We start from the raw sequence: 69,617 nt of genomic DNA on the forward strand, positions 1-69,617 counted from the left end.
ACGTTACTAAGTTACTATATGAAGCACCTATTATTATGAGATAAAAGATATGACAGTTCTCCCTTAGGTTATGGGACTAAATGTTTACCCCGGATGTTTATAATCTGATATGATTGTGAAGTGTATAGAAAGTTTGGGGTTAGAGATTCCAATTTCATTTAAGACAGATGAAATTTTCCTAAGTGTGATTCATGTACATAGTTCAAAAAAAATAGTATGCGGCCATAGAATAGCGTTAGACCGTGAGGGCAATTAGGAATAACCTTATGCTTCGCATTAGTTATTTAAAGAAGAACAAGAAAACATGATGCTAGCAAATGGTTAGTAAAAGAATAGTAAGTAAGTCTTAAGTAGATACAATTAATTAGCTAATTCCGCAGAGCTAGTAGATATATGATTTGATTTAGTTAGCTAGGTTAACACTAGTGTGTGGGTAACAGTTTGAAATACCGAACACATGTTAGAACCCAAAGAGTTTAAATTAAACCTGAAGTACAGTGAAAGTGAAAGAAAATAAGCTAGGCAGTAAGAGAGAAAACTACAGAAAAATAGCCTTTAGCGTTATCGAAAATGGGGGTTTTCCCAAGATTGATAGTGTGAGCAGAGTTAAATCATTAAAATTGTGTATGCTAGTTGTGAATACATTAGATTTCCGTTTATGTAAGTAATTTAGTTTTTCCTTGTAAGAAAGATTTCTCAAAAGTAAGTCGCAAGATGAGTCGTCATTGACATAAAGTGCAAAGAATTGCAGAAGACAAGGAAAGTTGTTCGGATCCCAACAAAAGAGAAGGATCTGCAAGTACAAGACGTTAACCTTTGGTCTAAGGGGGAGATAGGAAAATCGTCATAAAGTCCAGTTGGAGATTTGAAACCTGCATAGATAGCATGGGATATAAAAACAACAAAATTATGCCCAATTATGTATCATGAGAGTAGTGCCATTGCACGAGACTTCTCTTCGGAGTATTGGTCAAAGACTTAGCTCACAACAATTCTATGAGTGTTTTTACGAAGTACCTTAAAAAGATAATCAAGCATGGGAAGTATAGCTCATGATTGAGGTAGACAAGAGAATAATGGTGAATGAAGTTCACCGCTTAACCAAGCTAGGAGTTCGACTATCGGACTGCGAAGATGGTAGAATTGTTGTCCAGAGCATGACTTGTTCCTCCTTAGTTGCCGAAGTGAAGGAGAAACAGTTTGATGATCCCTACTTATTGTAGCTGCAGAGGGGATTCACCAGTATAAGACGATGTCATTTAAACAATGGGAGATGATGGTACTTTAAGGTACCAAGACGAATTGTGTGTTCCACACATAGATGGACTTAAAGAGGGAAGATCATGTTAGAAGCCTATAATTCCAGGTATTCTATCCATCCAGGTTCCCCAAATATGTATCATGCTCAAGGAGATTTATTGGTTGAATGACATGAAAAAGAACGTCGCAGATTTTGTGGCCAAGTGTCTGAATTGTCAACAAGTGAAAGTCGAGCAGCAGAAAGCCCAGTGTTTTACCAGAGAATACACATATTTTTGAGTGGAGATGGTAAATATGGAGTTTATAACATAATTATCTTGCTCATTTTGATTGGGTGATTGTAAATCGACTTACCAAGTCAGTGCACTTCTTGCCAGTAAAGACCACAGATTCAGCAGAAGATTATGCCAAGTTGTACATTCAACACTTTGTCTGATATGGGAATTCGTTGTCTATCAATTCAGACCGTGGTGCTCAGTTTAAAACAAACTTTTATAAGTCCTTTCAGAAAGGATTAGGAACAAGATTTTTATCCTTAGAAAGATGGCCAAGTAGAGCGCATTATTCAGATATTTGAGGATATGTCCTTGATGTTAAAGTTAATTGGGATGATCACATACCTCTCATTGAGTTTGCTTATAATGACAGCTACCATTCTAGTAGCAAGATAGCATTGTACGAAGCTCAGTATGGGCGAAGGTGTGGATCACCAATTGGTTGGTTCGAAGTTGGAGAAGCAGAGTTGTTGGGGCCAAATTTGGTCTATCAGGATATGGAGAAAGTCAAGTTGATTCAAGAGAGTTTGAAGATGACTCAGAGCTGCCAAAAGTCCTATTCAGACGTGCAGCATAGAGATCTAGAGTTTCAAGTTGATGATTGGGTATTTATGAATGTTTGGCCTATGAAAAGTGTTATATGATTTAGGAACAAAGGAAAGTTCTGTCTCAAATACATCGGGCCGTATAGGATCCAAAGAATAGTCTGGAGAGTAGCTTATGAGTTAGAGTTGCCACCAGCATTGACAGTTGTACACCTAGTATTTCACGTGTCACGTTATAACATTCAAGTTTTCAGTATTAAGATATTTATGTCAGTTCAGCATTCAGATACTCATGTTAGTTCAGTACTCAGATACTCATGTCGGTTCAGTACTCAGACACTCATATCAGTTCAACTCTTAGATACTCAGTCCAGTACTCAGATATTCATGCCAGCTTAGTACTCAGATATTAATGACAGTTTAGTGCTCATATATTTATATCAGCACAGTACTCAAATATTCATGCCAGTTCAGTATTCATATATCCATGTTAGTTCAGTATTCATGTGTCCATAGCAGACGAGTATTCACGTATATATTTCATATTATGCGCATTATGATGACCTATGAGGCTTATGATATGCTATGATAGATGGCGGGTGTTTCAGAGAAATGTTGAAGGTAACTAACCTTTTCATTTAGACCTTATATTATAATCTCCATGTCTTTCAGTACTTAGTCAGCTCAATATTCATTCAATGCAGTAGTCATTCATTTCAGTATCTTAGCAGTTCAGTAATCATGTATTTATTTAGTTTATTATGTAAGTGTTCATGAAAGTTTAGTGTTCACATGTTTCCACCAAACCCGTTTAAAGTCCAGAGTTAACCGTAGTAACAGTCAAGTCAATCATTCGAGGACGAATGATCCCAATGTGGAGATAATGTAACACTTTGTAACTTCGGACTAGGTGAGGACATGTTAAATGATTATTAATGTGTCATATTAGACGTATGAAGTCCTATTGGGTTGATTATGGGTGGAAATAGTTATTTTGGAATCAAGACGAAGAGTGAGGTGCATAAGATTCGATAAAATAGATTACATTTATGGAAGGTCTATCGTCCATACTGATTTAGTGAACATATATTTGGAATTTGAGAAACCGCAAAACATGAAAGTTGTAGCTCTTTGAAATATATTTCCAACTATATATTTTGGAGACCGCATGGATCTCTGTGTAAAACGTTATGTGAGTTTTACTAGACAATGCACAGTATACGTGCCCGGATGCTCCCGTGCGCGGACGCGCACTTGTAGCAGTGCTGCTACCCTTCTACACATTTGGGCCTTCAAGTGCGCGGGACATCACCCGGGGGGTCATTTTAAAAGCCCTACTTCGTCTCCAACACCCCAAAACACACACATTTGCTCTACAAAGGGAAGATCTCAAGAACCTAACTCCTCAAAGGTCCCTCCACCATCCAAGGTAGGTCATAATGGTGATTCTAAGTAAATTCCACTTTTCCAATACCTTATTAACATGGGCAAACCTTTCAAATTGTTAGATATTCGATTGGGACATCATTGTTGAGAAAAGAAATCCTAAAACTAGCATTCAAGAGGATTGAATGTAAAAAGGTAATATCTTCACCCTCTAATTGATTATAGCATTGAATTAATGATTGTAGACTCTAAGTTCATGAGATATGAGTTGATGGGTTTGATAGAAAAGCATGAACGGTTATAGGTTTGGGTTGTTGATTATTGATTATTGGTAAAGGGTGTTGTTTATCTTATGGGTGATGAAGAATGATATTGATTATAAGAAATTTGCGATTTTAGAATTTATCTAGGAGCAAGAGAATGGATTCTTGGGTGTAGAAACACCATTAATGAGGGCTATGAGGCTTTACGCCCATAAGGTGTTTGCTGAAATGCCTAAGTGACCAAAACATGAGTATTATTGCTAATATGGAATCCCTTTGACTTGTATTGGTATAGATTAAAGTTGAAAGGGTTGGCGAATGTTGTATTAAGTTCAAGAGAAGGAAGTTAGGGTATGTGAGGCTAACTCTCTATGTTTGGGAATGTTAATGATTCTCCCTACACTAAGTTTATTATGACATTACTACTTGCCTCAGAAATATAGTTAAGCCTGGTTCTTTGAATAGTTGCAGAACTTCTATTATCTAGCTTTATAACTCGTTCATGACTTTCATTCTGAACGTTGTGAACTCAGTGCATAATCAATATAGACTTGGATTTGATTTTCATGGGTCTCAGTCTAGGTTACTCAGCATGTCATAAACAATTGAAGTTTCAGTTTTCATAATCAGTTCAAGAACACATGTCTCGGTCTAGTCCTATTCAGTATTCCAGTATCATGTAACTCAATATGATTCAGTATTTCAGCATCACATATTGCAATATGATTCACTGTTCCTGAATTTAAATCCCTGAATGTTGAACACCTGTATTTGGGCCTGAGGCCGTAGTTTATATGTTTTATGCATATTTGGGCCTAAGGCCGTAGTTTATGTTTTATGCATCTCACGGGGCCTGCATCTCTCGATGCAGGTAATGATTTACAGGTTGGCGACTCAGAGCACTAGGATTCTCATACCAGCTATTTGGTGAGCCCCAGTACTTTTGGGGCATTATCATTACTTTATAGTCTTCAGTATTTTTAGAGTCAGTGTTTTCAGTACTTCATTAGAGGCTTCATAGACAAGAGTAATAGTAAGACAGAGTCATATACTTTTCATGTTAAGCAATGTTGGCTACATATATACTTCATACTTATGTTAGTGTTTCCGCATATTGATGTATATCATTCAAACTTTCAGTATATCAGCATGTGCTAGTTTATCTTCCGCATTCAGTATGTTATGATATCACATGTTGATTCAGCCAGCCAAATGGTTCACTCGGGCATATGTAGTTAGGTACCAGGTGTCGTGTTATGTCTAGGCCCAAGTTCGGGGTGTGACATAAATAGTCTTGGCATGATGTATTAGGGAGGTTGTCTGATAAGAAAGTCATCTCAATATGAAGTGCAGTTTGATTTCTCGAGGACGAGCAATGGCTTAAGTATGAGGTGTTGATGATAGTCATAGTTTGCACTCTAATTACTGCAGTTTACTTGTATTTGAGCGTGAATGTTAGTATATCACACTTATTATGTGTTTTATGCCTTGCAGGAAGTGATTTCGAGTTAAAAGATAATCGGGAGCAAAATCGAACAAGTTGGAGCTTTGAAGTCTGACTAAAAGCCCAAGGGATTAAACTGGGATCACGTTCGGGGGTCGGGAGCCAAGTCTGGATGTCGAAACATGACGAAAATGAATCACTCTGTAAAAACTCCACTGCTACGGCGCATGGGGAGGCGCGGCAGTGTATTTTTGCTACTGCCCATCAGAACCTGCTCTCTGAACTTCCCCACTAATGCCCCGCATGGGGCGGCGCATGGGGCGGTGCACCTGTGTAATGTTCTCAGAGTACCTTCCTATTTCACCTTGGAAAAGGTAATTTTGCCTGGGCCCACTCCTACAGGGTATAAATATACCAAAAAGACATTATTGAAGGGACTTTTGAACTTGAAAGCTTTGGGAGAGGATTGGAGGCTACAAGACACGGGATTTCATCATCTTACCATCAATTCAATACGGGAGATTGGAGTGTGACAATTATATTGATGCTTCCTTACTCTTTAATTATATCTGTGATGAATTTCTCAAGCAAGGTACGTTTGGGTTTTTGAGTGGAACTAAAGAAAAGGAGAAAGGTGCACTGTTTGAAAAATATTGTGAGAGCCACTTGTAGGAAATTGAAACAAAGAAGAAGAGAAAATTAGAATCTAGAAAAAGAAAAAGAAATTGGTGTTTGTATATATAATATAAAGAAACTTATTCCTTGCTAATGGTAGTTCTCATCTAGTTTGTGCTTATAGAAATTGGTAGTTGGGTGTTAATATGATGTGAAGGTTGGGGTTTGGTTCAACATAAGTGTGGGGTTTGAATTATTAATGTATATGTATTAAAGTGCCTAGGGAGGTGTAGTCACTATATTAAAATTGTATCCTACCTGGCCCGTAGCCTACATTACAACCAAATTAAAGTCATACTTGATCTTTGACTTAATGAGCTCAATTAGTAGAGTATTACACTACGGGCAAGCTTATGATACATTCTCTATGGTGCATGAATTTTATTTTTGAGAGTGAGTGAATTCTTTCTATCTTGAGTTCCTATTTGTTCTTGAATTTTATTATGTGTGGAACTACTCTCTATTGTATGTATGAAGGAACATGATTTGTGAAGGTTGTTACTCTAACACAGAAGTCTTTGAGCTCTGTGTTAGAGTAAGTGTGAAGCTTGTGAAAAATGCGTGTTGTTTTTGAGTCGAGTCTTGAGGCTAGGGTGCTATGATATGGTTCTTAGTCTATTTTAAATATTCTTGGCATGATGTGTTAGGGAAGTTATTTAATGAAGAGGTCGTCCCTATGTGAAGTGTAGTTTGATTGCTCGAGGAAGAGCAATGGTCTAAGTGTGGGGTGTTGATGGTAGGCTAGAAACCCGTATTTTAGCCGTAGTATTGCACTATAATTACTGCATTCTATGTGTGTTTGAGCTTAAATGATAGTGAATCACACTTATTACGTGTTTTATGCCTTGCATGAAACGATTTCGAGCTATTGAGGTAATTTGGAGCTAAATCGAATAAGTTAGAGCTTTGGTGTCTGAGTAGAAGCCCAAGCAATTAAGCTGGGATCACGTTCGGGGGTCGAGGACCAAGTTCGGGTGTTAAAAAGTGAACGAAACTATTTACTCTGAGAAAACATCACAACCGTGTCGCATGGGGCGCTGTATGGCGTGGTGAGGCTGTGTAAAACTGGGCTTCCTATCAAATGTCACCTCTCTGAACTTCCTCACAAGTGCGCCGCATGGCGCGGCGTGGGGCATGGTGCGGGTGTACAAATTTTCAGATTCATTTCCTGTTTTGGGAAGGAAAGGGTTGATTCATCCGGGCATACACCAAAAATACATTTTTGAAGGGACTTTTGACCTACGAAATATTTGAGAAGCCACTAAGGCAAGAAGACACAAAAATTTATCAAGATTTCAACCCACAATCGGTGCAACACGGGAGTTTTTATCGAATCATTAGTATTGATGTTTCCTATGTTTTTATACCTTACTGAGATGACATTTTTCGTTGCTATGGAGTAATTTCCCTTAGGATGTTCACAGACATGGTGTTTTGATACTTGATTAGGGACTCGATTCTGGATAATTGTTGGAATTAATTGATGGAGTTTTAATTCGTATTGTGGAGTTATTTCTTATTTTGCTTAATCGAAAGAGGGGCTTGATAGTGAATTTCTTTACATCTTATACTCTAGTTTGACTGGATGATTCAAATAGGTAATCGAAAGAGGCTCTTGAATTGTTAATCGAATTAGAAAATAGAGAAATATTCGTGAGAAATTACCCTTCAGACCATAATCATCATTTTATTCGTTGCAATTGTCTACCGTGCTTCAATTGGATTAATTACTGATATTAACGTCTAATCGAAAGAGGAACATTAACTTCAAGTAAAATCTAATTATCTGTTGAATTCATGAGAATCAACAGTATTATAAAGTGAACTCATTCAAGAATTGGATCCCGAGTCAATTATCTTGCACCTATCTAATCAATTACCCTTATTTATCCCATCGATATTTCTTCGTTGATCATCTTCTGTCTTTTGTGATCAATTATTAATTGCTTAACTTTTAATAGTTAATAGTAGTCGATAATCATCAAATCAAGTGTTAATTTCCTAGATAGTAATCAACTGAAGATTATTCGAACATTATTTAAATCCAATCCATATGAAGACGATAATTAAACTATACTATCTTTAATTAGCGAGCAATAATTTTGTGTTGTGTTTTGCGCTCGTCAATTTATCACTTCAGTAAAGTAGAAAAGATATCTCTTGTGAAATTGTTTGGATATAAACTAAGTAAAAGGATAAATTTTCAAAAAGTTATCATATTATATTACATAAATTAAGTCTTGAATATTAAGAATAGCTCCAAATTAAATGCATAGCTTCAAATAAAGTCAAAAATTAAATGATCATAAAACCAAAAGTAAATAAGCTAGATATCGATAGTTTTTTGGGGCTAATGAAAGGGGATTTATTGAAAGCATTTAAAATGGGTCATTACGAACAGGAATTAAGGTAAAAATTGCATGGGGTGTCCTATTTGGTCGCCCCTTTTTAACTTATACCCATTTTATTTTTTCGTTTGCATTCATACCCAGGTTTTTGTTAAAAGAATTTTAAAAGATGATTTTGCCCTTCTTTAACAAAAGACTATTGACAAACTGTAGACTGCAGGGCAAAACTTCAGCATGTTTTGGTATGAAGTTTTAACAAATGAACTAAATAACTTCAGCATGTATTAGAAAAAACAGATTAGAAAATTACATACTGCAAGACAAATATAAGCATGTTTAGTATGAAGTTTTAGCAAATGAACTAAAAAACTTCAGCTTGTTTAGACTGAAGTTTCGGATAAAATTCATGACAAAACTATAGACTGCATGACAAAAATTCAGCATGTTTTGGTATGAAATTTTAGCAAATGAACTAAATAACTTCAGCATGCATTAACAAAAACTCATTAGAAAATTACATACTACAAGACAAAAACTTAATCATGTTTAGTCTGAAGTTTTAGCAAATGAACTAAAACATCTAAGCATGTTTAGTCTGAAATTTTAGCAAATGAACTAAATAACTTAAGCATGTTTAGTCTGAAGTTTTAGCAAATGATCTAAATAACTTTAGCATGCATTAGCGAAAACTCATTAAAAAATTACATACTTCAATTAAAATAAATAGCGATAAATTGTCCCCTCGTTTTTCATAGAATAGATGATGAGAAACGATATGAGCCTCCGATTCTCACTTTGATATATCATGACGTAAGTGACAAAATCATGATGTAACATCCTCTTGTATTTCGGAGAGTAAATGGTGAGAAACGATACGTGATTCCGATTCTCACTTCGATAAATCATGACGACGAAATCATGACATAAGTCATAAGAATAATTGAAAATATCTCGTCGGTCTAGTTTTCAAGGCATTAAATGCGTGTGAGTTAACAATCGGCCACTTCGGGAAGTGAGTCTCCATTTGAGTAAACTATAAATACCCTTTCATTCATTCATTAGAACCTTTTTACATTCAAACTCTTGCTCTTTGTGCTTCAAGAAAACTTCATCACCCCATCTTCTGGTTTTTTGGTTTAGGCTTAAAACTTCTTTCCTTCTAGTTTCTGAAAACTGACATAAGTTATCTCCTAATTACATCTCCTCCTTTACCAACACCTTCTTTTCTCCTCTATTTAAATGCAATGGAAAAGACTTCAAAATCCATTCCTCAAAAAGAAACCCCCTCTTCTTCACGATCGGTTGTTGAGAAAATTATTTCGCCTACTGCTGCTGAGGAACCGACACTGGAACCTCTTCTGCAAATGTTTGTCCCTACGGGGTGTCCAAGTGGAGCTGATTTCAAGGTTGAGAAAACCTCTTCGGTACCGGGTCGGTATGACCCGGTCTCGAGATATATATGCTTGGTCACCGATAGTGTCCTTGCCAAGGTCAAAGAAGACTGCAATTGGGTTGATAAGCACGTGGTGATTCCTACCCCCGAGGAAGCGATCACTACCCATGTGGAGGGTTTTTGAAGTGTTTACACTTACCCCTTCACACTGGGCCCTTTAGACCCGGTCATTATCGCCTTCTGTAAGAGGTACGAGGTGACCCTCGGTCACATTCATCCTTTGTTCTGGAGGATAGTAATCCTTCTCCGCTTCTTCGTGAGCAAGATCGAGGGGTGTCCCTTCACCATCGATCATCTCATGCATTTGTATAGCCCCCGACTTTATCGAGGTGGACTGTTTAAGCTAGCCCGCCAGGCCAGCAAGGCTCCATTTTCCAGCATCGATGAAGATCGGGACCGAGTCTGGTTAGGTCATTTTGTCCGAGTGACAACCTCGGATTTGATCCCAGCCGAGCATATACCATTTCCTGAGAAGTGGAATATGAAACGTAAATATAACATTATTTTTAAGATTTTGTCCGTTGCTCTTTTCTTTTTCTCCCCTCTCATCTATATTTTGTGGTGGTGTAGCTGTTGTTCGGATGCCGGATGCAGTTCCTCGACTCAAGGAATAGGTCGAGGGCATTGTGAAGCAAAGACTTTACTCCGAGCGTTCTTGGCGCGAGCTCTCAAAGGGCCGATGGGAGGCCCGTTCTCATGGTAAGAGTTTTCTCAAATGACTTTGACCTCGAATGTTCGCGCTATCGATTTCTAACTTACTTTTATTACTTTTTTATAGGTTTACCGAAAGATGTTGAGATGAGGCCTCCATCTGGTGATGACGATATATTCACTGAGCCCCTTCCTCGGGGCAGGATAAAGAGAAGAAAAGGAAAAAAGGCTTCGAGTTCCCCGGGCCCTGAGAAGAAGAGGCCAAAGAAAAGAATGGCTCATAAACCCAAGGAAAGAACTAGTGGTCAAGCATTGTCCCCGGATTCACTCCATCGGTTGAGGGACGAGTCCGAGGGGGAAGGAGAAGCTTTTGATCTCATGGCAGTATGTCGTCGCAGCTCGAAGGGCAAGGGGCCTCCGAACCAGGGGGGAGGCAAGGCTGAATTTCATCATGTCGGGAAGACCGAGGTGGAGGCAAGACCTGAGGATCCCCGAGATGCTGACAAATCCCCGCAGGAAGCACTCAGCCCGATAGAGATTGCCGACTCGCCCTCGTTCACATAGTCGATGTTTAATGAGGCCCAAGTTGCAAAAGAACACCCCCTCGAGGGAGTCCATAGATCGAATGATCTCTTTCGTGGTGTTTTTGACGGTGTGGATTCAACGGCTACGGAAAACTTCATTGGATTTGGCGATCTAGAGATACTGAGGAAGAGTTCTCCCTCAGAAGCAAGCGGGCCTTCCTTGAGCCCGAAATTGGTCGATCGATTCCCTGCCCCGAGTGCATATCCTGATCGGAAGAGCACCATTGTTTTTTCACTTCCGAAGGATGCCCGGGTTCTCTTCGCCCTCATAGGGGTGGCCAGCTATCTTCGATGCCTGGTGGCCGATGATGATCAAGTTATGATGAACGAGGTGGATGCATCCTGCCTTTTCAATGAAGCACAACAGGCGCTGAACCGTGTAACTTCTTGCTTTGTTAAGTGAATTTTTGATTTATACTTAGATTATTTTGCAGATGTTTTAGCGTTTCCTTTATTACTCGTAGGCTTCGGTGCTTTATCACGAGGCTTTTTTGAGATACCGGGATGACCTGAAACAACTCGAAGCTAGAGTTCAAGAGTTTACTGAGAAGAGAGAAGCCTTTAAACTTCTTAGTGAGCAGCTCCAAGGGGAGACTAAGAACCTCCATGCCGAGCTGAAAGTGGCCCGGAAGGATCATGCTGACTTGGTCGAGCAGGTAAAGGTTTTCGAAGTAAGTGATGATGAATTTGATTTGGTGACTGATGGTCAAAATCCGCAAGTCTAGTAAAAACTCGATCGGATTTCTCAGCTCCGAGCTGAAATGGACATAATTAAAGTTGAGACTGATGAATAGAGAGGCAAAATGGATCTCTTGGTCTTGGAAAAAGAGAATGTTCGGGCACAATTAACTTCGGCCAAAATTCAACTTAGAGCGGCAAAGAAAAAGGCCGAGGTTCAAACAAAAAGGGTTGAGGAGCTCCAATCTCGGCTCAGTTCAGCCGTCTCAGATCGAGATAATCTGGTCAAGGAGCTCAAAACGGCCAAGTCGGAGATCGTCGTGGCCAAGTCCGAAGCTACTGAAATGGTGGCCCAGTACAAGGATGATGCTGAAGCTACTCAAGACCAATCAAAAAATCTAGCCGAGCATATGAAGTGTCAATCTCGAAGGTAGGCCCTCGAGAAAATTCACGCTCGGGGTTTTGACTTATCGGTCGAGATCAAGGATGCCAAAGTGCTCGAAGTCGAGGCCAGGAAGCCGGCCTATCCAGAGGAGGAGGATTCTGAGGAATCAAGAGGGCCTGAGGATGGAGAAGACCCCAGGAATCCAAATGACGAGGCGGGCTCCGGCCAAGATCAGGCAGTCTCTGTTTGATTTTTATTTCTTTTTGTACTTAGTATTCTGTGTCGAGGTTGCTCGGCCTTTGTAAAGACAACACTTCGTAAATATAAATTCTCTATTTTTGATAATTTCTTAAGTTCTTTCTTTGCTTTTCATTTTACGTTTTTGCAAAGATTAAAATGCCTTAACATTAAATAGTCATGTTTGAACAGGCTATGCCTTTGATTTTATTATCTCTAGGGAATCGTAGGATCTGGTATGTCTGGGAACTCTTCCCGAATACTCATATTTTTTAGGATATGACTCGCCGGGAGTGAGTTTTGTTCAGGTTTTTGTAAGCTTTTGTAACCTCGGGTTTTGTTAACCCGAAAATGGCCTTATCCTTTAGCTCAAGTAATGCCAAATAAGCTTTCCACCCTCGAGTGTTATTAATTCGGAACGGCCTTAGCCTTTTAATTCGGGCAATGCCAAATAAGCTTCATGCCCTCGAGTGTTATTAACTCGGCACGTCCTTAGCCTTTTAATTCGGGCAATTCTAAATAAGCTCCATGACCTCGAGTGTTATTAACTCGGAACGGCCTTAGCCTTTTAGTTCAGGCAATGCTAAATAAGCTCTATGCTCTCGAGTGTTATTAACTCGGAATGGCCTTAGCCTTTTAATTCGGGCAACACCAAATAAGCTCCATGCCCTCGAGTGTTATTAACTCGGAACGACCTTAGCCTTTTAATTTGGGCAATGCCAAATAAGCTTCATGCCCTCGAGTGTTATTAACTCGGAACGACCTTAGCCTTTTAATTCGGGCAATGCCAAATAAGCTTCATACCCTCGAGTGTTATTAAATCGGAACGGCCTTAGCCTTTTAATTCGGGCAAAGCCAAATAAGCTTCATGCCCTCGAGTGTTATTAACTCGAAACGGCCTTAGACCTTTAATTCGGGCAATGCCAAATAAGCTTCATGCTCTCGAGTGTTATTAACTCGGAACGGCCTTAGCCCTTTAATTCAAGAAATGCCAAATAGGCTCTGTGCCCTCGAGTGTTATTAACTCAGAATGGCCTTAGCCTTTTAATTAGGGCAATGCCAAATAAACTTCATGCCTTGGGTTTCGTTAACCTGTAATGGCCTTAGCCTTTTAATTTGGGTAATGCCAAATAAGCTTTGTGCCCTCGAGTGAGAGTGAATGTTCAAACTCAGATTAAGGTGGCCCTTGGGCTCGATTGCTTTAGGAAATTCCTTGATAGATGCACGGCCGGCAGTCCCTGAGTGAGAGTGAATGTTCGAACTCGGATTAAGGTGGGCCTTGGGCTCGATAGATTTGGGAAATTCCTTGAAAGATGTTAGAAATATTTTAAAGGACATGATGTTTATGTGCAAGGAAGAATCTTTTTTTTATTCTTGTGCACAATAGTTGTACATATATACATGTTTTGTGCTAGGGCTCGATGAACTACCCTAGGATATCGAGACCCTTCAATCACGAAGTTTCTTTCCTTGTTAAAGTCGATATCCTAGGGTATTTCCCCCAGTGTTCAGGGCTTACCAAAGAGTGGCCTCGAATACCGTTGTGATTATTGTCACCGGTTCGTAGCTGGCCTTTAAAACTAAGTTAGCACGATTTACTTGTTCCTCGTTAAAAACCTTCCAGAAAACCCATTTGGGACAAAGCCGGTGCAAGGGAAAAAAGTGCAACGCATGCTTGCAGACCTAGGATCACATGTCATCCCTTGTTGGTCACCTGCAAGTGTTAGATTGAAATGTAAAATAAAAGAAATAACGGTGTCGTACTTAGCAGTAATATCGCTTTAAGTGAGTTATATTCCAGTAGCTCGGCAATTGTTCTTCGTTCATCGTTCCGAGCTTGTAGGATCATTTTTCGGTGATCTCGATAATTTGGTACGGTCCTTCCTAGTTTGGCCCCAATATCCCTTCGTTTGGGTTTCGGGTGTTCAGTGTAACTTTTCTTAGTACCAAGTCCCCAGTATTGAAGTATTGAAGGTTGTCCCTTCGATAATAATATCTATCGATCCGTTGTTTTTGGGCGGCCAACCGGACAAGGGCAGTTTCACGCCTTTCATCTAATAGCTACAGGCTCGTACTGATAGCCTCGTTGTTTGATTCCTTTGTTGTATATTGGAATTTGATGCTCGGTTCTCCGACCTCGACCATATTAAAGCTTCGGTGCCATAAACCAAAGAAAATGGGGTGGACCCGGTACTGGACTTCGAGGTTGTACGGTACGGCCATAGGACCTTAGGTGGCATTTCCTTCCATTTTACATTGGCGTTGATCAACCTCTTTCTGAGGTTTTGGATTATGGTTTTATTGGAGGATTCTTCTTGTCCGTTCCCACTAGGGTGGTAAGGAGTGGATAAGATCCCTTTGATCTTATGGTCTTTGAGAAACTTGCTTACTTTGCTATCAATAAACTATTTTCCATTGTCGCACACAATCTCGGCCGGTATTTCGAATCGACATATGATGTGGTCCCAGATAAAATCGATGACTTCTTTTTCTCTGACCTTTTCATATGCTTGTGCTTCCACCCATTTAGAAAAATAGTTAGTCATAAATAAAATAAATTGAGCCTCACCGGGTGCCCGTGGAAGGGGGACAACAATGTCCATCCCCCATTTCATGAACGGCCATGGTGACAAGACCGAATGTAGCGGCTCTCCTGCTCGATGAATCATCGGAGCATGCGTTTGGAATCCATCGCATTTTTGAACGAACTTCTTTAGCGTCTTTCTCCATGTCGATCTAGTAGTAACCGACTTTGATTATTTTTTGAACCAGTGATTCGGCGCCCGGGGTCAGTACTCAATTTCGTAACCACTTACTTCCACGACCCATTTCGCCAATCGGCCCAAAATTTCGGGCTTATGCATAATGTTCCTTAACAGATAAGTTGTTACGACACATATGAGGTGGCATTGGAAGTATGGTCTTAGTTTCCTAGAATCGCTTAGCAAGGCGAGCGCCAGTTTTTCTAGGTGAGGATACATAGTTTCGGCCTCACCTAATGTCCTAATAATATAATAAATCGGAAATACGTACCTCATTCTTCCCGAACTAGGACTCAACTTACCACTATCTCCGAAACTGCCAAGTACAAGTATAATTGTTTGTCTATCTTTGGTATGTGAAGCAGTGGTGGGCTTGATAAGTACTTCTTTAGTTCCTCCAAATCTCGTTGGCATTCCAGAGTCCATGAAACGTTATTCTTCATTTCAATAGTGCGAAGAATCGGTGGCTTTTATCGGACAACCTCAAAATAAATCGCCCGAGGGCAGCTGTGCGCCCGGTTAGCCTTTGCACGGCCTTTACATTGTCCACGGACATGATATCTTTGTGGCTTTGATATTGTTGGGGTTGATCTCGATTTCTCGGTTGAATACCATAAACTTGAGGAATTTACCTAATCCAACTCCGAACATACATTTTTTCAGGTTCATTTTCATATTATATTTCTTCAACATGCTGAAGGTTTCCTGTAAATGTTTTAAATGGTCCTCTGCTCGCAGGGACTTAACCAACATATCATCAATGTAAACCTCCATCGATTTTCCTATTTTTTCCTCAAACATCCAGTTTACTAGGCGTTGATAAGTGGCACCGACATCTTTTAATCCAAATGATATCACGTTACAGAAGTACGTGTCGTACTTAGTGATGAAGGAGGTCTTTTCCTGATCATTCGGGTTAATCCGTATCTGGTTGTACCCGGAATAGGCATAGAGAAAACTGAGGGTCTCATGGCCGGCCGTCGCATCGATCATGCTATCAATGTTGGGCAGAGGGAAAGAGTCCTTGGGATATGCTTTTTTCAGATCCTTATAATCTACATACATTCTTAATTTGTCCCCCCTTTTAGGGACTACCACTACGTTTGCTAACCAATTTGGGTATTTAACCTCCCGAATGGACCCTATTTTAAGGAGTTTAGATACATCGTCCTTGATGAAAGCATGTTTGACCTCTGACTGGGGCCTCATCTTCTGCTTGATCGGATTTATTTTCGGGTTCAGGCTTAGCTTGTGAGTGGTTATCTCTGGTGGGATCCTTGTCATATCAAGATGGGACCAAGCGAAACAATTTATGTTAGCTATGAGAAATTGAATAAGTTTTTTCTTGAGCTCGGGAGTTAACCCTGTGCCCAGGAATACCTTCCGATCGGGTAGATGTTTGATCAATATAACCTGTTCCAGCTCTTCGACCGTCGATTTAGTTGCATCGGAGTCTTTGGGGACTATAAAATATCGGGGAACCCTATAATCATCGTCTTCATAAGTCCTCTGCTTATCCGGTTGGGTCGTGGACGTTATCGGTGACTGTTATTTGGCCTCTTGGGTTGCGCCCGAATTTGGTTCTTTCAATGTTGCGAGCGTTGATATTGGAACCACTTCTTCAACTACAAACATTTCTTTTGCAGCCGGTTGTTCCCCGTAGATTATCTTAATCCTCCCCTCCCCCCCCCCCCCCCCCCGGAGTAGGGAATCTTAACACTTGGTGAAGAGTTGAGGGCACTGCCCTCATGTTGTGGATCCATGGCCTTCCGATAAGAGCGTTGTACCTCATGTCTCCTTCGATTAGATAAAATGATAACATTATCTCCCCCTTAGTGGTTTCACATGCCATGTTGAACCCGTTTAGAATTCGGACTGCAGGCACGATTTTGTATTGTAAACCAAGATGTTCCACGACCCTCGACCGAATGATGTTTGCCAAGCTACTTGGATCAATAAACACATGTTTAATTCAAGTTTTATTTATGAGTACAGATATTACCAGTGCATCATTGTGAGGTTGTACGATCCCTTCCACATCCTCATCGCTGAAAGATAAAATTCCTTCCGGTATGTAGTCTTGAGTTCGTTTCTCCCTAGTGATGGATACATTTGTGCGTTTTAACATCGGCCCCTGTGGGATATCGACTCCACCGATGATCATATTAATGATGTGTTGAGGTTCTGTATTTTCTTGTTATGTCAATTTGTTAGAATCCGTGTTCTTGAAATGATTCTTGGCCCGGTCGCTCAAGAATTCTCGAAGGTGCCCATTGTTGAATAGTCGGGCTACTTCTTCTCTCAGTTGTCGACAATCTTTCGTTCTATGACCATGAGCCCCATGATATTTGCAGATCTGGTTAGGATCCCTTTGAGCTGTATTAGATTGTAGAGGTCGAGGCCATCTGGTATCCTTGATACACCCGATAGCTGATACGATGGTGGCATCATCGGCATTAGAGTTGTATTCCGATAGCCTCAACGCTTCTTTAGGCCCTATGGACCTGTCGAAGCTGGTTTTGGTCATGATCCCCCGGTTGCTTCGACCTTGATCATTTCTCCTTCCGTTTCTTACGTGGTTCTGCCCGGACCCACTGCTCCTCTGATCTCCATTATATGGCTGATATCGATCCCTGTTTGATCTTGGTTCACTATCGATGTCACTATTGACTTTATCAAGGGTTCTGACGGGATAAATAGACTTCGAAGGGGTCCCGAGTTGGTCATCTTCGACTCTCATTTTCTATTGATACCGGTTATGTACATCGGCCCAGGTAACGGCATGGTATTCTATCAAATTCTTCTTCAGTTTTTGTGAACCCATCGAGTTTCGAATATGGAGTCCCTCAGTGAAAGCTTGAACAGCCCAATCATCAGCAACTGTCGGCGGATCCATTCGTTCTATTTGAAAACGGGACACGAATTCCCTGAGCATCTCGTTATCCTTCTGTTTGACTTTAAAAAGGTCTGATTTCCTGGTTTCGACCTTGATGGCACCAGCATGTGCTTTTACAAAAGAGTCTGCAAGCATAGCAAATGAATTAGGAGGTAAGATTTGATACCATATCATAGCTCCCTTTAACAAGGTCTCCCCAAATGTTTTCAGTAGAACATACTCGATCTCGTCGTCTTCCAAGTCGTTTCCTTTGATGTCACATGTGAAAGAGGTAACATGCTCGTTTGAATCAGTCGCTCCGTTATACTTAAGTATTTTGGGCATACGGAATTTCTTGGGGATTGGCTTCGGAGCCGCGCTCGGAGAAAAAGGTTTTTGCACGAACATCCTGGAATCCAGTCCTTTCAATATCTGAGGTGCTCCTGGGATTTTATCTACCCTGGAATTGTAGGTTTCCACCCTTTTGTTGTTCGATTCGATTTTCTTTTCCCCTGATTCTATCCGCTTTCTCAGCTCATCAAGCATCTTTACAATCTCGGGGTTAGTACCCGATTCTTGTTCATTTGACCTTACTACGACCGGTTCATTTCTGCGGGTGACTTCATGGGGCGGATCAGGTTCAACCCTGCTCGGCGTATGGCTTTGGCTTTACAACTGAGTTATCGCCACCTGTTGAGCTTGCAGCATTTTGAAGATCATCCGTAGGTTGATCCCGTCTTCTCTATTATTTTGTGTGTTTTGAACTGCCGATTGGGCCCCACCACAGATGTTATTTTCGGGGTCGGTAGGCAAGTTGGCGTCGATAGCCACATGTGAATTAACATCAATCGAATCTGCGATCGAAATTTCAACGGGATCAGCAGGTGGCCCTACATTACCGGGCGCTTTGTTGTTATTCTCACCCTAATGACCGGACTTATTGTCGATATGTAAGGGTGCTAATTGAGTGTTTTGTATTTTTAGCCTGAAATCAAAGACACTTCAAAGTGCAAGTGTAAAGTAGTGTGTGTTATGAAGATTTGTATCAAATAACCACTATTATCCTTAGTCCCACGGTGGGCGCCAAACTGTTTACCCTCAAAATCGGATAACAATTGAATTTATTAGTGGTTATAAGAACATGTGGATTAACTTGATACAAAGTGATAAATTAGATTACAATTAAAATAAATAGCGATAAAATAACTGCAAACCGCAGGAATTTGATGATTTCAGCTTAAGAATGCAAGCCACCATTGGGTTGAATGCAATTTGATTGACACCAAGATAGCAAAGAAATAAGTATAACGGTAATGTATTGCTTATGAGTGTATGTTATAATCTCCCTAATGAATTATCAAGTCCCCTTTATATATTAGGGGAGATCTATCTTTTATGGTATTATTTTATTGTTCTATAAAAGGAAAAAGTCCTTGATTTACTGACAGTTGGTTTCCTTTTCTGTGATTTCTGCCATAATGACTGGTTAATGGAAAATATTACGGACCCCTGTCGGATGAGTTGGCAAAGCTTTCTTCGAGGCCGTTGGAAACAGGACCAGTTAAGCCTTTGGTAAACTCGAGGGCAATTTTGATGGTTTTGATGGTTAACTTTAACAATACTTTGTGTTCAATCATAATCACCATGCGTCGATCTTGGCTGATGGTGTTAGGCGTCAGATCGATCTTCGAGCTCGACTTCACCCGATCACAGATATTTCGACCCTGGCCTAATCGGGGAGTTCGGAAGCTCGATCGAATATCGAGCTTAGTTTTACCTGTATATAAAAGTATTAAAAATATTATAATTGATAATATATTTTCGTCACTAAAGAGGCCATTAATGCCGACGAATCTACCTTGTCACTAACTATTTGGTTTAATTTGTGACAACATTAATTGTCTCTATAGTTATATGTATTTCGTAGTTGAACAAATATAATTTCGTCACTAAAAACTACCTTTATATACAAAAAGCAATTTCGTCCCTAAATATACAAAATTAGTGACAAATTTGCTTTAATAAACTTGGCTTACAATTTTGTAGCTAAAACTATCATCTCATCACTAAAAACATTATTATTATAGAAAAAATAAAATCGTCACTATAAATTATCATGATTAATGACAATTAAAATTATCATAAAATAAATTCAACAAGACCTTTAAGACGACTAATGTAATTTCCTGTAACCATCAAAGATTAGCATTAGTCTGATATAATACTAACAAGGCTACATGAGTTTACTTAATGCTTATATATTGGTATTACTAATCTAAGCTTGCTGACAACAAGAACATCGATCTAATTATTTTAAAGATAAGATGTCGCTCTTACATAGTTAAAATTGAGATATGCCAAAATTTCACAATGGTGATAATGCTTATACAACAACAAAGAGAGGATTGGCATATCAATTATCAAAAAAAAATCCTCTTTATCAATCACAGAATACAGACACAAGTTCTCAATTGTATAACAAGCAAGCAGAGGCGGATTTACGTGGAGGGGGTGGGGTACATGCACCCATGCTCCCCTCCCTAGGCTATGTATAAACAGTACCAATTTTAAAATTATCTATATAAATATGTTTGTGACCATTCATGCTCAATTGATTATCTTGATGAATTGGCAAGTCGATCCTTGTCTCTTCACCTTTTCTATATTAAGTTTTTTTATTTTTTAAAGTTCCTTTTGGCTAAAAACATGGCCCACTTTTTTAGGAGGAATTTTGGTATATACTATCAAATCCCTAATTCCTAAAATCAAACTTCACAGTCTGTCTCCCTCTCAACTCTCTCTCTCTCTCTCTCTCTCACTCACTTCACCTTTTCTATATTAAGTTTTTTATTAAAGTTCCTTTTGGCTAAAAACATGGCCCAAGTTTTTAGAAGTAATTTGGGTATATACTATCAAATCCCTAATTTCTAAAAATAAACTTCATAGTCTGTCTCCCTCTCTCTCTCTCTCTCTCTCTCTCTCTCTCTCTCTCTCTCTCTCTCTCTATGTGAATGGATTCTTCAAGAAAGCAATATTTCTTCTCCACGATCACGTTCCTTTATAATTCTCAGCCTCAGGTATCTAAATACTCTCTCCTTGCTCTGTATTTTAATTCTCTCGCTGCAGCTTTATTGAAGAACTAGTTCAAATCCGAACACAATTAAAGTGTATAAGTTCAAACATACATGTACAGAACTACAGATGCCTAATTTTTGTGTTATAACTTCTTCATATGTTGACTGACATGCTTTGATATGATTGATTTGAATTAAGATAGATTAAATAGAAGTGTGGAGATTTAATTTTGTAGGAACGATCCATAAGATTAAAATGGATAGATTTCTCATCAAGCCGAAAAATGGTGAACCAAGTTCTAGTGCTAGTTGGTCATCCATGAGTTCACAAATCGCTCCGAAAGTTCAATGAGAGACAAATCCTTCTCTACTTTCAAATGTGGATAAAGTGCTTGATTTGAAATCTTTTGAACCGGATCCCAAAGAAAGAATGCCAATTTCGGATTATGGATTTATTTTTATGTTGCACTTGATATTTAAGGTGTTGTTATTTACAAATTAATTGAACAAAGCTTTACAAAAGAAAGATCAAGAAATTGTTAATGCTATGGGAATACTTGACCTTGCAAAGAAACGATTGCAAATGATGAGAGAAACTGAATGGAACTCCTTGTTAGATGAGGTGTGCTCATTTTGTAGTAAACATGATATTCTAATTTCCAAAATAGATGAAGACTATACTCTAGGAAAGTCGAAGCTTAAGAGGTCCGAAGTTTCATATTTACATCACTTTCGTGTGGAAGTGTTTTATACGGTTATTGATTTGGAATTTCAAGAGCTTAATGATCGTTTTGATGTTGTGACTACTGACTTACTACTTGGTATGTCCAGTTTGAATCCGGTTGATTTATTTGCTAATTTTGATAAGGACGGGATAATGAAGTTGGCATAATATTATCCAAGTGAATTTGGTGATAACAAACTTCGAGAACTCGATTTCCAACTTGATAGTTTCATTGTCTATGCTCAAAAGTGTGATGGCAGATTTCTTAACCTGAAGGGGATTAAGGATTTTGCTAGAGTGATGATAGTGACATAATTAGATCTTACTTGGCCACTTATTTATTTGCTTGTAAAGTTGACTTTGCTTATACTTGTTGCTACCGCAGGTGTGGAAAGAGCATTCTCAACAATGAAGTACATCAAAAATGATCTACGTAATAGGATGGATGATGATTTTCTCAATGATTATTTAATTTGCTATATAGAGCGTAAGATATTTAAAACTGTAAGTAATGATGTTATTATCGACCGTTTTCAAAGTATGAATACTCGTCGAGGATAATTGTAAAGTGAATGATATTTTTTGCGAATATAATATTAATATAGTTTGCTCGTGAAGTCGTGAACTTGTTATTACCATAAATTTTATATAATCGAACCAAACATTTATCTTAAAGATAACGGTGCACCCATGTTCTTAAAATCCTGAATACGCTTCTGCAAGCAAGCATCATTATATTGAAACCATATAAAATTTGCTCCGTTTTAAACTTATCATATTTTTCAAAATAACTTATTACATTTCCAATAGTATCAAAATTTGTGACATGAAATACTAGATAGGAAATTTTTAGGAACTAATCAGACCATAAATTTTATAACCATGACATATAGCTTGTATGATCTTTTACACAGACGAATTGAGAAATACCCAGGAGCAATGATTGAACTCCCTAGAGGAACCAAATTATCCATTACTTAATATTATTAAATTGACATATAATTTTTTAATAAATTACCAGTTTAATATAATACAATGAATATCATTTTGTATTGCTCTTAAAATTTAATTGACTCTATCTTGTATGATTTTCTTAAATTATATCGATATTTAAAATTTATCAATAATATTTTTGAGTGTTATTTATTTATTTAATTTTGTCAAATAAATTTAAAGTATGGATAGAATCACATTATATCTATTCTCCTCTTTATAATTAGTTTTTGTTCTACGATATCTTAATTTTTTTCATTTAGTATTTATATATAATACGAGTATTATTGTATTACTTTTCTAAATAAATGGTGTTGAATTAGTTCAAAGGTTAAACAGAGAAGCTATTTTATTATATGTCATGACTCTACTAATAATTGTAATTATTATTATTATTATTATTATTATTATTATTATTATTATTATTATTATTATTATTATTATTATTATTATTATTATTATTATTATTATTATTATTATTATTATTATTATTATTATTATTGCGTACATGTTATTATTTTCAAAAAGAAAAATTAAATTGAATTCTTCTTCCCGTTTGTATTTAATATGAAAGTTTAATTTTTTTTATTAAAATTACTATATAATAAGTTGAATTATATCTTTATATTATTTATTTCTTAGAATTATTGTTTATGTTTTTTCTTTAGTTTTATCTATTATAATATTTGTAGTTACATGATATTATCCATATAGCATGACCATATGAATAACTATTATTCTTCCTCATCTCAAAAAATAAATTTGTCTTATCATTTTATATATCTCTACATTGAATTTATTTATTTATTTATATATATTTTTTCTTTTTTCTTTTATAATAGTTTTCTTAAAAATATTTAAATATTTAAATTTTTTTAATTTAAATAAAAAAAGAGTTCCTAATTATTAACTAACCTAACTAATTTTGTCCTAAAATTTGATACTTGTTGAATTTTTATTGTTACACTTGGCATCATTGCTTCTCCTATTCCATAGATTGATGATTTGCTTCTCCTATTATATATAGATTGATTTGCTTCTCATATTCTATATAGATTGATACTTACATTCGCTATATGACAAAAATTCTAAACAATAAAATCATGTTAATAATATAAATTACTTATGTAATATACCTAACAATGGCTCATCTCTAGTAAAGTAATTTTGAAATAATTTGAAGTTATACAATAAAAATGTAAAGTAAAATAAAAATGAAAACTTTATGTATATTAATTAAATAGTATAATGTTTTTAAATACAAATACCTTATATTTTCAAATGCAAAAAAAAAAAAAAAAAAAAAAACTATTACTAGTAATTGATGTATGTTAAAAAAGGCAATCTCTCGTTATTTTCAATTAAGAGTTGAAAGACATATATTTCCCGGAAAATGTCTATTTCTCTTTCTTTTAATTATAAGAATACCTAAAATCTCTCGTTTGATTTGTCAACTGGTCTTAATGCATCTTATGATTTTTTTTTTTAAAAGCTTAATATTAATATGCTCATTAGACATTGAAAAGTATCAATGTATACAATTGAATTTGACACCATAATATCTAACTAAATAATTTAAGCAGTCAATTGGGCGCTAATATAATTAACAAGAATAATGGAGGGTAAATTGTTCTATTTCTTTTTTCAATTACTAGTCTTAGGGTACGCGCGTTGCGCGTGTAACCTATCTCTATGAGTAACTTTTTTCTGATATATATATATATATATATATATATATATATATATATATATATATATATATATATATATATATATATATATATATATATAAGTTTGAGGATGGTGAATATTGATTATATATCACTAACTCAATAAAAGAAGAATTTGTAAAATAGAACTCCAAGATCATTAGTTATTATCCTACTGTGATTGTATGAGGATTTCTGTAGGAATATTTTATGAAAATTATTGTTATTAATGCGACCTACTGAAAACAAATAAGTAACATAAAAATGTTTTTATCATAATATTTTAAAATTTATGAAGTAACATAAATTTAAAAAAATGACGCTTTTAGTCTTCTAGAAATTTTGGAATAACGTGGTTGGCCTATGATTCCGAAAAAAACTGTAAGTGACAACATAAAGCCGAAAAGATTAATATTGAGTTAATATTTTTTAAAAGAAGTAACTTAATTTATATAAAATATAATGAGTTGTCATTCGTTAGAATATATTCTGTCTTCAACTGTTCCATCCTTATTGTTTTAAGTTTTCTGTTAGCCAATTTAAAGTTACTATACTATAAATAATTTTACTTTATTATTATATTCTAATAGTTTTGTCTACTTAAAAAATAATTTATTTTACGACGATTAGTTTAAAAAATAACTAAATTGGATCTTTTGCTATAGCTAAGTTTAAAATGTAATCATTTTTCCTTAATTCTAAAGAAAATAATATATTTTTCTGCAAATTCTTAGTATTGGTTCATTCCGAGTTTCAATTATACAATAAAAATTCTATTCTTAGAGGGTAAAAATTTATCTGACATTTCACTTTGGATCTTGATATTTGAAGAATCATTTGTGTTATTAACTATTGCTAATAACCTCTATCTCTTCTAAGTTTTGTTAATTATTTTTTCTAATTTTTGAGTATCATTTTTAAATATTACAAAAATAAAAAATAAATAATATTATTTGAGTAGAAAAGTAGTTCAACTATAATAGTATAGAAATAAAAAATAACCATTAAAAATTCATCATTAATTAACACCGTGATGTTTAACTATTTATTATTCTATATTGCACTTATTTAGATTTCAAATAGTATTTGACTTATGATATAAATAAAATAGCACATTCACAATTCCTTCCACGTTATTTAATTTCAAGAGTATTTTGACAAGTAATACGTTCAACATGCATTAAGTTCGTTATTAAGGTAAATTCTTAATTATTTTAAAGTCCTAAATATTACTAATACTTACACAATTCAAATAAGAAAATATTTAATAATCAAAAGTTTAGTTGATTTTAAGATACTAAATATTAGGTTAATAATTAATAACTATTTTATCCGGTGTGAAATAAGTTTTAAATGGTAAAAAAAGCGAACGACATTTCGCTAATGGGTTTCGTACTTTTAATATAATATAGATAAATAAATATAGATATAAATAGATAGATAGATAGGTACGCGCGTTGCGCGTGTACCCCAAGTATAGTACTTTAGAAAATCATATAAATGTTATTAAATTATATATACCTGGCGCGCAAAATTAAATAAAATATGTTCTTTTTATACATGTGTTTAGAAAGCACTTATCTAAGTTTCCATTTTTGCAAAATTCTTCTAGCAATAAGTAGGAACGAAACTTTTATTAATTAAGATTTGAAATTATAATTCTTCTAGCATTAAGTAGGAACGAAATTTCAATCAAATATGATTGAAATTATGATTCTTCTAGCATTAAGTAGGAATGAAACTTTTTGAAAAATGAAAACTTTGAGAAAAGCACAAAACTTACCAAATATAAGAACCATCGTCTTAATTATATTTGATTTTGATTCCTTAAATATTAGGAGTTCTACATATATCAAATAAGGAAAAGTTTAATAAGAAAAACTTTATTAATTTCAAAATTCTAAACATTTGAAATTTCTTTATTAAATTACAATCTTGTCCAATGTGAACTCTATTTTTAGAGGACAAAAAAGGCGAACGACATTTCGCTAAGGATCTTCGTGCTTTTAATATAGTATAGATAAGTATATATAGTCTCCTTTATGGGTTATCAATTGAGCAAACTTCATTTATTGCCAGCCGCTAGAAACTAATATCAATCGCTAGCCACAAAATTACAATATGCATTTTATAACCCAAAGCTAATTAAAAGGCTAACCCCACTCTTCCCCTCTATGGCATCCTCCTACCCTCTGTCTCAACGTCAATGAGAAGATAAAAAACATATAACCAATTCCTAAAGAGAGACGGCGACTTCCACGGTCAACGGGGACAGGGTAAATTGCAATAAACCCCCTAAACTCCAGGTGGTAAGTTATCATTTTGGGTATTTCAATTCCTTGTCTTTTTCTTTTTTCTTTCTTCCTTTCTTTTATTTGGCAATTGATTATATTTATAGAAGTATTATGTATTTCTTTCCCGGAAAAGACAACCAATTGAGCGCAAAAATAAAGAACGTCAGAAAGAGAAATTGAAAGCAATCAGGCCCTTTTTTCTCTGGTCTCATGGGTTGAGAATTCTGTTTGTCTGGAATTTGTGTTCACGAGATTTAATGGGTCCCTAACGGGCAAACATGAAAGTGCAAGGGAATTATACAAAATAGACTATCATTATATAATTTACATACAATAGACTGTCACTATACAAAATGTATATAAAAATAGACTGTCATTATACAAAAAAAATATACTAAATAGACTGTCACTATACAAAATATATACAAAATAGACTGTCACTATGCAAAAATATACTAAATAGACTGTCATTATACAATTTATATACAATAGACTGTCACTATACAAAATTTATACAAAATAGACTGTCACTATACAAAATATATACTAAATAGACTGTCACTATACAACAAATATACAAAATAGACTGTCACTATACAACAAATATACAAAATAGACTGTTTCTATATAAAAAATATACAAAATAGCCATTTCGGGCTATTAGATGTAATATGTTTGGGCAGAAGGGCCATTTCGTGTAAGTGAAAAAAAAACATAGGCTATTAAAATTTTGAGAGATCATAGATGTAGTTTTCTCTTGATGCATATTTTTAGTCTTTAATGCATCTCATTTTAGAAAAACGTAATTAACGTAGGCTCATTAGATATTTGGAAATATCAATATATAAGATTGAATTTGATACCATAATATCTAACTACAAATTTTAAGTTGTCGCTATATAAATATTGTATATTTTATGACAAAACTTTGCTGTCACTAAGTTACGGTTTGATTAGAGACAATAAATTTATTGTCACTGATTATTTATACTTTTAGGGACAAAAAGTAAGGTCTCAAAAAAGTATACAATTTTATGGCTAAAGTTTACACCATTTAGTTACAAATTTTAAACCGTCGCGATTTGGCAATACATTTTTAGTGACAAAACCTTTTCGTATCCAAAGTTCAGCTAATTATAAGACAAATAAATTTTCGTCACAAATGGTATGCAGCATTGGTGACGAAACTAATTTGTCACGAATAATTTTACTTTTGTGGCTAATACTATACAATAAATGATGCCAAATCATTTTTTTTGGAAAATTTTTGTAGACTCAGTTTTTCACTGCGAATTTTTATATTTCGTCATTAAAAGTAAGTGGCCCATGTATTTAAAGACGAAATATAAATTTTATCACGAAAAGTGAATAATCGGTGATAAATTTTGTATCGTAACTAATAATTTTGTAGATAAATACCACATTTGTTATAGTGAACAAGTTTGTTTCAAATATATACATGGTGAATTCCCTTTCGGTCACTCTCGTTTCGGATTTAAACAAATGATATCAATCGTGTTCTTCAAATCTTTTGGCTTTAGCGCCATTCCCCCTATGTGTTAACGTACAGATGAGCCACGTGTCGTGACCGCAATTTACTAACACAAATTCACCATCCACAACCGACAATTTAGTAATTATTTTAAAATTTTCTCATCTTTCTTCGCTGATAAAGCATTTCAGTTAGACCTTTTTGCTAGTTAAGCAGTTCATACCATGCATCGGCTTAATTACAGTCTATCAGAGGTAGCGAATTTCTTGAATACGTACTCCAACTTGAACTATTTCAAGTTAGTTGATTACGTTCAGTCTCTCTTTTATTTTTCTTGATGTAGAATAATTAAATTTTACGTTAAATTTTCTTTTATGCACTTTTCTTCTATAACATAAAATTATGCACATACATCTAACTTCAATTCAGATGTACATATGCACTTTTCTTTTTTATCAGATGTTCCTGTTTAAAAACTATGAAGCATTGAGCTAAGCATAAGCCACATCAGCATTAATTATCCAGCTCATTTAACACGTCAGCAGCTCAAATTAGATCGGTTAGTTAAAGTTTTGACAAGTCATCAAATTGAATCAGTTTAGTTAGTTAGAATTTATGGCGGCGGTTTTTTGTTAGTTAGACTTTCTGGCGGTTAACACTGGCTACTGGATACGCCATACGTAGTTGACTCGGAGTCACTGCAACTTGCACCGAGCCCAAGGGAGCTATATTTCTCTCCTTTGAAAAAATGGTCCTTAGCCCAAATCAACTCCTAATAATAGCTTTTAAGGGGAGAATAATCAAAGACCATACAAAAAGATCACAATCTATTTTCTCAACCGACACTAGACTTAACAAATTCCAAATGATTAATGTGTCTCTATGAATAAGAAGTTATGGTTATACAGCATCAAGATTATTCAGAGAAAAGATATTCAAATTTATACTTTTCTAATATTTTTTTATTTTTATTTTTCACTCAGTGTCCGGTATCTATAGTTTAGATCCCGACTAATTCAAATTAGGCCAGGAAGCCTCAATTTGGATGGTAAAGCTATTCCTGTCAAAGACAACTACATATGCAAGTCTTGAACCCAAAATCTCTGGTTAAGTATGGAAATTCTCTTCTAATCATATATACCACTACAAAAGCCATTTTTACGTTTAAGCATTGTTCTTAGGTCTGACTGATAAAAGAAAAAGTGTGCTATAATTATCGCTGAGATACCTCTTTAAGTAAAAGAAAAAATGGATGAACAAACTATACAGTGGGTACTAGAGGTTTATTGATACTTACAAATGAAAAAAATAGCCTACACAGAAAATTGTAATTTTACTGTACTTAGAAAGGTAGATCATTTTAATAGAAAGTGCATGAAGTAAATAGCACATGCCTTTTCTTTTAAATTAGTCTAATTTCTACAATTTCATATTTTTAGATATTCCGGTAGTTGTCACTCTTAAAAAAAAAAAAAAAAAAACCGCTGCCGTTATTAATTCTCTCTCTATAACAATCCTTCCCGCCCAACTTCCCTGCACCTCTGCAACTAGCTCTCTCACCACTCTGTGAAAACAAAAGATCAACAACTGCACCTCTCCTTCTTCATTCAAAAGCTCTGATTTCTCTCTGCTTTCAGGAGAATGGACCCTTCAATTCCAGGTTCGGTTTTCTTCATTCTTCTTATTTTTTTCTTTTTAATTTTTCTTCTAAAGCTCTCCAATTTCTTGAATTCTTGAAAGTTTGTGTGAAAATGGATTATGTTTAAAATGGCCCCAAAAAATGGAAAGAATAATGACATGTAAATTAGAATACCATGAGAACTCTGTTACGAGTTTGTTATAGGCATGCAAACCCTAGTGATGAAGGTATTCCATAGGCACGCTATGCATCTTTTGATGAACTGTTATCTTATGAGTATGTTATAGGCATGCAAACCCTAGATTTACATTTGTTAAAATTTTTACTAAATAAGTACGAATAATAGATTTTGAACTTAGTCAATCAAAGTATTTCTGGTAGAATTTGGAACTCGAACCCATAAACATGAATCCGACAGTATCCGGAAATTCTTAAACCCGTAAATGAACATGGGGGCATGCTTTGAATACTTAACGCGAACCTTTCAGTTATATTGTATTTTCTGTAATTAATTTGATAATTATACATGTATCAGAAAATCCATTTAACTGATTGACAGAAGACCAAGGGAATGGGGTTCTTGATTCAGATGGTGGATATCTTGATCTGATGGCGGAGATGGCTTTATTGATGAAAAGGATAGAAGGTAGAAAAAAAGAACGTGAGAGGAACACAAAGAAAAGACTTTCAGTTTTGATGTGGGAGATATGGGAAGAAGAAATGGATAATTGGCTTACAAAAAATTATTCAAAAGATGTAGACTTGGGTAATACTCAGAACGTGTTGGTTTCAGCTGAAACAGCCGAGCCACCATCCGATTTTATATTGCCATTGCTGAGGTACCAAAAGGAGTGGTCGGCTTGGTCATTAAAGCAAGAAGAATCTGCAGCAAGAGGAGGTATTCTTGCTGATGAAATGGGAATGGGGAAGACTGATCAAGCCATAGCACTTGTGCTAGCTAAACGCGAATTACAGAGAACAAATAGTAGTAATTCCAGTATATTGTCATCTTCACCAAGTACTTCCCAGACAGTCAAAGGAACTCTTGTTGTATGTCCTTTGGTTGGAGTAATGCAATGGTTTAGTGAGATTGATAGTTGCACGACTAATGGTAGCAACAAAATTCTTGTTTATTATGGCACTGACAGGGAGAAACATATGCACAAATTGGCGGAATATGATTTTGTTATTACAACCTACTCCACCATTGAGGTTGATTATAGGAAGTATATGACACCGTTAAAACAGCAGAGTAAGAACTTAAAACCTCTGGGAGAAATGTTGGACCAGAAAACAGATTCTACAGAAAAATTAAGCAACAGTGGTTCTATTGATAATTCAGCTGTGTCGAGGATGAAGTCAGCTTTGCATTCAGTGAAGTGGGACCGCATCATTTTGGATGAGGCAAGTCATACAGTTACATACCAGTAGTGGGTAGTCTAGCATATTAGTACGATAGTCTCGTGTTGTCTTATTTGTAGATTTCGAGTGCTATGTGTTTTTTTCTCTTCAATTCAATTTATTATTTTAATTTACTATTATTACTGTTCCTTTTATGGCTTCTACATTACCATATCCCTTTTTCATTATTGTGTTTATGCTTTTCTTGAGTCGAGGGTCTATTGGAAATAACCTCTCTACCCCCACAAGGATAGAGGTAAGGTTTGCGCCCAAACTATGTGAGATTACATTGGGTATGTTGTTGTTATTGTTGTTGTTGTTGTTGTTATTGTTGTTGTTGTTGTAAGTCATACATTCACATACTGGATCATATTGTAGACAATAAATTGCGTCGAAAAAATAAAGTAAAGACCGAAAAATATTGCAACAATCGTAATATTTGATTTCGAGTAATTTGAGTGTTACAATCTCTATGATTCTTCTGATTCTACTTTTTCATATAAATTCAAGAGCCCTTGAACCTATATTTGTTGTCATGAATGATGATCTTGAATTCAACTAGCACGAACTTTAATTTGAACTCGTACTCCTTGAATCTTGATTTGTTCTTCGTTCTTGAGCTTGAGCTTGATTGCTTAAACTTGAACTTGATTTGTTTGAAGCTTGAAACTTGTGGAGGAATTTGCAGCGTTTGATCCACGAGCTCTTTCTTGATTCTTGTTATAATTTCTGATCCCCTTTCTGGGTTATGAAGACCCCTATTTATAGTTATAACTCCAAATCTTGAAACACCAAAGTTCTAAATTTCAGTCACGTTGAACATTGTAATTGCTCTCTAATATTCCATTTTGACTTTGGTTAAACAAATCTCACTTAATTCAGAATCATTACTGTTTTATGTGTAGTATAAGTCCAGTACATGAGAAGCGAGAATCGGAAATGCAACTCAGTCTATAGAATATGCAAGTTAATCAGCCTTGAGATGAATTTTCCATGTAGTTCAATCCCAAACCACCTGTATCGCTACACTATCACTATCCAAATCTCTTTAGGATATAAAGTATGAATATTTGATATTGAAGACTGCACTTCGAGTCCATATCCAACACAATTATTTCTGCCGCCTTAGAAATTCAAAATCCTTTTGGTTACTTGATTTCGATGATCCCACATCGAAATCTCACCTCCCAATCAGCTGCATAGGAGATCTATATAAACCCCATGCCCATGTGTTTACGTAGCACCCCGAAAAATTTTGAAATACTTAAGCGCTATTAAGAAAGTTGTTATATGCTAGTTATATTACTTTGTATACTGACGATGGCTATTAATATGATAGATATCAATTGGATAAGATAATAAGTGTATGAGACATATTATAAGAGATGTGGGGTCTAAGGAGAGGCCTAAGTCCAAGGCAAGTTGGAAAATTTCATGATAGACTAAAGTTCCAAATGAGTACTCACAAGATCAAACTTTGGACGATCATATCTACATAGTTTTGGACGAGTATATCTACATATATATAAGGATTTATATGATGAACAACCTATAAAATGAAAGATCTTCGAGTCTAGTTTCTAACACTTCAAACCGTTTGTCATTTGGACACTCCGACAAGAAGTTATGACTAAATTACCAAATACTGATAGAAATTTACACTATCGCGCCGCCCCACACGGCGCCCCATGCGACGCGCCTGTGGGGATTTCCAGAACACTTTAAAATTTCCTTTCTAGGCACATTTTTCACTACCGCGCTGCGCCCCGCGACGCCCCATGCGGCGCGGCTGTGCAAATTTTGGGGGTTTTACAACCCGACCCCATTTTAATAAATAGCCTTTGGGCTTTTTTTGGGACGATTTATTAGTGAGTCTAGAGAGAGGTGAGAGCATTTTAGAGAGAGAGAAGGAGAAAACCTAACCTCCCAATCATCCAATCGTGCATCAATCTTCAAGAATCAAGGAAGTCAATTACTAGATTATCCTTCGTCTAGGTAAGTCCTACTTCTAAGCTTTCATACAAGAGGTTATGAGTTCAAATATATTATGGGGTTGAAAATAGGCTATGTATGTGACACAAAGTTGTAGTATGTGGGGTTAATGAACCATTTTGTGTAGTTTCTTGTTGAAATTGGTTGAGAGATGAAAGGATCTCCATTGTAGAGCCTTGTGGTCTATTTCGCATGTTAGGTTTTTGACAAAATTCCAAAGAGAGTTACATCATGGAAATCCTTCTAAATATTAACCGATTTTTACTATCTTCCTATAGATTGTTATTGCTAGAAGTGTTGGGGCGTTGTAGTAATTTAAGGAAAGCTTGGACAAGGTATGTTGGCTAAACTCTTCTCTTAGAATTGAATCCCATGATATTCATGTAAATTATGTAAGTCCTGAGTAGTCCATTATAAAATTGGCTATTCCGAGTAAGATTGGGTTGAAAGATATATGTTCAACAAGCATGCCAAATGCTTTATTCATGTTATGTTACCAATTGAGGATGTGTTAAAATATGGGTTGTGCATTAATAATATTTTGACTTTAAGTCAAGTTCAAACAAAGGCAATTATGCCAAATTTTGTGAAATATCTCTATGTGCCTTAGACTCTAAATTACTCACATGTGTACTACACACCTTGATTTGAATTGTATTTATTGTTGTTGATGATGGTGATAATTGAAATTGAAAAGGTGAGCATGAAATACTAAATATGGCCAACGTGCCAAGAATGATCTTATAATTATGGCCATTAGTGCCAATGAAATAAAAAGATGTGAAAGTAATATGAAATGCGATGATTGATATAAAAAGGTTGATGTCTCGAATAAGACAGTCTAGCCGGTCGGGTTGTGATCGGACACCATGCCACACACATGGTGGTGATTGTGCTGGAAATTATAATTGAAATTGTGATTGTGGCCGATGTCCCTAATGGATAGCCCAGCCGATCGGGTCGTGATCGGACTCTGTGTTAAAGACGGTGGTATTGATATTGAGAGTAATTGTGATTAATGTCTCTAATGAGATAGCCTAGCCGATCGGGTCGTGATCGAACTCCGTGCTAAGAGTATGGTGGTACTGGTATTATGAATAATGGTATTATGGACAATGGTATATCGATACTAAAAATCTCCCAATGTGAGATATGGAAATTAATTTGAACACTATCTTGATCCTAAATTGAGGTTTGATGTTGATTAAGGCTTTCATTGATACTATGATAATCTTGTTTGTATTATTTGTCATTCTATTGAGAGGGTGTTTAGTTATACATACTAGTGCTATTCGACAGTACTAACGTCCCTTTTGCCGTGGGCGCTGTATCTTTAAATGGATGCAGGTGGTTCCACAGCAGGAGATATTGATCAGTAATAGCAGTACACCTTCTTCCCAGCTGACTTGGTGAGCCCTACTTCATCCCGGGGTCATGAATCTTTTGTACTTTATGTATTATATTTGAGGTATAGCCGGGGCCTTATTGCCGGCATTATCATTGTACTCTTCTTTATCTATAGAGGCTCCGTAGACATAGTATGGGTTGTGTATTGGTGCTGGGAAAGACAAACTATGTTATGTTGTGGTTGTATTACTTGTCCCACTTGAGACTTTAAGAAAAATGATGAAAACTATTGGTAATGAATTGGTATTGTAGACATGATCACGTTTTTATCTAATTAATGAAAATATGAATTATCTTCATTCGTGGATTAGTTTGGGTAAAAGAAAATCTAACAGGCTTGCTTGGTCAGGTTCACTCGGTTGAACGCCGGTCGTGCTCCTCGGTTTTGGGGTGTGACAAACTTGATATCAGAGCCTAAGGTTTTAAAGTGTCCTAGGATGTCTCGGAGCCGTGTCTAGTAGAGTCCTTATTATCGGTATGTTGTCGACCACATCTATAATTGGAATGCTACATGGGCATTTAGGAATAATACCCTTCTTTCATGTTATCGATCATGCGATAAAGTTGATGGTAAGATTGTTCCTCCTTTAACTCGTGCTTTACTTTAACGTTCAGTACGTGGCACCTAAGAAGAAGGCAAGAACTGGCCAAAGAGCTAATGTCACCCCAAGAGTGACAGTTGATCCTATAATTGATGACGCGGGTGAGCACCCGAAGAGTGAGAATATTCCTCCAGTTACTACACTGCATGACTCCACTACAACTGATCAGACCACACCTGTCCCTACACTTACTGAAGGTGCAACGGTTCCTCCAACTGATATTCCAGTTCCACCTCCAGTTCTAGCTTTCGATTCTGGTGTTTTTGATGTTGATCTTAGGGGAGCCATATAGATGTTGGCTCAGATAGTGGCATCCCAGGCCCAGAGATCAAATATTGCACCCACTTCTTCTAGTCAGTCAGGGGATTCTACTAGTTCCACGGTGAACAGGTTTCTCTAGTTGGATCCTCCAGTGTTCACGGGTACTAAACCCAGAGAAGGATCCCCAGGATTTTATTGATGAGATGCACAAAACTCTCAGAGTTATGCGTGCTACTGAAACATAGGCAGTGGAATTGGCCTCCTACCGCCTGAAAGACGTGGCATATTCTTGGTTTGAACTATGGGAGGAGTCCCGTGAAGAAGGGAGCCCTCCAGTGAGGTGGGGTGAGTTTGCCGATGCCTTCATTGATCATTTCTTGCCTGCCGAGACTAAGGCAGCCTGTGCTGCTGAGTTTGAGAACCTGAGACAGGGTAGCCTGAGTGTGTGGGATTATCATATGAGATTCGCGTACCTGTCTAAATATGCTATTTACATGTTCCCCACTATGGAGGCTAGAGTGCGCCGCTTTGTGCAGGGACTTAGTCCTTTGGTAATTAATGAGGCTGCTACAGCTACCTTGAATTCTGATATAAACTATGGAAATGGTGGCATTCGCTCAAGCAACAAAGACTCGCAAATTGAGGAACAGAATAGAGCGATAGGGTAGCAATAAGGCCCGGTCTGTGGGCAACTTTGGTGGTTCTTCTGGTGGTGGAAAATCAACATTCAGAGGAGGGTCGTCAAGGCCATCACAGTCCTTTGCTTACTCTTCGGCTAGTGCACCGCCATTAGGGCCCAGTCAGCAGCAATAATGGAGTCATTTCAGGCCCAGTCAGGGCAACATGGGATCCAATCAACATGGTCGTCATGGTGGTACATTTCAGCAGCAGAGGAGGCCATGTCCTAGGTGTTGAAAGATGCACCTAGGAATATGCTACATGGACTTACCCATATGCTACAGATGCAGATTGAGAGGTCACATTCAGAGGGATTGTCGTTCATTCCGCCAGGGTATGGGTAGGGGCCCAGTACAGCCAGCCAATTCTGCAGCTACTACATCTGCAACACCTCCTATGGCTCGAGGCACTCCAACACACACAGGGTGTGGTGCAGCTAGGGGTAGAGCACAGAGTTCGGGAGGATCCGGCCGTTTCTATGCCATGAGGGGTCGCCAGAATTCAGAGGCTTCTCCAGATGTTGTCACAGGTATATTGACTGTCTAATCTCATGATGTATATGCTCTTATTGATTCCGGTTCCACTTTGTCATATATCACACCTTACGCTGCCATGGAATTTTGGATAGAACCATAACAACTTTATTAGTCGTTCTCTGTATCTACTCCGGTTGGTGAGTCTATTTTGGCCGCGCGGGTTTATAGGGATTGTGTTGTCATGCTGCGTGGTCGGGACACCATGGCCAATCTTATTGAATTGAGAATGGTCGATTTTGATGTGATAATGGGGATGGATTGGCTTTATTCTTATTTTGCCAAGCTTGATTGCTGAACCAAGACTGTTAGGTTCGAATTTCCAAACGAGCCAGTTATTGAGTGGAAGGGTGATGATGTAGTTCCGAATGGTAGGTTTATTTCCTACCTTAAGGCCACCAAGATGATCAACAAGGGATGTATTTACCATTTGGTCTGGGTTACGGACACCGATGCGGAGGCACTACACTTGAGTTTGTGCCTGTTGTGAATGCATTTCTAGGAGTCTTTCCGGATGAACTCCTTGGAATCCCACCAGACAGGGAGATTGATTTTGGGATTGATGTGATGCCAGACACGCATCCTATATCTATTCCACCCTACATAATGGCACCGGCAGAATTGAAGGAGCTAAAGGAACAATTGAGAGATTTGTTAGAAAAGGGTTTTATCTGGCCAAGTGTGTCGCCTTGGGGCGCATTGGTCCTTTTTGTAAGAAAGAAAGATGGGTCACTGAGAATGTGTATTGACTATCGGCAGCTTAATAAGGTCACAATCAAGAATAAGTATTCGCTGCCAAGGATAGATGACTTGCTTGATCAATTGCAAGGTGCCGGGTACTTCTCCAAGATTGATTTAAGATTCGGGTATCACTAAGATCAGGGAGCGAGATATTTCGAAAATAGCTTTTAGGACCCGGTATGGGCATTTTGAGTTTTTAGTGATGTCTTTTAGGCTAACAAATGCCCCAGCAGCCTTCATGGATCTTATGAATCGAGTTTTTAAGCCATTCCTCGACTCTTTTGTGATAGTATTTATTGACTATATTCTTGTATACTCACGAAGTCGAGAAAACCATGCTGATCATCTCAGGGTAGTTCTGTAAACCCTACATCAGCACCAGTTATATGCAAAGTTTTTAAAGTATGAATTTTGGCTTGAATCAGTCATATTCTTGGGTCATGTAGTTTCTAGTGAGGGAATTAAGGTTGATCCTCAGAAAATTTCAGCTGTGAAGAATTGGCCGAGGCCTACAACTCCAATAGAGATTCGCAGTTTCTTAGGCTTAGCTGGATATTACAGAAAGTTTGTGGAGGAGTTTTCTACTCTTGCCTCTCCATTGACTAAATTGACGCAGAAGGCAATTAAGTTCCAATGGTCAGATGCTTGTGAAAAGAGTTTCCAAGAATTGAAAGAAAGATTGACTACGACACCAATGTTGACTCTACCAGAGGGTATAGATAGATTTGTGGTATATTGTGATGCTTCAAGAATCGGGCTTGGATGTGTATTAATACAACATGGAAAGGTGATAGCTTATGCTTCTAGGAAACTAAAGAATCATGAAAAGAACTATCTAACACATGATTTAGAACTTACGGCAGTGGTATTTGCATTGAAAATTTGGCGTCATTATTTATATGGGGCCCATGTAGATATATTCACGGACCATAAGAGCCTTCAATATATTTTCAAATAGAAGGAATTGAATCTGAGGCAGAGAAGATGACTTGAATTACTCAAGGATTATGACATTGATATTTTATACCATCCGGGGAAGGCTAATGTTGTGGCGGATGCTCTTAGCCGAAAATCTATGGGTAGCTTAACACACTTGGAGGTATATTAAAGGTCATTGGCCAAAGAAGTTCACCGATTGGCTAGTTTGGGAGTTCGTCTTGCAGACTCTAGTGAAGGAGGGGTAATTGTGCAAAATAGGGTTGAATCATTGCTTGGTGTGGAAGTCAAAGAGAAACAATACAACGATCCATTGTTGGCGCAATTAAAAGAGGGGATTCATAAACATAAGACCATGGCCTTTTCTTTTGGCATGGATGATGGTATACTAAGGTACCAAGGGCGACTATGTGTTCCAAATGTGGATGGTCTCTGTTAAAGAATTTTGACTGAAGCTCACACTTCTAGGTATTTCCTGCACCCATGTTCTATAAAAATGTATCATGATTTTAAGTAAGTCTATTGGTGGAATGATATGAAGAGGAATGTGGCGGACTTTGTGGCAAGATGTACGAATTGTCAGCAAGTGAAGGCCGAACACCAAAGGCCCGGTGGGTTGACACAGAACATAGAAATTCTAATGTAGAAATGGAAAATGATTAATATGGACTTTGTGGTAGGATTACTGCGCACTTCGCGCAAGTTTGACTCAATTTGGGTGATTGTGGATCGACTCATGAAATCAGCACATTTTTTGTCGGTTAAGTCTACCGAGACAGCGGAGCAGTATGCTCAGTTGTATATCAAAGAAATAGTCAGGTTGCATGGCACCCCAGTTTCCATCATTTCTGATCGGGGAGCACAATTCACTGCTAATTTTTGGAAGAAATTTCAGCAAGGTTTGCGTACTCAGGTGAATCTTAGTACAGCCTTTCACCCGCAGACTGACGGGAAAGCAGAGCGGACTATTCAAACGCTTAAGGATATGTTGCACGCTTGTGTTCTAGACTTCAAAGGTAGTTGGGATGATCATTTACCACTCATAGAATTTGCATACAATAATAGCTATCATGCTAGCATTCAGATGGCACCGTTCGAGGCTTTATATAGTAGGAGATGTAAATCTCCCATTGGGTGGTTCGAAATTAGTGAAGCAGAGTTGATAGGGCCAGACCTCGTGCATCAGGCTATGGAAAAAGTTAAAATCATTAAGGAGTGGTTGAAAACTGCTCAGAGTCGTCAGAAATCCTATTCGGATGTTCGTCGTAGGGATTTAGAGTTCAAATAAGATGATTGGATATTCTTGAAAGTTTCCCCCATGAAAGGTGTAATGTGATTTGGTAAAAAAGGGAAATTGAGTCCGAGGTATGTCGGACCATTGAGGTTTGATGTTGATTAAGGCTTTCATTGATATTATGATAATCTTGTTTGTATTATATGTCATTCTATTGAGAGGGTGTTTAGTTATACATACTAGTGCTATTCGACAGTACTAACGTCCCTTTTTTCGGGGGCGCTGCATCTTTAAATGGATGCAGGTGGTTCCACAGCAGGAGATATTGATCAGTGATAGCAGTACACCTTCTTCCCAGCTAACTTGGTGAGCCCCACTTCATCCCGGGGTCATGAATCTTTTGTACTTTGTGTATTATATTTGAGGTATAGCCGGGGCCTTGTTGCCGGCATTATCATTGTACTCTTCTTTATCTATAGAGGCTCCGTAGACATAGTGTGGCTTGTGTATTAGTGTTGGAAAAGACAAACTATGTTATGTTGTGGTTGTATTACTTGTCCCACTTGAGACTTTAAGAAAAATGATGAAAACTATTGGTAATGAATTGGTATTGTAGACATGATCACGTTTTTATCTAATTAATAAAAATATGTATTATCTTCATTCGTGGATTAGTTTGGGTAGAAGGAAACCTAACAGGCTTGCTCGGTCGGGTTCACTCAGTTGAGCGTCGTTCGCTTCCTCGGTTTTGGGGCGTGACAGTTTATTTAGCATTGAATTGTAGCATCTACAAGCTGCCTTGGCTTCGTGTCTTCATGAGTACGAGGCAATCCGAAGGTAATTTTTCTTTTGTGTATTTTCCATTGTCATTTTCATTCTTCATTTTGTTTTTGTATAGGCCAAGAAGAGGAGGATAAGCTTCACGCATGATGAAGGTGATCTTAGAGTGTGAAGATATGGATACTCATGCCCACCCAAAAATTAGAGGGTTAATCTTGGGGCACAAAGGTTCAGGCAATACAAGGACACAACTAGGCAACATATAGAAGAACAAATTTTCAACAAAATATAGAATGATCAACCCGCAACAACATATAGAAGGACAAATGTAGGGCAGCCTATGAAGGACAAATCCTCAACAGCATATAGAAGGATCAAATCTGTGATGAGACCAACTTAAGGTGCAAAGGGACTTAAATGTCCACCTTAAGATTGAAAAATTATAGTTCCTTTTAAGGACAAACCTGCGAAGAGGCCAACTTAAGGTGCCAAGGGACTAGCTGTCCACCTTAAGATTGGAAAATTAGAAAGCTTCAACTTGAAGGCTTGTTGGACTTGACGGCTTCGACTTGAACACTTGGCGAACTTTGAAGAGTTGGCAGACTTTTCAGACTTCAATTTAAAAATCGACAAATTTGAAGATTTGACAGACTTGAAGATTCGGCGGACTTTGATACTACAACTCGAAGAGCGATGGACTTTTAAACTTCAACTTGAAAAATTAGCAGCCTCGAACAATTCAACTTGAAGATTTGGATGACTTAAATAATTCAACTTGAAGAGTGACGAATTTGAGGACTTCAACTTGAAGACCGACAGACTTGAAGACTTGGAGGGCTTGAATACTTCAACTTAAAGACTGGCAGACTTGCAGACTTTAACTTGAAGGATAGTGGACTTGAAGACCAACAAACTTGAAGGTTTGGCGAACATGAAGACATAGAGAATCCCCAGACTTCAATGAAAATACTTGGCATCCTCCTAAAATCCTCTCATTGAAGATACCAATTTACCATGGAGGGGGATTGCCCCCTTTAAATCAAATTAGAATCAAAGTTCAACAGAAGAATGGTGTTTCAGCTTGATTTTACATTCCTTTATACTTCAATCGGACAATAATTGGGGCAATATGTATCTTTTGAACTTATGCGAATGAACTTAGAAAGAAACTCTAAGCTGCCTATGTACCTCGGTGAAGAGAATCAAGTCATGTCGTAGTTCAGAATAATTGGATTTTTTTATGTCCTAACTATTCCTTAGGTCGCCTCTTTTGAGGTTTTCGACCTAGTGGACATTTATTTTTATATTTCCTAACTTTTGCCTAGGACGCCTCTTTCGAGATTTTCAACTCTTGTGGGTCAGGAGTATCATACAGTTTATGATCTTGCGTTAAGGAGCGTAGCAACTTGCAATTTAAGCTTGTATTTTGAGGAGCTTTGCAACTTGAAAATTTTGCTCGAACTTGAAGAGCTTTGTAACTTGAACATTTTGCTCGAATTTGAAGAGCTTTACATCTTGAAGACTTTACCGAATTTGAAGAGATTTACGTCTTGAAGTTTGTCTCGAATTTGAAAAACTTTGCGATTTGAAGTTTTTGCTCGACTTTGAAGAGCTTTATACATGAGTCTTTGCTCTTATTTGAAGAGCTTTGCGACTTGAACACTTTCCCCAAATTTGAAAAGCTTTACAACTTGAAGATTTTTCTCAAATTTGAAGAGCTTTGAAACTTGAGCACTTTACTCGAATTTGAAGAGCTTTATAACTTGAAGACTTTTCCGAATTTGAAGAGCTTTACGTTTTGAAGTTTGTCTCGAATTTGAAAACCTTTGCGATTTGAAGTCCTTGCTCGATTTTGAAGAGTTTTCGACATGAGTTTTTGCTCGTATTTGAAGAGCTTTGCAAATTGATTTGAAGAGCTTTACAACTTGAAGACTTTGCTCGAATTCGAATAGCTTTATGCCTTAAAGATTTAGTTCAAAATTTGGGAGCTTCTTGACATAGAATATATACTCATGTACCAAGAAGAATTATAACTTGCAATTTAGGCTCGTGTGTTGAGGAGCATTATAACTTGCAGTTTAGGCTCATGCGTTAAAGAGCGTTACGACTTGCAGTTTAGGCTCATGCGTCAAGGAGCATTGCAACATGCATGGACTCTTCAGTTTCATCTTCGGAAGAATACTTGCCCCCATTCTCAGCATCGTCTGTTTTTATTTCATCAAGAGGCTCAAATCCAGGAAACCTTTGATCTCCCCTTATAGCCATTCTCAATTCCATATCACGTGCACGAGTTGCTAGTTCTTCAAATGTTTTAGGCTTTATGCCTTGTAAGATATAGCACAGACTCTAATGCATGCCTTGAATGCACATTTCGATGCCAGAAGTTTCGCTAAGGTGATCTTTGCAGTTGAGGCTTAAGCACCTCCACCGGTTGATGAAGTTAATAACTAGCTCATCATTTCCATGATGAGTGTTTGTAAGTTCGATCATGCTTACGATGCGTCTTGTGCTATAGAAACGGTTAAAAAACTCTTGCTCCAATTGTTCGCAACTATCGATAGAACCAGGTTCGAGATCTGTATACCAATTGAATGCATTACTTTTGAGAGAACGAACAAACTATTTGACAAGATGATCACCATAAGTCCCAGTGTTGTTGCATGTCTTGACGAAATGCGCCACATGTTGCGTGGAATTTCCTTTTCCATCAAATTGCTGAAGCTTTGGAGGTTGATATCCAGTAGGCATCTTCAAGTTATCAATCTGTTGTGTGTATGACTTTGCATATGCGAGGGAAGATTTAATCGGAGGATCAATTTTATCTTCAATTATCCCCACGACGAAGTCCTTGAATTGATCAACATGAATTAGGCCTTTTGAAGAAACTTGGATCTCTTTAACCACGACCATTCGCCTCGCAGAGGATTCTCCATCTTCTTTATCTTCGGAAAGCTCCACATGTGCTAGAATTGATTTTGCTTCTACTAATCTATCGATCTCACTTGCTAACCTTTTGAGGCATGTATCTCGATACATTATTTACTTGGTCAACTTCTTAAGTACTTTGATCAAATTTGCAAGTTGTTCTTTCATGGTTGAATTGTTAGATCTTGTTCTTGAACTTTGAAAAGAAGAGATGAGAGGTAGAGATTGTCCCACTGGACGTGCCAGAATTTGTAGACAATAGATTGCATCGAGAAAATAAAGTAAATATTGAAAAATATTGGAACAATCGTAATATTTGATTTCGAGTAATTTGAGTGTTACAATCTCTATGATTCCTTTGATTCTACTTTTCCAATATAAATTTAAGGGCCTTTGAGCTTGATCTTGAACCTATATTTGTTGTCACGAACGATGATCTTGAATTCAACTAGCACGAACTTTGATTTGAACTCGTACTCCTTGAATCTTGATTTGTTCTTCGTTCTTGAGCTTGTGCTTGATTGCTTGAACATGAATTTGATTTGTTTGAAGCTTGAAACTTGTGGAGGAATTTGCAGCGTTTGATCCTCGAGTTCTTTCTTGCTTCTTGTTATAACTTCTGGTCCCCTTTCTGGGTTATGAAAACCCCTATTTATAGTTGTGGGAGAGAGGAGTTATGATAATAACAAACTCTTTCCGACCAATCAAATTGAAGTGTGACAAGACCGCATTTGATTGGCTAGAACATGTTACTTGCACACGTGGCGCGGTTTCATTGGCCTTTTAATTTAGCTTGGCATGCTTTGTCATTTTCACACGTGGCATGACCTCATTGGCTCTTCCATTTGACTTGGCGTGCCACGTCATTTGACACGTGACACCAAATTGGGTCTCTAGGAAGATGACATCTTGGGCTTAATAGAGTGGCCCATCGCTTGTAGCCCAATGAACTTGGACTAATTTATTAAGTCCATCTATATCGGACTTATATAATTAATCCAATTATATTAGCCCAATAAATTTATTTGGACTAATATATCTTAAATTTAAAATATAGTCCAAATTAAGTTATGAATTTAATTTTACGAATTTTATGTCTACACATACATCCATACATATGTTGTTGCTTCCTTCAATTGACAGTCACTCGTCGCTCTTATTTATCAGTGGCTGAGGTTTGAGAACATTGTTGGTTTCTTGTACATGGTGTTCCTTTGCTTTTGTTGCAATCTTTTTGTATAAATACCAGTTCTTCAAGTCAATCAATTATTAGAGTTGGAATGTGAAAATTGGTATGGTGAATTCTTAATGAGCTGTACAGTTATGGTGGTTATTAGAATGGTGAAGAGTCTTATGGTGGTTATAAAGAAACTTATACAGTTAACTGCTGAATAATGTAGTTGAAAGTAAGAATACAACATTTATCTGTGTCATAAAGTTCTTTGCTTTGCTTAAATGCTCGACTTGTGAAATTTTATCTGTCCTAAAGTTCATTGTTTGATCACCATCTTCTGACATTCTGTGCTCTCTCTGTTCCTATTGAATTACGCTGTATGTGATTTGTAGTTTGTGCCTGTTGTAGTCATCGGTTTGGTGGTAACACATGAACTAGTCGCTGAGAGTAGAATTCCTAATTGCACGTGTTACAAGATCTTTATCTGCAATGTTTTTAACTGATTGAACTTCTGTGGTATAGGCTCATTATGTGAAAAATTCACGCTGCAACACCGCAAGTCCTGTTTTTGCGTTAGAATCTTCTTATAAGTGGGCTTTAACTGGTACACCCCTGCAAAACCGTATGGGAGAATTGTACTCATTTGTAAGTTAACTTCTGCAGGCTTTACGTTTTCTAGAACTTCTTATTGTTGTGAGGTTAACTAACTAAATTATGTACCTTTACACAGGTCCGTTTCCTACAAGTTCTTCCGTACGCTTATTACTTTTGCAAAGATTGTGATTGCAGAGGACTTGATTATAGGTAGACAAAAATATCCTTGTTTGTCTTTGTTCCTACCTGTGAGGATGAAAGATGCATTGGCTCAAATCTGTTTTATTTTATAGTATCTGTTAGTGTTATTTTGTTTCTCCACCAATGTTACCAATATGTGGTTTAATGACTGTCTGAAATCTCTTATTGGTAAATTCAATGTACTACAGCTTCACAGAGTGCCCACAGTGCCACCACAACTGCGCACGCTACTTTCTCTGGTGGAATAGAGTAAGTTAATGAGTAGTTACTTCAGTATACACACTTTTGAGGCTTCATCTTATCGCTGACATGGTAAGGTTGAAACGTCTCCTCTTTATAGTATATGGAAAAACCTTTACAAGCAAATCCAAACAAAGGGGTTGGTAAAGATGCAATGCTTTTATTGAGTTAGCACAATAAAAGCTGCTGAGTTAGCACTTCCCATGAAGACTGTAAGTTCTGTCTAGCACTAGTGCTGTGAGCAGTTCAATTCGATAGTAGTAATCTTCTTAACAGTGTAGCTTGTTACTTATTTTTGGGTTCAGGTTACTCTGAGAAAAGATTCTTTGAATGACAAAGAACGCGACTTCTACATGTCATTTCACAATAAAAGCAAGGCACAGTTCGATACGTATGCAATCTCTCTGATATTTCATTTTCAAACTCGAGCTCTTCTTCCTTGCAAGTTTGCTGATTCGTTGTTTTCCTTTCTTTTTTGGTTGCATATCCTGTTTCCTTGTCTTGTGCATGGAATATCTTTCCTACAACTGCTTGTTGTTAATTAAGTAGTTCTGTGAACATGTAGTTTCTAGGAATACTAAACACTTAAAGATCTTATATGTCTTTTTCTTCCCATAATTCCCAATTATTTGTATCATTACCTTGCTAAAAAGTAAGAAGGGAGCAAGGATATTTTTATTTCTAACTGCTTTTTCCCCATTTTGTATTTTGGTGCAGATATGTTAAGGCGGGAACTCTAACGAATAACTATGATCACGTTTTTGCTATGATCACACGCCTACGGCAGGTAACACGACAATGCTATGCGTGGAACCTTAAATGTTCTTGATAATTGTAATGGAAACTTGCTTTCATCTACTTGTTTTTTCCTGATTGACTCTCTTTGTTGCTTCCATTTTACGTGTGGTGTTTTCAGTGCTAAATTTTTCTAAATTAATTTGTCCATTTTTATTGCATTCATGTTGTTTACTGCAAATAGTAGAAGCATGGTTTATCCTTTTGTAACGACCAGACCGGCCGTTTTGAGTATCACAGCCCCGTTCTTCATTTACTGTTCAATTTATGTCTTACAGTTGATTATGACTTAACGGGTTAGTTGGTTCGGGTCCGGAAGGATTTCGGAGTAAAATGAGACACTTAGTATCATAATTACAAGCTTAAGTTGGAAAAGTCGATCGGATGTCGAGTATGTGTAAACGACCTCGAATTCGAATTCTGATGATTCCAATAGCTCTGTATGGTAATTTTGGACTTAGGAGCGTGTCCGCAAAATTAATTGGAGGTCCGTAGTGGAATTAGGCTTGAAATGACGAAAGTCGAATTTTTGAGAAGTTTGACCGGGGGTTGACTTTTTGATATCGGGGTTGAAATCCGATTCTGAAAATTTTAATAGGTCCATTATATTATTTATGACTTGTGTGCAAAATTTGAGGTCAATTGGACGTGATTTGATAGGTTTCGGCGTTGTTTGTAGAAATGGAAAGTTTCAAAGTTTATTAGGCTTGAATCTATGTGTGATTCATGTTTTTAGTGTTGTTGGATGTGATTTGAAGATTTGATTAAGTTTGTATGATATTTTAGGACTTGTTGGTATATTTGGTTGAGGTCACGAGAGGTTCGGGTGAGTTTCAGATGCTTAATGGATCAAAATTTGCACTTAAACAACTGCTGGAATTTTCTGATATATGAATCTGATTTCCTTATACGCGATCGCGTGCATGCGTCTGCGATCGCATAGGCTTAGTTTGTCAGTAGAGTTTTTGTGCTTCACGATCGCGTGGGGATATCCGTGATCGCGTAAGGTTAATCGAGGGCTGATGAGTTTTGTGCTTCGCGATAGCGTGCAGCGGGATGCGATCGCGTAGCTTTGAGATTATGTGACTCACGAACGCGTGAAGAAGGTCGCGTTCGCGTAGAGTAAGTGGAGCGGAGTAGAAGTCACGCGTTTTGTGCTCCCCGATCGCGTAGGTTTATGATGTTGTGCATCGCGATTGCGTGGCAAAGTCCGCAACCGCATAAGGTTAAATCTGGGCTGTGGAAAATTATTCTTCGCGATCGTGTGGGAAGGTTCGCGATCGCGTAGAGCAAATGACTGGGCAGAGAGTTTAAGATCTGAAAATGGGACTTCGTCCCATTTTCCATTTTTGACGGATTGGAACTCGGGAAGAGGCGATTTTTGGGAGATTTTCAGAGAAAATAACGGGGTAAGTGTTCTTAACTCAATATTAGTTAAATTACCCGAATCCATGGTTGTTTTTAACATTTAATCGGTGAATTAAGTGGGAAAATTGTAAAAACCCTCTTGATTTAATTTGGAGATTTGAGGGTCGAGTTGATGTCGGATTTGAGTAAAATTTGCATGGTTGGACTCAAGGTTGAATGAGCGTTCATATTTTATAACTTTTGTCGGGTTCCGAGACGTGGACCCCACAGGCAAATTTTGAGATAAATTTTGGATTTTTATGAAAAAATTAGCATTTTCTTATGGAATTAATTTCAATAAATTTCATTGACTGTATTGAATTATTTGTGGCTAGATTCGAAGTGTTTGGAGGGCAATTCATGAGGCAAAGGCATACTAGAGTAAAGAATTACACGGTTTGAGGTAAGTAACATTTCTAAACTTGGTTCTCAGGGTATGAATCCCCTAATTTGGTATGATATAAATTGTTTGGAGGTGATACACACGATAGGTGACGAGCATATGGACGTGCACCACATAAATTGTATCTTGAATAAATCCTGTGCAGTTGTAAGATTAAAGAATCATTTTATTATCTAAACATGTTAGAGAAATTGAGCTAAGACTTTTATTAAAGATCATGTGTAGGCTACGTGCCGATATTTTGGTACACATGGGATTGTGTTATTGTTGAATTAATTGTTCAAAAATATACATTTCACACTCAGTAATATTTGTCCATTGTGAGGATATTTATGGGATTGAGCTACGCGACGCAGCATGCCATAATGGCTTTATACATTATTATTATTCTGGATTAGGGCTGTCCGCCTGCAGTAGGCCTTATAGGCTTTATTATATAATAGACCGGGGCTGCCCGCCTGCAGCAGGCTTTATTGACTTTACTATTTTATGGATCGGGGTTGCCCGCCTGCAGCAAACCTTATTGGCTTTGTTATTATACGGATCTGGGACTGCCCGCCTGCAGTAGGCCACATTAGCTTTGTATTACGCTTGGGCTGAAGGAGCCCCTCCGGAGTCTGTACACCCTCAGTGAGCGTAGATGATTATATATATTCGGGATGGACTTCTCAGGGCATGGACTTGCCTTACTTACTGATATATACATATATATATATATATATATATATATATATATATATATATATATATATATATATATATTTGGGATGGACTTTCCCAAGGCATTTACTTGCCTTACTTATTTATATTGTAATGAATTTACGTGGATATGGATCTTGTCCGTATTATTTGCATTTGAGAAAAAATTACCCTAGGGCTGGATTGGCCTTATACGGTACTGAATGACTGACTGTCAGTCGATGTGTATATATATACGGGTTGGAATACCCCTGGGCTGGACTGGCCACAAACAGTACCGAGTGACCGGATAATTTGTGACCAGTATTTACATGAGGTCTTTCTACTGAGTTTAACTGTTGAACTTAAAAGCATGCCTACATTTCTGTACCATTATTTATACGGGACTGTACCTGCGGAGCTCATCATTACTTTCAGCCCAGAGGTTAGTCAGGTTACTTATTGAGTTGTTTATACTCATACTACACTCTGCACCTCATGTGCAGATCCCGGTGCTTTCGGACACTGAGATTGTTAGATTTCAGAGTACTATCAGTTGGAGACTATCAAGGTAGCTGCTTGGCGTCCACTGACCTTGTCTCTCTTTCCTTCAGTTATTGTACTGTTCTATACTTTCAAACAATAGTTTTTATCAGTCAGACACTGTATTCATATTAGATGCTCATGTACTCAGTGACACTAGGTTTTAGGGGTGTTATATTTGTTTTTGTGATATATCTTACGCTGAATTTAATTATTTTATTTTTAAATTTAAAAGATATGATGGTTTATTAAGATTTTGGGCTTGCCTAATATTGAGATAAGCGTCATCACGACTGGTGAGATTTTGGGCCGTGACACCTTTTGTCATGCAGGGCTATTTGATGAGAGTTATTATATGAATGAGCATTGGAGATTCATTGTCTGCCTCTTCTCCATAGTCCTTTAGTTGAACTTCAATACATTTCTTATGTGTGCATAGATATAATGTTCAACAGCGCGCTTCTTATATTTTCATCTTCTATTTCATATCCCATTTTCTGCTGTATTTTTTTTATATAAAGATTTTCCCCTTATAATTTCATCACTATAGTATTAAATTGTTTTAGTTTTATTAAAGTCTTGGGTTCATAACTTGGATGGTTAGATGTGTATTTGGAAGATAATAACGGATAGTTACCACAGTTTGATCAAGGGATTTATCAAGTGTTTGGCCAAGGGAATTATGAAACCACATCAATTAATCTAGTATGGAGTAATATGTAAAATCGGTGGAAAGATTGGACTATGGAAGACATATTTGAAACGCTCTATTACATGAGCTCAAATACAGACATTGACTTTTCTTTTACCGGGTTAATTTCACTGATGGTCATTGAACTATCTTTCAATTTCACTAAAGTCATTTAACTATTTTTTGTCACTTAAAAGTAACTAAACTTTATCATTGTTACTTAAAAGTCATTTTGCCTCAAACTCCTATCATAAATATGACATGGCATTAAATTTTATGATAAAAATCTAAAAATAAATACCACATAAGCTAATATGGGTCATACCCATTTTAGATCCATTTATCCTTTAATGTGATTTGACCCATAATCCAAATGAGTTTCGATTAAAAAAAATATTAAGTTCCATATTAGTTTAAAATGATTATCCTATACTACAAAGTTTTGCCTTTTCTGTTACATAATGCACATTCATAATTATTCTATACTAAAATAATCTATGTTAGAAAATTCTTATTTTGTTTGTATGCCTCATCCGAGTCATTTTATAACTCTGCTGAAGCTAAAATACTATTGTATACAATACTATAAGAATTTTCTTCAGTATTTTAAAATATTAAGTCATTTTAAAATATTATTGTATACAATAGTATTTTAGCTTCGGTAGAATTATAAAATGACTCAAATGAACATACAAACAAAATAAGAATTTTCTAACATAAATTATTTTCAGGCAAGATCATCTCGTAAGCACCTTTCCATTGCTCATTGTCAGCCTGAATGTATGCATACTCTTTAGACACTGATATTTTATCAAAAGTACTTTAATGGTTGCAGGTCACTTCTTGCACACGTGTTTTGCAAGACGTGTTTGACAGAATTTGCTGGAAGTACGGGAAAATTGTCATGCCCTTCATGTGATAAACCCCCCCTTACATTTGATTTCAATGCAAATAAGGGGGATTCTAATTCTAAGACTACTTTCAAAGGGTTTAGGTCCTCAAGTATATTGAACAAAATTCAGCTCGATGAATTCCAGACAAACACTAAAATAGAAGCTTTGATATGCAATTACCTTATACTCTATCATCATATGCTCCTCAGTTTGCTTTTCTTCTTTGCAAAGTGAGGGGGTATGTGCAATACAAGTTTGATGTTCATTTCTACTTTTATTGAATGTAGAGGGAAGAAATTAGGTTCATGGTTGAAAGAGACGATTCTGCAAAAGGAATAGTTTTTAGCCAGTTCACGTCGTTTTTGGATCTGATACACTATTCTCTTTAGAAGGTAAGATATAAAAGATACTTTTCTCCCTTCCTACTTTCCCCTGGCTCCTTTGTTTCTATATGTAACAAAAAGAAGCTTGTCTTGTATGTATTTGCAGTCGGGCATCAATTGCGTTCCATTAGTTGGATCCATGTCTATGGCTGAAAGACATGCTGCAGTTACCACATTTACTGAGTGATAGAATTCTAGGATCCACCAAACACTATAGAGAACCAGGTTCTCTATCGGTTTCCACATATTATGCAAACACAACAGAAAGTAAAAAACACGGAGAGTTTTTACGTGAAAAATTCCCAGCTCAGCGGGATAAAAAAATCATGGCCTACCCTTGTAGGATTTCAACTTCACGACTGAGAAAAACGTTTAGATTACAACCTATTGTAACCTAGGAATTAACTCCACCCTCACTAACTTGTAACACACCTATTACAAGTCACTTTGTAATAAATCTGTTACAAAGACTTTACAACTTGACTAACTCTAGCCAAGACACAAACACGGGGATTTATAATTTACAAGAGTTTTCTACACAATGCTTCTAAGTAAGCTAAGTAGGAATTATAAGTAAGAACTTTAACAAAGTTACAACTCAACTAAGAACATACAATCACTTGATATAGGTAACTGGTCCGTAGCAGTGTTGTTCTTTATTCTTGATGCACTTGAGAATCGTTAACTCGAAGGTCAATCACTATTGAAGTGCTTGAGTAAATTCTCTAAGTGTTCAAGTGATGTTTTGTCATTGGTTTAATGTTAATATAATATTGATGACAGCACTTGAATGATGTAAGTTACTTAGGTACAAAGTCCTTGACTGCTGCACTGTACTGTATTGTTGCGTGTGCAGTCAGTCATTTTTCAGCTGTTGGAGAGTTGACTTTGTACAATCACCAGGGGAACTAAAGTCCATTTGTTCCCCTTGTTGATTCTTTAACTTCTGAAATTCTGACGAATATGTCCAACTTAAGTATGGTTATTTCCCTGCGCTTGAGAATGTGGACCAGATGTGGATCAGGTTCCTTATCTGGTTCTTGTTTTTAAATCATCAAAACATAAAATAAGGGCACTTATAACCTATCAATTTTCCCTTTTTTGATGATGACAAACTTATAATTGAAGATCCTACGAAGAATCGCAAAGAACCAGACAGTGAACTAGGAAGGTTGTATTCCCTCTTAATCAGTGCACATCATTATTCAATTATGCATAAATTCTTTCCCCTTTTGGCATCATAAAAAGAAGAAAACCAAGTAAAATCAGAAAGAAGTCCAGCGTAGTTAACTCATGCCACTTGTGTGCACACAATATGATAGAAAACAGAGACAAAAGAACAACTGTATACACGGCAAAAGGGGAAAAGCTTGCATAAACCAGTTTGGATTTTACAGCGGAAGCAGATTCAGTGTTACCATCCACAATTCAAAAATAAAACAAAAGCAAGTATCAACACAAACACATCATCAGAAACATTCTTAAGAGACGGACCCTGGAAAACTGGACACTGAAGGGGACACTACTTAGGGGACACTGGAGGAAGAGGGCTTAGAGGAAGGGACAAGTGATTTAAAGAAAAAGATGCATGCTAGCATTCACGGACATGTGCTCATTAAGAAGTCTTTCTTTCAGGTCCTCCACTTGTTTCCTGAGCTTAGCATTCTCCTTAGCCAGGAGGGCAACCTCTGAGCTGTGAGAACTACCGGAACCAGGTGCCTCTTGTAGCTGACTGAGCTGACTCTCAAGAATTGTGTTCCTTGCCTTAAACATCCTGATCTCCTCTGTACCACTATTCTGAGCATGTATTAGTTGAGAGATAGTAAAGGTGCTTCCGACTCCTCTGACCTTGTCAATACACTCACACTCCTCGAGAGTGGTCTTGGAGAAAGTTTGATTTTTAGTGCCCACTTTGGCCTGTCCCAGAGGTACCTTGAAGAACTCGAAGACCTTTGTGAGAAGAAACCTATAAGGTAGCCCATTGTTTCCATCCTTAAAGTCTGCCACTGTTTGCATATGCTCAATCATTATCCCAGGCAGATTGATGGTGGTGAAGCCATCCAAGGCTTCCATAAGGACCAGGTCAGCTTTGGACGTAATAGATCTCCTCTCAGCGCGGGGAAGCAACACTTTGTTAACTATCTCAAAGAGCAACTGATATACTTGAAGGGGTGACTTCTTATGCACTTGTTCCCCCTGCTGGATTGCCTTGTCCTTAACTATGGCATTTCTGAAATTGGAAGAGCAGGCGCCTTGAACAGATGACAACCCTTCAGCAGGAACACCCAGAATTGACCCCAACAAGGCAAAGTCCATCACTATGTCAACCCCATTCACCAACACACAGATGTGGTCATCTTTAACTTTGAAGAAGTCGACATAGAAACTCTGCACTTCCTCCTCATACACTTTTAGAACATCATTTGTAAACAAATGAGTCCATTGTTGAAAATCATAAATTTCCACAAACTGTCGCATCCCGACAAGATTCACAATGTCAGGGGCAAAAGTGCGGTCCCACAGTACCTTCTAATTTCTCAACTTTCCTTTCCTAGAACTTTGGGATTCTTCAACCTTTGCTTTCTTGGAGGAACCACGTTCCTCATCAACATCCATTTTTATCTTCACTGACTTGCGAGTAGACTTTCCATTCTCTACTGACTTTTCTGGCACATGTTCACCAAAATCTTCCACCACTTCATCATCAGATTTTCCACCACTCTCTTTCACTAGCTTTTCACCAGATGTTTCCACAAACTTTTCACTGGAAACAGCATCAGCACTCTTGGTTGGACTCTCAATACTTATAGAAATGTTCTCTTTGGATTTGGAGATAGAGTGCTTCTGCTTCGAGGGCTTGGGAGTCAAGGAACTAGGTTCCTCTTCTACTTCCTCATCCACATTGACAACAGGAACAACCTTTTCAAGTACTGCTTTGCCACCCTTCACCAACTTTCTCCTTCTTTGACTCCGCTGACTTTTCTTAAGAATAGACTCAAGAGCCTCCTTCTTTTGCAACCTTGTAGTGGGTCGCTTAGGAGTTGGCTCAAGAGTTGCAACTGGCTTACTCCTAGCCCTGATTAAGCTAGCAATCACCAAATCATCTAAATCTTCTTCACTATCAGACCGCATCCCAGGCATCACCATAGACAGGGGCTCAGCATAAAAATGAGGAAAGGGCGCAGGATTAATACTGACCTGGGGAGATGACCCCTGAGCTGGATCCTCCGTGGAGGATCAGGTCCATCATTAGGGACCCCAGTAGTATCATCATGTGCCACTTTTTCAACTTGCACAAGCTCTTTACCATCTACTGTGGCCTGGGGCTTAGACCCCTCTATACCTTCCTCAACAAATGCCCATTCAGTAGCTATAGAGAGAATGTTTTCCATTTCCTCTTTATCTTGTGGTTCTATGGAAATCTCAAGAGAAAGAGGATTGTTATCTGTAGACGCAAGACCTGTCATGGTTGTATCAGCATTGTCAAGACCAGACGCTTGGTCTTTACTTGAGTTATCTTCATAGCGAGATTGGAGTTTTCCTGATTTCCCTCTTTGACCATGTTACCCTGTTCACCTTGCTTTTCCGACGAGACTGGAGGAGAGCTAGTAGCCACAGACCTTTTCAGAGTCTTGGTTTTGCGACTCCAATGAGAACCAAAACTTGAGTGGGTAGGTGAGGAGACTGAGTGTGGGGGAGACTCGACCCTAGGGTTTGGACTGGTGGTTGTGTTGAGTGAGGAGTCTACTATTGCAGTTTCAACTGGTGTGGACTCAATGGAGGTGTCACTGAGAACACTGGGGTTTTCTTGATTCTCGGTCATGGTGGACTTTACTAGAGAGATTAGTGGTTTGAGAAGATAGAAGGAGAGGTGAAAATTTTGAAGTTTGATGTGAGGATTATGAAACGGCGGCAGTTCTTTGGGAGACAGGTCGCTTATCAACAAGTGAGACGTTTTGTTTCAAAAGATGCAAAGGAAAGCAACTGACACACTGATGATGTGATATTGTTTTTATCCGTTCAAAATTGTGTATGAGAATAAAGAAGCTACTAACCTGTGTCAGGAAAACCAGGTTCCCTGACAAGTCTTGCAAATGTGAGCTTAACCTCTTTTACTAGCATGCACGGCATCAACTGCTCTGTAATCATCATGTGTGTCTACCTGTAACGGTATAGAAATGAGTTAGACTTTGCCAGAAAACACTTTTAGATAATTTTACCTATACATTTCTTTCATAGCCAATGATTGGGAACCAAGTTCTCAGTTGGGTTTTATCAACCCCAGTGCCAGGCGATTTCTTTCAAAATGTTCTCTGCTCAGAGCTTTGGTGAAGATGTCTGCAAACTAATCTTCAGTGCTGCAAAACTTCATATAGATGAGCCATTTTTCAACATTGTCTCCGAGGAAGTGATGACGTACATAGATATGCTTGGTCCTCTTATATTGGACTGGATTTTTTGCCATGCTAAGTGCACTTTTATTGTCACACAAGAGGGGCACACAATCAGAGAATACTCCAAAGTCTTCCAACTGCTGTTTGATCCACAACAATTAAGAACAACAAGAGGCAGCTACTACATATTCTGCTTCTGCAGTTGAGAGTGCCATCGAGTTTTGCTTCCTTGTACCCTATGAGATTAGGCAAGAACCCAGGAAATGTGCCATTCCAGATGTGCTTTTCCTGTCCACCAAATATCCTGCATAATCAGTGCCCGCATACCCGATAAGATCAAAGTTGTCACCTGAGGGATAGTAGAGAACCAAGTCCTGTGTTCCTTTGGGATATCTCAATATTCTCTTGGCAGCATTCAGATGAGATTCCTTTGGATTGGATTAAAACCTTGCACAAAGGCCCACGTTGAACACAATATCTGGTCTGCTTGCAGTGAGATACAAGAGTGACTATATGATCCCTCTATACATGGTCTGGTTTACAAGAGAACCAGGCTCATCCATGTCTAGACGAGTAGCTGTGGCAATAGAAGTGTCAATAACTTTTGATGTTTCCATGTCAAACCTTTTTAGCAGCTCATTGATGTACTTTTGCTGACTTATGTTTGTTCCCTTTTGAGATTGCTTCACTTGAAGTCCAAGGAAGAAATTTAATTCTCCCATCATACTCATCTCAAACTCACTCCCCATGAGTTTTGCAAACTCTTCACAAAGAGAGTCAGCTGTGGCTCCAAAAATGGTATCATCAACATATACCTGAATAATGAGCAGGTTCCTCCCTCGTTTCTTCAAAAAAAGAGTGTTGTCAATTTTTCCTCTTGTAAAGCCATTTTCTAGAAGAAACTTTGATAACATTTCATACCAAGCCCGGGGAGCCTTCTTTAGCCCATACAATGCTTTGTCCAGCTTGAATACATGCTCAGGATGCTCGTGACACTCAAATCCAGGAGGCTGCTTGACATAAACTTCTCCTTTCAGGTAGCCATTTAGAAATGCACTTTTGATATCCATTTAGAACAATGTGAACTCTATATGAGACGCAAAGGCAATAAGAATTCTAATAGCTTCCATTCGAGCAACTGGAGCAAATGTTTCATCATAATTAATCCCTTCTGCAAATGTTTCATCATAATTAATCCCTTCTTCCTGATTGTAGCCTTGAATTACAAGTGTTGCCTTGTTTCTTGTTGTATTTCCAAATTCATCAAGTTTTTTCCTGAATACCCACCTGGTCCCTATGATAGTTCGATCTGCAGGTCGAGGAACCAGGTGTCATACCTTGTTTCTTTCAAATTGATACAACTCCTCTTACATGGTTGTGATCCAGTTTGCATCTTTCAACGTTTCTTTGATATTTTTGGGCTATATTTGGGAAAGAAAGGCTGAAAAGGCAAATGATTTTCTTGCTTTTGATCTGTTTTGAATTCCTAAGTCAAGAGGGGTGATTATGTTGTCAAGAGGATGTGAGCTTTTGTGCTTCCAATTTGGTGCCTGAATCTCATTGGCAGAGGACCCAGGTATGTCTGACTAAGGTTCTTGGGCGCCTCTTACTTCAGCAATTGGAGTACCTTGGACTGCATCAACAACTCTATTTTCAGCTTCTATTGGTGTGATCAGGGGACCAGGTTCCTCTCCAATAGATGGAGGTGTACTCGCATCATCTTCACTGGATTCCTTTACATGACTCATCATGTCTGCTTTTCCATTTGCCATGTCTTCAAGAGTTCTATTCTTCCTTTCCACAACACCATTTTGTTGAGGTGTTCTTGGAGCTGAGAAATTAGAGTGATACCATTTTTAGTACAGAACTCATCAAATTTGGCATTGTCAAACTCTGTCCCATGATCAAACCTCATGCAGGCTATCTTATTACCCATCTTCACTTGGATCTTTTTTACAAAAGCAACAAACACTTCAAAAGTTTCATCCTTGGTTCTGAGAAACAAGGTCCAGGTGAATCTGGAGTAGTTATCAACTATCACAAAGATGTACTTCCTTCCTCCTCTGCTTGGCACCCTCATAGTTCCACATAGATCCATGTGAATAAGATCAAGTGGCCTTGAGATACTAACTTTCCTTTCGGGATTGAATGAGGATCTGACTTGCTTGCCCTTTACACATGCATCACACACTTTATAATCCTTAAAGCTTGACTTGGGCAGACCACGAACCAGGTCCTTCCTGACCAATTTGTTTAGCAACGTGAAGCTTGCATGACCCAACCTCATATGCCATAATTCAGCATCATCATCAACAGCACTTAGACAGCTGAGATCACCATTTTGCAAGGACTTAAAATCAGCAACATATATATTTTTGTATCTTCTTGCCATTAGCACCACCTCACCAGTCACTAGGTTTGTGACTGTACATATTTTTTATACAAATTCCACCTTGTTTCCCTTGTCACAGATATGGGAAACACTTAGTAAGCTATACTTCAACCAGTTCACATAGTACACAGTTTCGATTAAGTGTGAGAGAGACTTCCCAATCCTTCCAACTCCCAGAATATATCCTTTCTTGCCATTTCCAAAGGATACACTCTCTCCTTGCACGGCTTTAAGTGAAAGGAAGTCATTTGTACTTCCAGTCATATGTTTTGAGCATCCACTATCCATATACCATTGTAGGTTGCTTCCTTTCACTGTTCCCTGCACAAGAAAATCAGGAGCTAGACTTAGGAGCCTAAACGAGTTTGGGTCCCTTGTAATCAGGAAAGGGGTGAATGAGAGATCTTCTGGTCCAAGCATGCATTATGCATTTTTTATATGAGGGACCAGGTTCTCTACCAGTAGTTACTTTTTCAGCAAAAAATTTATTTTTCTGCTGTGACTGAAATCTGGCCATACAGATTTCTTTAAAGTGCCCAGTGTTACCGCAGTGAGTGCAAAGCCAATTGTCAGGTACAATAACGTACTTGCTATGAGGGCTGTAGGGAATCTTTTCTCTTTGGAACCCAATCTCATGCCTGTTTCACCCATTATTGGTGTACATGGCAGTGATAGCATCAGAGGACCAGGTCCACTTGAGTAATTTTTTAAGATCACTCTTCACTCTACCTAGTTCTTCATGAAATTATTTGTTTTTCTCAAGCTCAACCCACACACTAGACTTCACTGAATTTAACTCACTTTCAAGCTTAATGTGGCCTCACTTCCAACTTCCTTTCCCTTTTGAGAATTTTCAGGCCTACTCTCCATTTTAAGTTCCCTAATTGTTTACTTCAAGTCCACTACCACCACTAATAGGTCATCTCTCTCATGCTCAATATTAGAAACTCGCTCACCTAAGACTTCTTTTTTCCTTTCTTACATACTCAAAGGTCTCTTTTAGGTCTACCACAATGACCATTAGATCATCTCTTTCATGTTTTATATGTGTAATTTTTTCATCTAAGACATCCTTCTCTTTCTATAGGTTCTTAATTGTTTCCTTTAGATCAACAACAATGATTACTAAGTCATCTCTGTTTGTTCTGCTTCTCCTAACTCTACATTTAAAGCATCTTTATCGTTTATAAGACTGTGATAAGCATCAATTAACACATGTGCCAAAGACATGAGTATTTTAGGAGAATAAGATTTTAGATTTCTCTGAACATCCAGAAAATTTACCTCATCATCATCGTCATCTTCATCATCATCAGACTGAGCCATCAAGGCAAATATTGAGTCATACTCAGTTGCTTCACCTTCCACTGCCATCATTGAACTATCACTATGCCTATTTTCTTCTTCAGATTCGCTGGAGGAGTATCCCCATGCAGCAAGAGCTTGCTTTACAACATTGTCAGCGACATTCTTTCTCTTGAAGCGTTTATCAGGAACCGGATTCCTCTTGGCTGCTTTGTCAAATTTATTTTTGTACTGATCTTGCTTTAGGAGAGGGCACTCCTTAATGAAGTATCCTGGCTTGCCATATTTATGACAGAGGTCATAATTGTTTGGATTTCTAGAACTTCCCCTTTTTGGAATGCCTTCATACCTGCGAACCATCTTTTGGAATCTTCTTGTCAAGTAAGCCATATCACTATCCTCACCGCTTGAATCATTGCTGTCTGTCTTGAGGACCAGGTTCTTCTCCCTTTTGGGCTCTCTTCTTTCATTGTCCTTCTTCTTTTTCTTCATTTCATATGTTTTCAGATTGCCAACAAGTTCATCTATGGTCAGTGTCTGCAAGTCCTTCGCCTTTGTAATGGCGTTTACTTTGCTTTCCCAAGAACTGGGTAGTACACTAAGGATTTTCCTGACAAGCTTGTTTCTTGGAATAGTTTCACCAAGAGAGTGAAGCTCATTAATGATGGAGGTGAAGCGAGTATGCATATCTTGGATGGATTCATCATCTTTCATCCTGAAGAGCTCGTATTCAGTTGTGAGCATGTCGATCTTGGATTACTTAACCTGTGTTGTTCCTTCGTGAGCTGTCTGAAGAGCCTCCCAGATTTTTTTTGTTGTTTGGCATGCAGATATCCTGTTATATTCATCAGGACCAATGCCACAATCAAGAATTTTCTTTGCACGAAAGTTCTTTTCTATGGCCTTTCGATCAACGTCATTAAATTCCTTCCTCGTCTTGGGAATGGCTACAGCTCGGTCGCTAAGATTCTTGGTGGGAACAAAGAGTCCATAACAGATAACATCTCATAGCTCTGAATCTTCAGCCATGATGAAGTCGTGCATCCTAGTCTTCCACCATCCATAGTACTGGCCATTGAACCTTGGTGGCCTGTAGGTAGACTGACCTTCTTCAAAATTTAGTGGAGCAGCCATGAGGGTCCTTTCTAGGTGTTAGCCTGATAGAAAGAACCTGCTCTGATACCAATTGATAGAATTCTAGGGTCCACCAAATACTATAGAGAACCGGATCTCTATTGGTTTCCACGGATTATACAAACACAACAGAAAATAAATAACACAGAGAGTTTTTACATGGAAAATTCCCAGCTCAACAGGATCAAAAAACCACGACCTACCCTTGTAGGATTTCAACTTCACTACTGAGCAAATCTTTTAGATTACAACCTATTGCAACCTAGGAATTAACTCCTTAATCCCTTACTAACTCGTAACACACATATTACAAGCCACTTTGTAATACCTCTATTACAAAGACTTTACAACTTGACTAACTCTAGCCAAGACACAAACACGGGGGTTTATGATTTACAAGAGTTTCCTACATAATGCATCTAAGTAAGCTAAGTAGGAATTACAAGTAAGAACATTAACAAAGTTACAACTCAACTAAGGACATACAATCACTTGATATGGGAAACTGGCCTGTAGTAGTGTTATTCTTTGTTCTTGATGCACTTGAGAATCGTTAACTGGAATATTAATCACTATTGAAGTGCTTGAGTAAATTCTCTAAGCGTTCAAGTGATGTTTTGTCATTGGTTTAATGTTAATATAACATTGATGACATCACTTGAATGATGTAAGCAACTTGGGTACAAGGTCCTTGACTAATGCACTGTGTTGTATTGTTGCGTGTGCGGTTAGTCACTTTTCAGCTATTGGAGAGTTGACTTGGTACAATCACGGCATGAAACTAAATCTCAAAAAATGTGTATTTGGCATGGCCTTAGGAAATTTCTTGGGTTTTCTAGTGTCGCAGCGAGGTATAGAGGTCAATCCTAATCAAATCAAGGCCATCAAAGGGATACAAGAGCACTTGACCACCAAAAACCAAGTCCAGAGGTTGACTGGTCATATCGCCGCCCTTTCGAGGTTCATTTCACGATCCTCCGATAGGTGCCATAAGTTCTTCGGTGTACTCAAAAAGGATAATGGCCTCCAATGGACCCCTAAGTGAGTCCAAGCCCTGAAGGAGTTAAAGGTGTACTTGTCATCGCCACTGTTGCTTTCAAAACCAGAACTGGGACAGCCCCTCTTCGTCTATCTTGCAGTGTCTGAAGTAGTTGTGAGCGCGGTTCTGGCTCGAGAAAATAAAGGTACGAAATCCCCCATCTATTACATTAGCAAAACACTAGTTGACGCCGAGACAAGATACCCCCATCTCGAAAATCTTAGACCATATTTCCAATGCCACCCTATCTCGGTCGTCATGTCTTTCCCTTTAAGAAGCATTTTACATAAACCCGAGCTATTGGGAAGGTTAGCCAAATGGGCCATCAAACTGAGCGAGCACGATATTACATATCGGCCGTGAATGGCGATAAAGTCACAGGTCCTCCCAGACTTCGTCGCCGACTTCAGTGCAAAAATAATGCCCGAAGTCGAAAATGAAGTCATCCACGCTTTCCCCCAAACACAAGACCTCTGGGTCCTGTACACTGATGGCACATCTAACGTGTTAGGGTTTGGGTTAGGACTCGTACTTGAAGTTCCAACAGGCAAAGTGATTCGCCAGTCCATAAGGTGCCCGGACATGACTAACAACTAGGCTGAGTATAAGGCTGTAATTGCAGGACTAAGACTAGCACTCAAATACCGGGTGAAGTGGCTAAAACTGCGTTGCGATTCTCAACCCGTGGTCAACCAAGTCACATGGACTTTCCAAATCAAGGAGAAAAGGTTACAAAAGTGCCAGACCAAAATCTGCAAGTTGCGACCCGATTTTGACGAATGTCAACTCAAATAGATCCCACGAGCACATAATACCGAGGCGGACGGCCTCTTCAAATTAGTTGTAGCCACCAAAAATATTACAACCGAAGAAAGAAATGTGGTCCACCTTCTCAACTCATCGATAGATCAAATTGAGGTAAGAACCATAAACCTGACTTGGGACTGGCGCAACCGTATTGTTACATATTTGCAGGATTACGTACTCCCAGATGATAAAAAGGGCCAAGAAACTGCGAATGCAAGCAGCCAGATAAAACATCTTTCATAATGACCTGTACAAGAGGATGTATGGCGGCCTTCTGGAGAAATTCTTAGGCCCAAATCACATGCAACGCATCCTTGAAGAAGTACACGAAGGCCATTGTGGAGCTCAGCAATCGAGATTTGGTGAGATGCCTCATATGGGCAGGATATTACTAGCCCACCATGAAAAAGGAGGTCGCGGATTTCGTGAAAAAATGCGAGCAATGCCAGAAGCATGCCCTAATGATCCACCAATCAGGCGAACACCTACACTCAGTGACTTCCCCTTGGTCGTTCATCAGCTGGGGAAAAGACATCGTGGGCCCCCTCCCGGCAGGACGAGGTAACGTACGATTTCTTTTGGTTTTAACTGATTATTTATCTAAATGGGTAGAAGCAGGAGCATTCACCCAAATACGCGAACAGGAAGTGATCGCCTTCATATGGAAAAACAACATATGCCATTTTGGTCTCCCAAAAAAGATCAGATGCGACAACGGACCCCAGGTTGCTGGAAAAAGGGTCGTTGTGTTTTATCAAAAATGGCACATCAAAATGATACTCTCAATGCCATACGACCCCGCGGGCAACGGTCAAGCGAAATCCTCCAATAAGTCGATATTGAGCATCATGAAGAAGAAACTCGAAGACGCCAAAGGATTGTGGCTGGAAATATTACCAGAAGTACTCTGGGCCTACGGAACAACGCCAAAGACGAGCACAGGAGAGACGTCATACTCATTAGTCTATGGGACTGATGTAGTAATATTGGTCAAGGTCGGGGAGCCCAGCCTAAGATACTCCCACAAAAGTGGACCCCGAAATGATGTTAGCAGAAGGCAGGAGCTCGACGAAGTCGAGGAACAAAGAGATATGGCCTATGTAAGAATGGTTGCCCAAAATCAACAAGCAGAACGCTATTATAACAAAAAGGCAAAGATCATACCACTCAAAGTCGGGGACTATGTGCTTAAATCTAAAACACAAGCAAGCAAAGACCCACGGGAAGGCAAACTAGAAACAAATTGGGACGGCCCGTACAAAATCATGGCAATAACGAACAAAGGGTCATTCCAACTAGAAACGATGGAAGGAAAGCGACTACCAAACAACTGGAATATTACACACCTCAAGTACTTCAACTTTTAAAAGACGAAGCGTACCCAAACTCATACTCTTTTTTTCCTCACTTGAGTTTTATCCCAATTGGTTTTTCTCGAGGAGGTTTTTAACGAGGCGACAAAGGGAACACTTCAGGAACGAAGTGCACACAGGATGGCTAGTTCATTGCTCGACCTCTCAATATTTCTCCATGTCGACCAATGAAGGGACTAGATATACTGGGACTGGGACTGAAATGCCAGCCAACGCCTGAAAAATATGTAAATTTCTCCAAGTGTATGAACAAAGCACAAATACATTAAGTTTATTTCTATTTTCTCCAAATTTACAACCAAAGGAATGTTGCCTTAAAATCATACCGCCAACAAATGCAACACCTAATCGTCCCTCGGCCATAATCAAGCATAGGTGATACTCGACCTCGTTCAAATCAACACCTAATCGGCCCTTGGCCATAACTAAGTATAGGTTATACTAAACCTCGTTCAAATCAACACCTTATCGGCCCTCAGCCATAACCAAACATAGGTGATATTCGGCCTCGTTCGAACTAATACCTAATCGGCCCTTGGCCATAATCAATCGTAGGTGATACTCTACCTCGTTCGAATCAACACCTAATCGGCCCTTGGCCATAACTAAGTATAGGTTATACTCGACTTCGTTCGAATCAACACCTAATCGGCCCTCGGACATAAATAGACATACGATATGTTTGACCTTGCTCGAACTAACATCTACTGGTCCTCAGCCGTGATCAAGCTTAGGTTTTATTCTGACCTCGTTCGACCCTACTCGAGTTAAGTTATTACGACTAAGGAAACCAAGGCAACCAAGCAACAAAATCAAAAAGCATACAAACTCGAACAGAAGAAAAACGAATCAGATATAAATAACAAAACTGGTATTTCATACTTAGAATTTGTTTTTACAAAGGCTCGAAAAAATGCCCACAAAAAAACAAGTAGAAGTCTGCAGCAAAACAAAAAGAAGGACAAGAAAAGCTACTAATTGGCCTGATCGCCTAGGCCATCCCCATCTGCCCCTTCACCCTTACCATCGCCATCGGGATACTCGTCATCATACCAGGCGTCCTCTTCAATCCGATCCATGCATGTATATTCCTCGTCATCACTGCCTCTGGTGTAGCAGGATTATAGTCGCAAGCGAACCGAGCTCTACGTGCCTTAACACGAGCATCCTCGAAGATGGATTCTGAAATGGTTCCCGCCCTCATCAGATCTCTTAATATATCCAGCTGGTCCTCAGCGTGAATCCACTCCTCGTATAAATCTCGAGGAACATCAGGGAAATCAGAAACAAGGGAAAAGGATGGTCGAACCAATAATTATGCCTTCTCGGCCTCCAGAGCGACAACTCGATCACAAAGGCCAGAAGCCTCTTTATCTAGTTCTCTGATCCGTTCATCAAGCCGCTCTTCTTTGAGTTTGTCCGTCTCCAAGACATTCTCTCGTTCGGAACGAAGAACACAGATTACGATCTCCAAGGCCTCCACCTTCCTCGTAGCCCCAGACTAAGCTGACTCCGCCTTCTCAAGATCCGCTGCCTTCTCGGTGACCTCACCATCTGGGCTTAGAGATCGCCGCACTGGGCTTCGACCCCTCTACTAACCTCCAGCTCCTCCTCTTTGTCCCTTAGTGCCCCCTCAAGAATGTTGTATTTTTCGATGACCTTCACCAACTCATCATCCTTTTCCTTCAGCTCATCTCGGAGAGCTTGGAAGTTGCCGCCTTCTCTAAACCTCTGACAAATCCCACGATACTTATTGCGGTACTCGTGGTATTTTCTCTCCATCTTCAGAAAAATAGCCTTACACCTCTCCTCTCTTCGGGCACTTTCAATTTCCAAAATCATAGTCTAAAAGAAAGAGAAAATGAAAATGAAGAGTAAGAACAAAACAAACTTTGAACTTGACAAACAAAAACAAGAGAGATTGAAAAGCTTACCATAAGAGCGAGGCCGGCTATGATCCTAGACAAGGTAGCTTCATTCAGCTTTTCGAAGGTTTTACCCTCCACATCGGAACAGAGGGGACCAAGGGAAGGGACAACGTTCTCCGTGTTGACCAACAAATCTTGATCCATAGGGATCGCAATAGTCTACGTGGATGATAAGTGGGGATTTTGACTACTTATTAGCACCTTTTCACTTTCGTTTTAATCCAAAAGCGTTCAATTGTGTTCCCGAAAACTGATAAAATATGCTTAATTACAGGAATAGTGGAAAATGAGCCCCCAAGATGAAATCCAACTAAAGAAGGAGTGATCTAAACTCTAGGACATAAATAGGAACAGAAGCTCAAAAGTGCGGACTGCAAATTTTCATCTGCGGCCACGGATTGTGAAGAAACTCCTATCAGAGACAAGTGCAAAGTGTGGTCCGCACATGACATGTGCGGCCGCAGAACTTGGGCAAGAGGAAAAGTTCAGAGAACTTGAATCTCAAGTTCAACAGAAGTGCGGCCGCATAAGAACAGCTACGCAGCCACAGTCACATTTGTGCGGTCCGCAGAAGAGCAATGTGCGACCGCACTCAGAAATGCGCGGACCGTAGAAAGAGAGAAGTGCGGCCGCAGTTCAGAATTATGCGGTCGCAGGTTTCCATTCCTGTCACACTGAAGCAAAGTGCGGACCGCACATAGAATTGTGCGGCCGCAGAACCTTCGAAAGGGCATTTTTGTCTGAAAATTCCAGCACTGTATAAATAGAAGAGTTTTACTTTTTTATGTCAAGTTTTGACACCAACAGTTATAGTAGACGTTTTCTTTTACTCTTTTTAGTAGTTTTTGCTATTTTGAGTTTTTTGAATATTGATTTGATCATTTTAATTATCAATATAGATTTAATTATCACTTCTTCTTCTTCTTTTTCTTCCAATTTAAGCATGAGTAGCTAGATTTTCACTAGGGTTGTGACCCAACCCTAGTGTGTAAACTTAATGGGTGTTTGATTTATTGCTTGTTTATGGTTGGGTGTTGATTATCTAGCCTAGTTCTTGCGTTTATGTGAAGAATTAATGGTTGCAAACATTATTTCATGCCTATTTGACTTGGTCTCTACTTGAGAAAGAGAGACTTAGTCTAGGAACACTTGGCAAGCAAGAAATTGGGTCAATCGAGATATTGATAAGCCCAATTAAAGGGTTGAACCTAGAGATAGTAAAATCCAACTTGAGCTTATCATCAACTGTTTTGTTCAATACCCATTTGGACTTGAGAAAGCCAAATTGGGCAAAATCACTCTCTGACCGAGAGGTATTGAGTGGGTACTTAGGTGTTGATAGCTATAATACACCCTGACCAATAAAACAAGCTTTAAAGTTTACAACCCATTAGGCCAACACCTAGGTGAAGGTTATAGCCCTAGGACTTTAATATCATTTGAAAAACAACCAAAAACACTTTCATAATTTAAATTCTTAGTTTTTAATCTTCGTTTAAATTAGACCTAGAAACAACCCAAGTTTGTGGAAGTGCAATTTGAGATAATTCAAGCTCATACACTATAATATATATCCCCAAGTCCCATTCATAGATCCCTGTGGAAAATCGACCCCGGCTCCTTGTTGGGTATTACTATTGCATCGACCATTTTCATATCCTCAAATAAAGGAGTGAAATTGGAGGAGATCAATTTTTGGCATCGTTTCCGGGGAGCTAAAAGACGGTGTTAGCTATATATTTAGGTGTGCTTTTGAAATATCTTCTTATCCTTCTTTGTTACTAACGTGTGAGTATTATAGGTACAATCATGGCAAACAATGAGCTCGGAAACATAGCCGTGGGGGATGTGGACGTTGATGATGATGCAATAGATGAAGTCCCTCTTGAAACTCAAGCCAATAGACGAGGTCGACTGCCTCAAGAAAATATTCCCGTTCCACCCCCATATCCACCACGAGCGGCTCCACACCGGGTGTTGCCGAATGAAGGGTATACAAGTGCTATAGTCCCACCCCGTATTAGGGCGAGCAACTTTCAAATAACCGACGTGATACTCACTTTGCTCGGGCAACGAGGGTTCTTCACCGGTGCACCGGGTCAAATTGCATATAAACATTTGAAGGGGTTCGTTGATACGTGTTAGGGAATAAAACAAACAAATGTCTCCAAGGATGCTTTGAGGCTAAGGTTTTTTCCCTTCTCTCTATGGGGAAAGCTTTAGATTGGTCGGAACGTTTGCCAAATCATTCCATTTGTACTTGGGATGAACTAGCGGAGAAATTTATTTCAAAGTACTTCTCTCCCGGGCACATGGCCATACTTAGGGATGAAATTATAGCATTCAAGCAAGAGCCAAATTAACCACTACACAAGATATGGGAAAGATAAAGGACAATGGTGAAAGAGTGCCCCAACAATGATATGATAGAGAACATGATTCAACAAACTTTCTATCACGGGATCAATACCACCATCCAATGTGTAGTGAATCAACTTGCCGGTGGGAACCTCATGACTACGCCTTATGCGGAGGCGTGTGATATTTTAGATGAGATGGCAGATACTTCATCAGCTTGGCAATCTAGAGCCAATGTTCCATAAGGTGATCCAAATGTGATTCTTCTTCATAAAGAATTACATGACCATGGGCAAGCAATAATCGAGTTGACAATCACCATGAACCAATTGGCAAAGGCTCAACTTCAACAAGTGCAAAACCCGAGGCAAGTCAATGCTATGGAGGGAGTCAATATGATGGTAACCAAGAGAAGAACAAGAAGTCCACAGGTGCAATAAAGAGTGGACAATTTTGTGCAAAATGATAGTGGGTTTGATCAAGGAGATTCTTACAATGATTAAGATAAAGAGGTCCAATATGTGAATAACTTTCAAGGGCAAAGAAACAGCTACCAAGGCCCTAGTCAACAACAATGGAGACCTTCGAATAATCAAGGTAATTGGAATTCTAACAACCAAGTTAATTGGAATAGTGAAAACAATCAAAGCAATTGTAACAACAACAATCAAGGTAATTAGAGTGGAAGCAATAACCAAGGGAATTGGCAAAACAATAATAACCAAGGCGGGTGGAACAACAACCAAGGAAATCAGGGGTCGGGTTTTCGACCTACCTCCTTATCCTTCTCATGGTCCTAGTTCCTCTAACAATGAAATGGGTCGTATTAAGAACATGTTCAAGCAAATGATGGAGAAGAATGTCGATTCTGATGGCCAACTTGCTTCGCACAACACATCAATCCGAAACTTAGAAGTGTAAATGGGTCAAATCTCTCAAGATTTAAATTCCCATCCTATGGGGGAGGTGAACCAGAAGGGTGGGAACAATACAGGGCATGCCATGGCTGTTACTACAAGAAGTGGAAGAGGTGGGAATGCACCTACCTCAAGTCAAATTCAACTTGTGGATGATGAGCAAGTGGTAAAAGAATAAGAGATCATGAACAATGTTGTGCAATCAAATGATGAAGTGCGGATTAATATTGATGACACGGAGGAAGAGACTCAAGAGGATGTGAACCCGTCTAGGGATCATGTGATTGACATACCGAAACCGGTAGTGCAAAAAGCTAAGGCACCATTCCCTAAACCACCTCCTCCCTATCCTTAAAGGCTAGCCAAGAAAAGAAGTTCATTGATATGATGAAGAGTCTCTCTATAAATGTGCCATTAGTTGAAGCCTTGGAGCAAATCCCCGGATATGCAAAGTTTATGAAGGACTTGGTGACAAAGAAGAGATCGATGAATTTTGAAACTATCAAAGTCACTCACCAAGTGAGTGCAATTGTGCATGAGATAGCTCCTAAGTTGGAAGATCCCGGAACGTTTACAATTCCTTGTACCATTGGAAGTGCAGAGTTTGCAAAAGCTCTTATAATCTTGGGGCGAGTATCAACTTGATGCCCTATTCGGTTTTCAAAACATTGGGAATTGGGCAACCAAGACCCACATCTATGAGATTACAAATGGCCGATCGTACAATGAAGT

General features: G+C 38.2%; 1 pseudogene; it reads left to right on the forward strand.

Annotated features, from left to right (window-relative positions):
* Window positions 1-30,284: 30,284 nt before the first annotated feature.
* On the forward strand, window positions 30,285-51,425 carry LOC142167864 (ATP-dependent helicase rhp16-like; annotated as a pseudogene).
* Window positions 51,426-69,617: the final 18,192 nt, after the last annotated feature.

The sequence above is a fragment of the Nicotiana tabacum genome, chromosome 2, assembly GCF_000715075.1.
Source record: "Nicotiana tabacum cultivar K326 chromosome 2, ASM71507v2, whole genome shotgun sequence".
NCBI lineage: Eukaryota > Viridiplantae > Streptophyta > Magnoliopsida > Solanales > Solanaceae > Nicotiana > Nicotiana tabacum.